A 72,089-nucleotide genomic window follows, 5' to 3' on the forward strand; every position below is an offset into this window, starting at 1 on the left:
TGTCCATTCATTTGCTGTTGGATTCTTAGGTTGTTTCCATACCTTGGCAGTTGTGAATAATGCAGCAATTCTATTTTCAACGGAAGAAACTCCATGATTGTGACTTGATAGATGTTCATGAATGCTTTATCAAATTATATAATAAAAATGACTTCTATATTGAGCAAAGAATAACATCTCTACCCAGATATTAAAGGCTCATTTTCCAGCATTCTGTCCAAAAGAGATGTGGATATTGATGGGAAGCCGTTTGGTGTCATAGATACCTGGGCTCTAGGCCTGGGTTAGAAATCAGCAGAATGTGTGGGTTTAAGAAAGTATTTTAACCTGTCTTGGATTCATTTGTCTTGGCTATAAAATGAGAGTCCCCCCTCCCCCCTGATTATCTGCTTGCAGACTGTCCTGAGTCACGGGTTAGTACTTCTATATCCTATATTGATACCCAAGGAGATCTTGGGCTGAGAACTAGGTCAACAGCAAGGAGGGGATGAGACCCCAAAGAAATGGGCTTCCAGGGGTGCCTGGGTGGCTCAGTTGGTTAAGCATCCAACACTTGATTTCCGCTCAGGTCATAATCTCAGTGTTGTGGGATGGAGTCCCACATCATGTTCTTTCTGCACTCAGCTTGGAGTCTGCTTGGGAATCTCTCTCTCTCTCTCCCTCTGCCTCTGCCCCCATCTCTCCCCTGCTCTTGTTTTCTCAGTCTCTTCATAAATAAATAAACGAATAAAATCTTTAAAAGAGAGAGTGAGCGAGAGAGAAGTGGGTCTCCAAGACTACCTGATGAGAAACTCTGCTCTTCTTTATTTTATTTGCTGGGCCTCATTTTTGGGAGGGAAAAAGTTTCTCTGCTTAAAAAATTGGTTGGAAAAACCTGTCCACGATGATAACCAGATCTCTTTCTGGCCTTTTCATTCCATACTTTGAAGCACTAGAAGTAACTTAAAACATGAATTTAAAAATGCATGGAATTTTAAAAAAGAAATGCCTTCAGAAGAACACAGTAATTCATGTCCATTTGTGTCTTGAAGTTTTATATATGAGTCTGATTAATAGCACACACTACAGAGAGGAGAAGGTAATTTGATAGTTAAATCGACATTCTCTTGGCTAATTGCTGCCCATTATATTTATCTCTGTGAATCTAATGAAGTCAAAGAGGCTCTACTTGAAGTGACTCATTAAATTTGGTGCACAGAAACCGTTCTCTCGGTTAAAAATGTCCTTATCTTGAGTCAAGTTCACAATCTAATTGGGAACACTAGTTTTATTAATCACAATTACCAATACATTGTGTTTTCTTAGTCTGAGAGATTTTCTTATTTTGAATTTCCTTGGAGATATTTTTAAAATATTTTTTAAAAACCCCAGAGCTTATAGAAATGAGGAGAGCAGAGGGGGAAAAAAAAAAGAAAAATGAGGATTTAGCAAAAGGACATTTGAAATATACCTAGGATACACAGTGCTGCTCGGTGGTTTATTCAAGGTATGTGTAAAGATCACTTGCCATTGGAGCAGAAGCCAGTTGGAGCACTGCTTCTCTGGTTTGGAAAACGGTGCTGCTGTGACCTAGATAAGGAGTGGAGGGAAGCCGAAGAAGAAGGAAAGAGGGGAAAGGGGAATCCTATCTCATTTCCCTGCAGTTTCATATCATTGCATCTGCTCCTTGTCTTCTGACCCTCATGGGCTCCTAGGGTTGGTCCCACATCTTTGTGAACTTATCTGTCTTGATTTCTGTGGGAGGCAGCACGGCATTGCCCTGTCTCCTGTGCTCCCATTCTCTTCCAAGCAACTTTGTCCTTTAAGCCTATTAATACTTTGCCCCAAGAAATGTGCCCCCAGGTAGAGGTGGGACAGGAGGGTCAGGATTTTCTGTGCTTGAACTTAGAAGGGTTTCTGCGGCCAATAGTCAGGAAATGTCACTGCTGCTAAACAGGGACAATAAATCCCCAAGCTAGCCAGTACGGCAATCTCCTTCAACACGGAAAAAGGTCAGGCTTGAACTATAAATAAAGTCCTGTCACACAGCAGTATGTCTCTTCAGGTGAGATAACAAATCTTCTTGGAGATAAACAGCCACACATACCATAATTCTCTTCCTATGGTCCTGGGCTTCATCAGTTAATTCTTCTACAGCCAATCTTCCGTAAAGCTTGGGCATTAACATTCCCTTGGCGTGTAAAGACCTTCCCAAACACACAGCTTAGATGAGGTGGGGTGGGGGTTGGGCTCCAGAGAGTTCTGTGTTCTATAAAACACAAACAACATTTATAGAGTATAGGCTCTAATACCCTTAAAGGGAAGAAAATTTTGATATACTATTTGCCTGTATTTAAAGGAAGACAGGACATAGTTGGTGCTTCCTTTGGTATATAAAATTCCTTTAAATTTCTTGTATCAAAGCTGTGAGAATGCTGTAAATGGAAATCTCAAACACATTACAATATATTACATTCAGTTTTTTTTTTCTCCTAACAGTCTGGAGGTTAGTACTTGGAGTCAAACACCTGAAGTGTGAATTCTGTTTCTTGAGCTAGTTAATCGGCACTTATGCAGCTACCAAACTATAAAGATACAAAGATGAATGAATTTGGCTGCCCCCAAAGAACTCACAGCCTGGCATTGGGGAAGAAACACACACACACACACACACACACACACACAGATTTAAAATAAAATATCCTAAGTACTATAATCAAGTTCTCCCCAAGGGGCAATAGGGCAATAGGAACACAGAGGAGGGAGACACTAAGTGGGGAATTTGGGAAGGCTTCACCAAGGGAGTGGTACAGGTCGGTTTCTTAGAGAATGTGTAGTTTTCCTCACAGTAGAAAGAGAAGGAGAAACACATAGACATAGAGAAAGGCTATGTACCAAGACTCAGAAGTGCAATAGAACTTGACCTATATGAGTAACTGTGAAAATTTCAATATGGTGGGAGCTGAAGGTATATGTTGGAAAGTAGTAGGAGGTATGACTTTGAAAGGTTAGCAGGGTTCAGGCCAAGGCCAAAGGCATACATGCCGAAGACAAAGGACATTGCATTTAGCAGATTTCTTCTTGCCTCTGACAGTCAAGTGTCAAGGCAAGATCAGGTCTCCTTCTATGCCTAAGACACACCCGTATCTTTGCAAAATAAAAGTCAGATCCTAGAGAGCTTGATGAGCCCTAGTACTTCCTTGAAGTCTTCTGGCTTTGACCTCTGATCAAGAAGAAATCCTTAAATAACAGTGCATTTTAGAGGGGGCTTGTCTTTGACCTCTGCTCTTTTGCACTTGAAAGAAGTTAAGAACCGACAGTTTTCAGAAGATAGGGCCAGATCTTTGAATGATTCAAGAGCTCCTGGAAGAGAGGAAGTCATTAGGGGAGTTATTCATATTTCTCTTTGTTTCATATTTTGGCAGTACTACTCTGTGTTTTTGTAGAGCCGCTGACTTTCGAAATTGAAAGTTTTTTTTTTCTTTTATTGCTCAGCATTTGGCATTTGTTTTATAACTCTTGTAAATATATGCAAAGAGGAGAAGGTCACTAGGGAGTAAGCATTTTGAAATATGTTGGCGGAGCACTGCCTTGTCAGAATCTGAACTCTTACCAATAGCAAGCAGGATGATTACTAGTGCCACGAGTTCAGGTCAATTCCAACCAGCTGTTTGAACAGGGACTAAAATGTTTGCGGTGTTTCAGAAGAAGTGTTAAAATCAGCCCTGAAAGCAAACGTACCCACAGAGAATAACAGCATTTTCTTCTCTCTCTCTCTCTCTTTATTTTTTAAAGAAATTCCAGTATATGTGAAATGGACTTTTTTTTTTTTTTTTAAAGATTTTATTTATTTATTTGACAGAGATCACAAGTAGGCCGAGAGGCAGGCAGAGAGAGAGGAAGGGAAGCAGGCCTCCGGCTGAGCAGAGAGCCTGATGCGGGGCTCCATCCCAGGACCCTGGGATTGTGACCTGAGCCGAAGGCAGAGGCTTTAATCCACTGAGCCACCCAGGCACCCCTGAAATGGACTTCGAATAGGATGGAAGATGCTAGAATGGATATCCTTTCCTACCCCCTTGGATGTTTTGATATCATGCATTTAATCTATCAATAGATACAGATTGAATTCTTTTTGGCTCAAAAATGTAAGACTACAGTGTGGTGGACAAGATAGGTAAGTCCCATGCCCTATGGTACTGCAGTCTAATTGTGTACAAGTAAATTAAAAAAGCACTTATAGGTTAGACTGGTAGACAGTAAATAAATAGGTGCTGTGAGAGATAATAACTCGGTTGTGGTCAGGGAAGGTCTCTGAGGAGGTGACACAGAAGCTGAAGGATAAGCCATAAGAAGTTACAGGGAAAAACATTCCAGGCAGTTGAGGTAGTACCTACCAAGGCTCTGGGGCAGGAGAGAACTTGGATTGTCTGAGGGACAGCAAGGCGCAGAGTGAGCAAGGGTGGGAATATAATGCGATGAGACAGCGTAAGTAGGAGGGGTCATATCGTCAGGAATCTCAAAACCATGCTTAGGTTCTGTTATTTGCCTGGCTATTGTTTATCACAGCAAAAGGAGTCAAAGCAATATTGGCAAAGAGAAATGGTACATAGGGTGAAGTCGGGGGGGAATCCAGGCACACATTTCCAAGAGTCCTCTCTCAGTGGAGCTGCACAGGATACACTTGATTTCTCCAGCAATGGGTTGTGACCAGCAAAGCTCATTAGAGACTCAGTGTCCAAGAGTTTTGTGGGAGACTGGTCACAGAGGCATACTTTCCCTAGCATATACTACAATTCCAGACTCCCAGAAAGAAAGCAGGTGTTCAGCATAAATCACATGGTTTGCACAATTGAGCACAGTAAGCCATTCTTACCAGTTCTGGGAATGGTGGGAATTGTCCTAAAATCCAAGTTCCCATGTCAAAGGGTGACCTTACTAGCAGCCCTTTCTAGAGAGAGGCATTCTCAGGCCTGTGGTGTTAACTCCCTCCTGCATCAGTACATTTGTACTATCAGCAGAATTTCTTCTATGCTTTGTGCAGTATCACGTGGCTGGCCTGGGACCACCCTGGCTGAGTCTCAGCAGATGACTTCAACTATCCAGACAGAAATGCAGACAGAATGGCTTTGGCTAGCCTGCAGAGCATCAGGAAGGGAGGCCTGGTGTGGCAAGTTCCCATCTTATACCCACGTGGTAGTCAGGCTTGATGGGGTCTGGATGACTCACATATCAGCTTCGAGTTGATTTGCATCCCGTGGCCCATGAAACTTGGCTAATTCTCACAAACAGAAACAAGCTTGCATGTCTCTAGATGCCTTCCGTGCCTTTGAACTTGTCCATGGCCCTTATCCCATGTTGTATCACATCACAGCTCTACTGGAGGCAAAGTTATTGTTACGGGAGTATAAACAGTCTTGCTGACTCCCCTGGACCCACAAATAAAGGCGGAGACCATTTGTTTGGTGGAACAGCTCCCAGGCTGCACTTACCGTCCTTAAGATAGTAAAGCTGTAGATGCTCAAAAAACCTTAAATGGCTAGAAAGGGTCTGGAGCTACTTCTGAAAGAATGGGTTCAGTTTGCGATGTTAGACTTAGGTAATGGGGTTGAGACAGAGAAAGAAAAAGGTAACGGCTTGCTGGAATAGGGGTAGGAGAAGAGACTTTCAGGAAGCAGCTGCTGTAGGGTTTGGAGGGCGGGATCCTCAGGACAGTGGCTTTGGGTTGTACAAGGCGTGTCTGGTAGTTGCTTCTTTGAAAGACTTGGGTACATTTATGCATTTCTTTTCAATATTTAAAAAGTTTCTTAGCTGTCATTGGACCTGTTTATTTAAGCGCAACATCATCCTGACACATGAAGAGGTCTGGATGTGTTGCATTACCGAGGTCTGTCTTCTTATCATCTATTCCCTTAGCTTCTGGAAGACAGGAAAGGTAAAGGATACTTTGCACAGAGAGGACACTAACAAAGACTTGACGTAATGAACGAACACACGCACCTGTTAACTGGCAAGAAAAAAGGAGAGTGACATTGTTTTGTAAGACGCCCAGCAGTGGGGATCTAAGTAATACCAGAAAGGAGAAAACAACCTGAAGGGTTTTTCTGGGAGGAGCAAATTAGTTGTATCAGATGCCAAACCACAATTTCGCTGAGCAAGCGTGAAGGTGAGAGGGCTGTAGACAAGCAAAATTTTTAGCAAAATTTAAGCATTTCAAGTCATAGAGTAGTGAGATTTTGAAGAGCTGGAGAAGGACTCCTGATACTCTAATCCATTATCAATGCTGAATGGGATGTTTTTGAACAAAACAACAAAAACTTGTCTAAAGAGGACTGAAGTAAACTCACAGCCAACTGGCTAATGTAACCTTCAGCAACAGCTTAAAATAAATAAATAAAATAAAAGGCCTTTATAAAGACCCAACAAAATGATTTTTAAATATCTTCAGACCATTTTGCTATGAGCTGCTGTCAAATTTCATTTCACACCTGCTGCAAGCAGAAAAAGCAAAAAGATCCACTCGAGATATTCTTTTGGTAAGAATGTTTTATGGGAAAAGAGAATGGGCTAGATAGTCTTTGACTGGATACAATAAAAAGCAATGTCTGGTTAAATACCATTTGATTCCTCACAGACAGCTGAATGGGTAGGTAGCAAGTTCCTAGAAGAGATCTTAAGCTAATTAAAGTTTATCAGAAAATTGTTTCAGCATTTTTTATTCAGGAATAGTAATTTTTTTCCCAGAAGAAGATTATAAATAATCGTGCAAAATACTTTTGTCCCAGACCACATTTGGGCGTTTTTTTCCCATATTAATAAAAAGGATAGATGATTTTTCCCCCATCATATCAGTATTCATAGACACATAGTGTATAGAGATCTTCAAATGCAAAGGAAGCTATCATGTGTCCTCTGAACTGTTACACTTGGAAAAAGACTGATTTTGTCACCATGGCAGGGAGGGCCATAGAACCTCTGCTGCCTGGAAAATATGTCACTCATTATCAAGCATTAGTAGGCATACTTGGGAGATCACTTGCTGCAAGTTACATCTTGAAGTAGATTTAAAAATGACACAAATAATTATAAGAAGGGAGGGTGGCTTATAGATGGAACCCAAGAGATAGAAGGCAAGCACTTGGGAAGATTGTAATGGGTGCCTGGAAACCTGCTAGAAATCCAGAGAGCGCTCTTGCTGGTCCCTTGCTTCTTTGTATGCATCTGCTGTCTTCTTTTGTAGGAAAAAGCTCTTCCTATGTCCCAGTCCAGTGGAAGATGGCAGCCAGCAGTTTCCAAGTTCACAAGGTCTAGCCACATTGAGAGACTAACTTTCACTCTTGCTCCCAATTTCAGATTTCTAGGGGGCTGGGCTTCTGACTTGCTTGTCTTGGAACATACCCATTCCACTAAATGGAGGCCAGAGGATTTGAACAAGTTCTGATTGGTGCCTCCCTGTAGATTGGGAAGTTCTTAGAGAAGGAAGAATTGTTATAAGTGGGGCCAATATACTCCCAAGTGTATGGCATTAGTCTTGAACAAAAAGAGGGATTATTATTTAAGAGTTCAATATAATGGGGCGCCTGGGTGGCTCAGTCAGTTAAGCATCCACCTTCGAATCACGTCATGATCCTGGGGTCCTGGGATTGAGTTCAACATAGACATTGGGCTCTCTGCTCAACAGGGAGTCTGCTTCTCCCTCTGCCTCCCCCCACCCCTACCTTGCTTGTGCCCTCTCTCTTGCTCACTCTCTCTCTCTCTCAAATAAATAAATAAAATCTTTTTTTAAAAAAGAGTTCAATATAGCAAGGCAAAAACCTATAACTACTGACAAGCCTCAGAGAACAAAAAGTTTGATCTTATCTGGAAGGTGTAATAGGATGTCATCCTCATTATTCCTCCCAAACCTGGACAATCACCAAAAGCAGACTGATTTATTGATTGATTGATTGATTTTTCAGAAACAGACTTAGACTTAGATTTTCAGATTTATAAATAACTTTCTTTGTTCTCTCTCAAGATTCTGATTCATTAAGTCTGAAATCTGCATCTAAAACTCTTCCTCACTGATTCTGTTAATCAAGCAGACTTGAGGACCACTGATATATTGTACACTCTGGCCTCTGGAGTGCAAACAAATCTTATTTAATGGTTTTTCAGGGAAAGACACAATCTGAGTCATTTCTTATTTTTTTGCCTGAGAATCAGAAATTATTCCCTTGTCACCAAAAAAAGTAAAAAAGTCTCCATCTATAAATGAAAGCTACAAAGCATGTTTCACCCTGTATTTACTCAATGCTTATTCTTTCCTAGTTTCTCTCCAAACCCTTCATACATTTCCAGTCCCAGAACAACAGTCAGTGGATTCCTATCATATATGTGTTACTCAAACCCAACTGTATCTATCTGGACAAAGACATTTCCTTTTAAAATATGCTGGACATGTTGCCAGACCATTGTTCAGTTCCCTTCAGGGCCTGGGAGGATCTCAGAAGCAACTTCACTCTTACTGGCTAGTTCCAGCCTGGATTTTGTCTGGAGGATGTGTTGGACCACATTTGGATGTTCTCTGGAACAAATGTAGTTTGAGGGATGAAGGTGATTTCAGGGAGCCAAGTTTCGTATGAGAGAAGCTGTGATACCGGGTGTTGGGGTAGAATGGGGAGGTCAGGGTCAGCAGCCAGCAAGAGAGGTCTGGAGGTGGAGTCATCAGAATGGGCTGGAGAATACGAATGTGGGGTGTGTGGCCAGGGAGGATGGCCCAGCATTGGTCAGGGAACAAGGTAGACGTCTTGGGGTGCCCTCTCACACAGGCTATGTGAGGCGATGGGTAGGTGGTCCTGATGCTGGGTCTTAGAAACTTACTGTTGGCTTGTTCATCCTATGCAATACATGCTTGGTTTCCTATCTCTCTTACTGATTTCTGACCAACTTTGTATTCTGTAACTCATGCATGCTATTAAAAATTCCGTGGGGGCGCCTGGGTGGCTCAGTGGGTTAAGCCGCTGCCTTTGGCTCAGGTCATGATCTCAGGGTCCTGGGATCGAGTCCCGCATCAGACTCTCTGCTTAGCAGGGAGCCTGCTTCCTCTTCCTCTCTCTCTGCCTGCCTCTCTGCCTACTTGTGATCTCTCTCTGTCAAATAAACAAATAAAAAATCTTTAAAAAATTCCGTGGGACTTTTCTAGTTTATTCGTATAGTAATTTCACTCTGGCATGTTAATCAATCTTATTGTACAGCATGTGATGCTACATGAGTCTTTAGTGGAGAGGCTCAATAATACTTACTGATTTGATGATTCAGTGCTTTTTTTGTTGTTGTTGTTGTGGGAAGTACAGAGGTACAGATAAGTAGGGGGTGTCCGATAAGGGGAGAGAAAATAGGGCCTTTTAAGACACTGTCTCATTGGAGTGCTGCAGTAAATTTCTGAGCACATGTTTTAAGGGTACTGGTGAGATAGAATAGGTTTTGGAGAAAAATGATGGGAAAATGTGAAGGACTGAAGAGGAGTCCCCTGTCCATGGGTTAAGAGAATTGGAACGGTTGACTTAGAAGTTGAGAAGTCTGTGGGGTGAGGTCAGATGGAAGCATAATCCGTGGGAATATAGCTTTGAGGGGGGTCTTCGTAAAGACACGATGCTTCTTCTCAGGGCATCAATTTATTTAAATATCGGTGCAGGGGAGAATGAGATTATGTGAGTCAGTTACAGCTCTATCATGCAGGAGAGTGCAAAAGTCTCACACATTGTTAACATAAAACACAAAATAAAAAGAAATTGTATCTTTTGTCTGAGTTGCTATGGATTAGTTTTCTGAATCTTGGATATACGTAGTTAATTTTTTTAGCCATCAGGAAGCATCCCAGTTTTCAATGACAACATGGAGGAGGAGGGTGACCAACTTTCTACCAGCCCCATAGAATGAGAATTACAGAGGCTTTTGCGTAGAGAATTTTGACTTTAACACACAGGAGGACTTTCACTGGGGTGATGAAAAATAAATCAGATCATCAAAGTGAATTCAGAAATAGGAGTGTATTCCTTACCTTAGAGAAAAAGGTAACATGGAGAGGAATGGATATCTTGCTCTCCAGACTTCGGTGGGCTTCTCCCTGAGACAGAGTCCCTCAGGTGGGTGCATGCTGCCTTCTTCCGATGAACCTTCTTGCTGAACTAGAATCATGGTAAACACACTTCTTGCTGACGATGTCAGGGCACAGGATTGAGGCAGATTTGCCCAGAATGTTGTTGTATTTAGACCTATCTGGAAGCAAATTATCAGATTAGAACTGAAGATTTCCATACTAAGAAATGCTATGATTCCATTGCAAAACAAGTAGTATGGATTTAGGGGTGCCTGGGGTGGAGCTGGTTAAGCTTCTGACTCTTGGTTTCTGCTTAGGTCTGATCTCAGGGTGGCGAGGTCGAGCCCCGCCTCGGACTCCTCACTCAGTGCGGAAGCTGCTTGAGTTTCTCTCCCTTTGCTTCTGCCCCTCTCCCTGCGCATGCTCGCACTCGTGTTCTTTCACCAAAATAAATAAATCTTAAAAAAAAAAAAATACTATGGATTTAAGTGAAAAGTAAATGTCACACTCCTTTTCAGTCTCATTTTCCAGAAGTAGCTACTGATAACACTTTCTTATGCAGATATAAGGAGATATATACAGGGGTGCCTGGGTGCTCAGTCAGTTGAGTGTCTGCCTTCCGCTCAGGTCATCATCCCAGGGTCCTCAGATCAAGGCACACATCAGACTCTAGGTCAGCGGGAACCTGCTTCTCTCTCTGCCTGCTGCTCCCTGGGCTTGAGTGTTCTCTCTCTCTGCCAAATAACTAAATAAACTCTTAAAAAAAATAAGGAGATAGATACATGTACACACATGTACACACACTCATGATCTTATTATTTACACTTCTGCAGCTTGCTTTTTCTTCATTTAAAATTCCCAGCACAGGGCGCCTGGGTGGCTCAGTGGGTTAAAGCTTCTGCCTTCAGCTCAGGTCATGATCTCAGGGTCCTGGGATCGAGCCCCGCATCGGGCTCTCTGTTCAGCGGGGAGTCTGCTTCCTCCTCTCTCTCTTCCTGCCTCTCTGTCTACTTGTGATCTCTGTCTGTCAAATGAATAAATAAAATCTTAAAAAAAAATGCCCAGCACATTTACTATACAATTTCGTACTCCATCTTTCCTAATAGCTACAGCTGCAGAGTACTCCACCCTGTGGCTGTACCACTCATTACTTAATCCCAGATTTCAGGGTATTTTAAGTTGCCTGGTAGATACAGCAAGTGGCTTATGAATATCCATTCTTCTTTCTAATGAAGACAACTCTGACTTTGTTCAAAACAGTAATAGCCTCAATGAAAACTATTGTCACCCCCAGACTCTTTTCTTTTGTAGGTAGGTGTGACAGTGACACAGTTTGGGCTTAACGGGATTACAGGATCCCATTGTATGGGTCCGTCATAATTTACGCGGCCAGTCAGAGGAAGCTGTCACCATGGAGATTGTTTTCGAATGATTGCTGTTATAAATAAAGTTTCAATTACTCTCCATTTGCTTGATTTTTTCCCCCTTAGACCGAAGAATCGAGTTTGTGTGGCAGAATTTTGAGCCCTAGTGGGTGGGGAGCAGCCATCTTTTCAGGTGTACTCCACAAACCCTCACCCTCTGCATTTTGTGGGTAATACAGGTTTACTCCATGGCACACGGTGCATTGCCAACATAATTCTTACAGGTTTTCATACCTCTATTTCTTCCTGGTTTCCTTCCTGCCAGTTTGCCTCTGGCATTTTGTGGCCAGGGGTCCGCTTCCTGTCAGCATTTGTGATAGTCTGTATGTTACGGCCATTTGCATTCTGCCCTGGTCTGTTCTGATTATTTCAGCACCACTTGGTCAAAGGAGAAGAGCAAGTAGAGTCAGTCCCTCTCGTGGGGAGCCAGTTCATCCAGGCTGCAGGCAAATTTATTTCTGTTGCATCTTGATATCCAAGGTGGAAATAATTGAGGTCACACATCATAGGCAGACAGAAAACAGAATTCTAAAATGCTTCGAAGCAATTTCACTTTATTGAAAATACACTGTAGCATGGGGATGGGCAAGGGTGATAATCAAGACACTTAATCAGAAAATGTGGATGTTCCTTATCAGAACGGACTCTGGCATTGAACAACCGGGCGTGGTGCATTCTCCTGTGTACCAGCTAAGGATCTGCTGGTGGCCAGGGAAATGGGATTCTCTTTTTTATCCGCAGGAACTAAATTATGAAATTCCTGCCAGCTTGGCTTCCATTTAGCAGGTTCTTATCTCTCCCAAACCAGTCTCTGAGAATGAATCTTCCTAAATCCCCCTTAAAAAATACACACACACACACACACACACACACACACACACACACAGATACCTATCTATATATATCTTTGATTAAATCATCAGGGGGTATATATTTTTTTAAAGTTCCAAAAATCTGAATTTGGATGTGTTAGTTGGAACTCTTTGGGTTGCAAGCAACAGAGCCCAATGCAGATTATATTCAACATAAAGGGGAAGTTGGGGTTTAGATCACTGGGAAGTTCAGGATGAAAGACATCAGGTGTGTTTGGATCTGGGCTCAGAGGTATTGTTAATACTCTTCATTAATAAATAATAAATGCTCCCTGTGATTGAGTTTGGGGGCAGTTTGATATGTAGCATTATTACGGCTCTCGAAAACAAGTACAGGGGACTACCAACACTCCCCTGATGCTCTACCACCCACTGTGAGCCTTTTTAAAACATGCACTGTATAATATTTATCTTTCTGTTCCCTAGCAGTACTTAGCACAGTGCCTGACACGGAGCACTTGACCAATTTAAGATTTGTTAGGAAAAATATGACCCTCCATGACTTCCTTATGATGCTGTTCCTTGTTTCTGTGAAATGTCCCAAGTGACTTCCCTGTAGTTATGGACACCATCCCCACTTCACTGAGCTTCTGACCTGACCTTCCATGAAGGCTGTTCTTGATGGCTCTTCGATGTCTTCCGAGCTGCCTGCTGACTACGATGGTCAAACATCTTCCCTTACCTCACTTGACATGTCCACAGCTTTAGGGACAGTTGGCTACGCCTTTCTTCATAGAACACTTTCTTTTCCTGGCTTGGTTTTTCTCTCACTTTGCAGGTTGCCTTTCTGCAGGTTCCTTGTTTGGATCTTCTTTCTTATTATTCTAAATAAAGGACTACCCCCGGGCCTTGGACACCCTGGATTTCTTCTTCACTTTTCTTTCTGGTCTTCATGTGGTGACTTCAACTATCCTCATGGCATCAAATACCTTTTCAATATTGATAACCCCTAAATACTGACTCTCAGCATGAATTTCCCCAAATCTATGTGCCTATCTGACATCTCCACTGGGGTTTCTGATGCTATTTTAAACCTAACACCATGAAAACAACTTTTATTCTCTGCCAACCTCCCCACTCTGCTTCTATTCCGTAGGCCCCATCTCAGTAAGTGGTACCACCACCCCACACAGTTACATAAGACAAAAATCCAGGCACTATTCTTGCTCCTTCTATTGCCTTTACTCCAACAGTTATCCCTCAACAAGGCCTACCAACTCTACTTCAAAGTCACCCCTGCATTCTTCCACTTTTCTGCATCTTTCCTACACCCCAATCCAAGACACCATCACCTCTTGGCTCGAGGAATAAAACAGTTCCCACATTAATTTCCTATTATTAAAAAAATTTTTTTTTTATTTAAGTAGGCTCCATGCTGGGATTTCATGACCCTGAGAAATCAAGACCTGAGCTGAGATCAAGAGACAGATGCTTAACCTTAATTTTCTATTCTTTCTATTTCTATTCTTATCTTTCTATTCTTATCTTCTTAAAATCCATTCTTCCTATTGTAGCCGGACGCAATATTAAAACACACAGATAAGATTATGGTTATGTTACTCTTCTGACTTAAATGCCCGCCTTGTCTGAATTCTTCTAATAATTGGAAATAGCCCAATCTTTATCCCTTCTTGGGAAGCCCTCATTCCATGAGCTCTCCCGCCTTCACTGGCTCAACTCTCAGCATCTTTGTGTCAGCTACAACGCTTCAGCCATAAGTGTCTGGCTGCCTGGAGTTGGCTCCTACAGTAGGTGCTTTGCATTGGCACTTTTCACTAGAATGTGTTTGCTCTTCCTTCATCTTTGCATCACATTTTCTCATCACCCAGATCAACTTTAACTTACTTTCACAGGGAGGCCTTTCCTAGACAACCCAATCTAAGTTTACTACATGTTCACTCTCTTAAATCCTCCGCCTTTAAACTCTTGCCTGTCATAGCTGGCCCTCTGATAATGTTCTTGGCCTTGTCTCTTTCTGTCATATCCCAGTGCCTAGGACACTTTCTCAAATGTGGTGGACTCTCCCTAAGTGTTTGTTGAATGAAAATGAAAACAGAAATGTTGAATAGTGTGAGAAGTTGAATACTTACCTAATTTTCCTTTCATTAAAAATGGTATTTATAACTCAGACATGAAAATAACACTCTGAGAGTCTTCCATATAATCTACCCCTTTGAAGACAAAAGTTCAACTTTGATTCAGAGAGTCTCTTGTTCTTGATGACAAAAACTAAAAACAGAAAGCAAAAGAGGAGGTATAGACCCAATTCACTATTGACTTTAGATAAATAGTTGCTACTGCATATACAAAAAATTCTCAAAAATAAAATGATCATTGGTGTTGGCAGTCAATCAAGATTCATATACCATCAATCCTCCCCTTTTCCCCCATTGCCATTTTTTTGGGTGAATGTGGTGGAATTTGAAAAGAAGAAAAAGTATCTAACTAAATATGACACATATTATACCACACTAAGAACTGTACAAATTAGGAGATAGACACATATCCATTCTCCCTGGTAGAAGCTAACAGGTTAAGAAGAGAACTTCCTCGTGAGCAAGCATAAGACAAAACACTGGAAAATGCCGTAACAGAATTATGTCATCATCAAGAAAAGTGTGTCTGTGCAGAAGTAGTTGGAGACAACAAAGAGGAGTTAAACATTTCAGAAAGCATGGATAAAGTACGAGTTAGATAACCTTGTGTTAAAACATTCTTGGCACAGAGGCCCTAAGATCAGTAGAAGACACCATTTGTTTTAAAAACCTTTTTAGCTCAGAATACAGAAAACAGAGCAAACAAAACTTTCTTCTGTATCTTTAACAAAACTCAGATAGATTCTCATACTATTATCTTTGCTAGTCTAAGAGCGGAGAATGAATCAAGCTTTCCGCTGCAAATCAAGCTTTTCCCTGCAAATGCTCCTGGGGCCCCATTCAGCACAGAGTCAGAGAAATTGCTGGTTGGGCTGTCATTCAGCAGGCAGCAGTTCAAGAGCCACTAATGAACTGATGAGCACCCCCTATAATTAGCCATTTGCTCTGAATTGCAGGCCACCAATACGCTCTCCAGCAGCCTTTGGAAACCAGGAGAGCCCTTAGAAATGAGACCCTGTTGGAGAATTAAAAGTATCAGAGTAAATGTGCACACATTACTTGAAGGAAGACATAAATTGGTCATGATATTTATTAAAGGACAAAAGAATCCTCAGTTATTTTCTATAATCAAGTATCTGTTCAGGACAACTGGAGGGACTGGATACAACAAAGAGTCAATAATGTTCACACTGCTAAGTGGCCTTCTTGGTGAGCTCCTTGTGTCAAGTTTGCAAAAAGCTTTTGAGGTGGATAATGTCTCCATTTGTTTCTCTGTAATAGCTGGGGTGTTCAGCTAAGAAAAGAAAACGCTTGACTTTGGGATTGTATACATCACTAGGAGTTTGAAAAAGCCAGTGTGATTTGTCAATGTATGGCTTAATTTTCCTCTTTCTCAACCCCATAACTTTTCTGATTCTTAGGTAAACAGGTCTATTATCATTTTGAGTTGGAAATGCATTCTCAGTTCAGAAGTGTGTTTGGCCCAAGGTCTCTGCATTGGATTGAATTCCAATATTCTTTTCTTTCTCAGCTCTGTCTTTCTAAGACTGACAGCTTCCTGCGAAGAAAGGGTAGCTGCTATTGCTTTTCTATTTCTCTTCCTTTGGCTTTTCCTTCTCTCCCTCCCCAGCCACTGGTCAGTTTCTAAGTTCTCTAGGGTAGGGGTCAGGGAAAGGAGGCAAAGGAGGAGTGAGGAAGGCTCTCAAGAGGCGTGGTGGTTATATAACCTGGCTTTGCCTTCTGCTGGTGTGGCAGGATGCTAGAGTAGCTTGGACCTTCCTGAACGTTTCCAGAACCAGGCTCTGCTCTGCTCTCCTCTTCTTCCTTTGTGCCAGGCTGATGCGTCTAGAGCACAGCTGGGGAAGTACAACTGTGGGCCACTTCTAGCATGCTACCTATTTTTGTTAACAAAGTTTTGGAGGGGGGCACCTGGGTGGCTCAGTGGGTTAAGCCTCTGCCTTCAGCCCAGGTCGTGATCCCAGGGTCCTGGGATTGAGCCCCACATCGGGAATCTCTGCTCAGTGGGGAGCCTGCTTCCCCCTCTCTCTCTGCCTGCTGCTCTGCCTACTTGTGATCTCTCTCCCTCTATCAAATAAATAAATAAAGTCTTAAAAAACAAAAAGAAAAAAAAAACAAAATTTTGGAGGAACAGAGCCCTACATATTTGTTTATGGCTTGTTGATGGCTGTTTTTAGGCTATAAATCAAATATTGAGTAGTCATGACACACATTTTACAACCCCCAAAGCCTACATTATTTACTGTCTGACCCTCTCCAAAACAAGTTTGCTGACTGCCTTGCCTAGTGTTTGGGTAGTCAGTGTCAACTCCTTCTAGAACCAGGAGACATCCAACTACTTGCTCCAGCTTCTTGCTGATAGTTTTCTTCCAGCACTCTGGAAAGTGCTACTGCTAACCTTAGTTTGGCTTTCTCCCATGGCCCACATCTGTTTAAGGCAAAACAGTCATGCATCCCTTGCCTTTTACTGTGGAAGAACAGGTGACCTGTTCCCAGACTTCTTCCGGCTTAAGACAGAGTCTCGTGGGTAGAGGAGGGGGAAGGGACTCAGTATATCAATAGCTCCCCAGAGGAAGACTTCTTCATAAATCTTTCACCTTTGCACATCTTTAATTTGGCTGAGCATCTAAGCTTCTCATATACGGTTTTTATATTTCCTTTAAGTTGTTTTTTTTTTTTTTTTAATTTTTTATTTTTTATAAACATATATTTTTTATAAACATATATTTTTATCCCCAGGTCTGTGAATCACCAGGTTTACACACTTCACAGCACTCACCAAATCACATACCCTCCCCAATGTCCATAATCCCACCCCCTTCTCCCCAACCCCCTCCCCCCGGCAACCCTCAGTTTGTTTTGTGAGATTAAGAGTCACTTATGGTTTGTCTCCCTCCCAATCCCATCTTGTTTCATTTATTCTTCTACCCATTTAAGCCTCCATGTTGCATCACCACTTCCTCATATCAGGGAGATCATATGATAGTTGTCTTTCTCTGCTTGACTTATTTCGCTAAGCATGATACGCTCTAGTTCCATCCCTAAAGATACAAATGTAGTGTTTTTTTTTTTTTTTAAAGATTTTATTTATTTGACAGAGAGGGAGAGAGAGAGAGATCACAAGTAGGCAGAGAGGCAGGCAGAGAGAGAGGGGGAAGCAAGCTCTCCACTGAGCAGAGAGCCCGACATGGGGCTCGATCCCAGGACCCTGAGATCACGACCTGAGCCGAAGGCAGAGGCTTTAACCCACTGAGCCACCCAGGTGCCCCCTTTAAGTTGGTTTTAAGTATTTCCTTTATAAATTCTTTACACTTACAGTGTGTCAACTCCTATATCTATAATATGGGATCCTATATCTGTAATATAGGTACTTCAGTGAAAATTTGGTTAACATCCTAAAAAATATAATAATCTATATAGCTTGGCAAGCAGATATTTACCTACATAGTTAGACTAAAAGATTTTTCTTTTAAGACTAAAAGATTTTGACAAAAGGGTTTCACTCGCCTAAAATATTTCCCTATTATGGATTGGACACACTTCCATTTGGGAATCATTTCTTTGGGTTCTTATTCCAATATAACAAGCTTTTAAAGAACATATGCTTCATATGACATGAATTTACATGAAAGCAGAATTAGCAAAATGTTTCCAAGTTCCAGACCATTTTCAAATTAATTCAAAACCTTAAACACTTCCTTTAAAGAAGTTCTCCTTGTAGCTTATGATAAAAAGTGATTTTTTTGAAACAAAACCATCTTAAATATTATATTGTTGAAGTTAATTTTAAATATCATAATGCCCAACTATGGAAAAGGCAAGTTTTATTTTTCTAATTCAATAGATAATTAGTGATAAAAGCTATTTAATTTTATTTTTTTAAGATTTACTTACTTATTTGAGAGAGAGAGCATGTGCACACAAGTGGGGAAAGGGCAGGGGGAGAGTGAGGATTCTCAAGCAGAATCCCCACTGAGTGTAAACCAAACTCGGGGCTCAATCCCAGGACCTTGAGATCATGACCTGAGCTGAAACCAAGAGCTAGACACTCAGCCAGCTGATCTCCCCAGGTACCCCTAATTTTCTTTAAATAAAAATATAACATGTTAAAAATATATCTTAAAGTGACATGTTTTCTTTGTGTAAACATTTTTTAAATGTAGATTGAAATGTAAAATTGTGACATGAAAATAGATGGAATTCTTTTTCAAAATCTGATGTTTGCACTCTTAATTTCTGAGCCATAAAAATTGACTGGTAAATTTTTAAAAGAATTTACTTTCTCACCTTAATTATTTAATAGGACAGAAAGCGTTAGGCTGTTATTTTAAAGCACATTCCCGCAAATAGCATATTTTAGTACCCAAGGTCTCTATTCCCATTAAATTTAAAGCCAAACTGGGTATAAAAGTTGCTGCATTTTTTTAACATTGATTTTTTTTTTTTTTTAAAAGCACTAAAAACATCTTGATGCAGTAAGTAACATTTGATCAGATGCATGTAACCTCTAAGTCTGATGAAAAGAACCATGTGATGAATTCACTGAATTAATATAGTAGACTACGGGATGACGACAGTGGCAGATAGAGCCCTGGGCTGAGAATGAATGAGGAGACCTTATCCAAAAGGGTAAGAGGGGAGAGCCAGGTGTACCGAAATGGACTGATTCAGAGTCAGACCACTGCTCCAGAACCAGAAATACATAAAAACTCAAAGCTAGAGCAGGCTGTAAATATGAGTGGTTGGGCCCCACCGCCTAGAACCAACCCCTCCTGCAGCTGTCCCTGCAGGGTGGACCATGCCTGAAGCAGATGATGCAAAATAGTGGCCACATCCAGCCCATATATTTGTTTTGTTCAGCCCACGGAGTTGTGTTTGTTTATTTCAACTGACTCACTTGGCTATATTCAAAGATTTAAAATCCTGGCCTGAAAATCAGGTTTTGTTGCAGTCTCTGCCATTTCCATCTCCTCACTACTGAGAAGTCAGCGGTTCCAGGTGTGTGTCTATTACCCCTGGCTCATTGCATTTATTTTACCTTACTCACCTGCCTGGCCTCAAAGGCCTGTAATTTGACCCTTCATTTAAAAGGAAAGGAACAGAATGGACTGGGCAAGTAGTCTCTTCAGTTTGCTGTATAGACTGCTTCAGATAATATCCAACATGCCTGGGCGGGGCTTCGCAAGGGTGAAATGTTCAGTAAACATGGGATCCACCTCCCTCTCCTTCCTAGTCATCATTTTGCCTCCGGTGTATTGTGGGGGCTGTCAGGAAGTCCTAGGCTTGCGTGGGAAGAAGAGAGACTTCTGTCTTTAAACGTATACCACTTGGCATTTGCAGGAGAGATAGGCAGTGTCATTGCATCTGGCTGTCGGGATGAGCTGCTAGACTCACAACGATTAAATCCTTGTTGGTGGCAGGTCAGGGTCCTCATGACTGGGGACAGGACACCCAGCGGAGTGTGTTTATGCCAGATAAGCTGTTCAAGCAAAACTGTATTTAGTCCCGCAGTCACCTTGAGCTTGTCCACCTTCGGAGGGAATAGAAGGACAAATGTCAGCAGAAGCTCAAACGGTCTGGGCTCACAATGTACTTTGTGGTTCTGTCACTGGATCTTGCACTTGAACTGGAGACATGAAGAAAAGATCACCCCAGGCTCTGTGTTTACTATCAAACACAAAATGAGACTGTAATTGGATCTGTCAGAGGAGTCCCTTTTAAGAAAGAAATAATGTACCCTGCCACTCCCCTACCAATGGCACTCCAGGGACAAAGGAGCTCAGGGAGAGTCTCACTGGGTGTGCAATATCTTGCCTTTCAGTCTGAAATGAGGTGAAGGGGCGTTTTCAACATTAAGAAGAAAAAGTGACTATCTAGGGGCGCCTGGGTGGTGCAGTGGGTTAAAGCCTCTGCCTTTGGCTCAGGTCATGGTCCCAGGATCCTGGGATTGAGCCCTGTATCAGGCTCTCTGCTCAGCAGGGAGCCTGCTTCTCCCCCACCCCCACCCCCGCCCCGCCTGCTGCTCTGCCTACTTGTGATCTCTGTCAAATGAATAAATAAATAAATAAAATCTTTAAAAGAAAAAAAAAAAAAGAAAGAAAAAGTGACTATCCATAGTCTGGGGATATTTTTATGGGGATATTTTTATGGTGTGAATACTTTCACGATGGCAAATTTCAGTCCGCCAAGCCGACATCAACTAGCTTCCAAATTCCTAAAATTTCTGAAATTTTAACACTCTGCTATTCAAAGTTGCTACTTACCAGCCCCGTTATACACTGCCCACTGCCTGGAGGGCCTGGGAAAACTGCTGTTTCTGGGCTCCACCTCCAAAGATCCTGATTCAGTAAGTCTGGGTTGGTGCTGAAGAACTTGCCTTTTGAAGGAAGCGGAAGTGGAATTCTTCCACTTGCCTCTACCAAGTGGAAGGTGATGCTTTGAGCAGCATTTCCTAAATAGGTTTCCTAGAGCCCAGTTTGGAAAATGATAACAAATATTTCCGGGGGTGGGGGCGCCTGGGTGTCTCAGTGGGTTTAGAGTCTGGCTCAGGTCACAATCCCTGGGTCCTGGGATCAAGCCCCGCCTCCCACTCATGCTCTCTTGCCATCTCTCTCTCTCTCTCTCAAATAAATAAATAAATCCTTAAAAAAGTAAAATAAATGTTTCAGAGGGACACAAAATAGACTTCAGTGGTTAAGTGTTGAGAAATGCTAAGAAAAGCAAGTTCAATAGGTTTTCTCCGGGGAAGGTCGCATGATGTCTAATCTGCTCATCTTCAAGGTGATAAAGCAATAAGAAGGTACCAAGTACACTATTACAGGCATGGATTTGATCCTAGAACCCTCTTCCCAGGCACACTATTTTGGGGCATACGGCTCCATTTATAGAACTAGTGTGAGACCTCTGAGGTATGGGATTTTGTAAATAATTTCGTTTTCACAATACTGGTCAAGAGGTTGTACTGCAGACCTTCCAGAAGAAAGTTGAAACTCTGTGAGTAGCAAATGGGAAGTCCTTTGTCTAAATATAACCTTTGCCACCTCTTTTTTTTTTTTTTTAATTTATTTATTTGACAGGCAGAGATCACAACTAGGCAGAGAGGCAGACAGAGAGCGAGAAGGGGAAGCAGGCTCCCTGCTGAGTAGAGAGCCCGATGTAGGGCTTGATCCCAGGACCCTGGGATCATGACCTGAGCTGAAGGCAGTGGCTTAACCCACTGAGCCACCCGGGTGCCCCATGCCACCTCTTTTAATACCAGATCAAGGTGAGGGAACAGACACAGAGCTCTTGAGTGTTCTTGATGTTTGTGGCCGAGAGGAATTTGAATTACTCAGTCCCAAATTTTAGAGTGAGAAGAGGCCTTAGAGATTACAGCCGAAGAATTTCAGAGCTAGAAGAGACTGGAGAGGCCATCTGGTCAAATTCTCTCTCTCTCTCTCTCTCTCTCTTTTTAAACATTGGAGGAAGTAAAAGCCCCTAGGGATTAGGCACCTTTCCCCATGCTGGTCCTGGTACAGGGCCACAGCTGTCTGATGCCATCCACTGCTCTTTCATATTGAAATCTCTTCTTTTTCCTGGAAAAAGTTCAGCATTCCAGTCACCTCTGATGCCTGTCTGAGGGAACAGTTAGGGGGCTCAAAGTCCAAATGTCCTATCCTGAGCTGTTTTGGAATAATCCTCTTAAATTAAACTGGATATCTGCATCCTTTGAATCCTGATTAGTCAGGGGTGTTTGATTCTGATAACCCACGAGGGAGGAAATTATGCTCTGAGGTCCAGCAGCTGCCAGAAGTCAAGCTGTCAGAGTCATACCAACTCACGAGGTCTCTTTCTCTCCATTTTATCAGCAAAACAGCTGGCAACAAAGGCGCAGAGGGGAGAGCTATATGAGGAAATACGACACCACTGAAAGTGGTCCTGTGTCCAGCTCTGTTCCTAGAAGGACAAGAATATTTTTTCTTTTTTTAAAAAATATTTTCTGATATTACTTTGAGTGACATATAAATATCAAACAAAACACCTGTGATGTGTGACTGTAGAAAGTTCCAGATCTGAGTTACTCAAGACAGAATGTTCTTTTGTATTCATTAAAACAACACTGTCCGCTTTGCATTTTACATTCATCACACCACTGAAGTGGCATGAAAGGGTGTGGCTGAGTTCATGAAATAGAATGATTACTCTCTGAGCTCTCTCTCAATATCCCCCTGCCACTCTCCCGTCTTCATGTATAAGCTGTAGGTGATTCAGGAAGTACAAAGATTGGTATTGCGGTGATACAGTTAAAGTCAATAAGGCTCACTCTTTCCCTTTATCAATTAGCCACACTGACTGAGTATCAGCTATGTGCCAGGTACTATGCTAGGCTAGGGCACTGAAAGGCAACACAACTGGTGCCTGGTCTCATGAAACTAGGTGTCTGTGTAGGAGACACTGTAAAAAAAAATAAACAAAACTGTGTAAAATTAGCATTTGTGATAAATGCTTTGAAAGGAAGATAGTTGGTACCATGAATGCATATAACATGGCAACGTGACCTAGACTGGTGCTTCTTGAACCTTGTGTGCTGGAGGGTCAGTTTTCCTCTCTAATCTGTCATGGACCATAACTAGTGGCAAGTGGTGTCATTAGTGACATACCACATGACTTAGATGACATCGGGACTGTTTTCTTTTTTTTTTTAATGTGTGAGAGAGAGAGCACGCACACGGGTGGGAGGGGCAGGCAGAGGGAGAAACAGGCTCCCTGCTGAGCAAGGAGCCTGATGCAATGCAGGACTAGATCCCAGAACTCTGGGATTACGACCTGAGCCAAAGGCAGACACTTAACGACTGAGCCACCCAGGTGTCCCAACACTTGGATTGGTCTTTATGCTTTTCAGTGATATTAGTCTACTGATCATGTGCTTGGATGCCACAGTAATATCAAAATACTAGAAAAGTTTCTAAATGCATATTTCTCAATTTTTGCATTGATTTCATTGTGGATAGCTTGTGGACTGGCACTGAACTGGGTGGACTGCACTTTGAGTAGCCCTGACCTAGACGATCAAATCAAGGAAGGCTTCCTGGAGGAGATGATTTTTGCATAGTGATCTGGAGAATGAATAAGCAAAACAGAGATGGGAAAAGAGAATCCAGGTGTGAGAACACAGGAGGAAACCCATACTGCTGGAGCAGGCGAATGAGCAGGGGAATCAATCGAGATGAGCTAGCTGGGAAAATGCCATGCCAGACCCGTTGGAACTTCCTGCTTTCTTCCTGATAAGCAGCAGCTCTGGGAAGATTTTAAACAGTGTACTGCAGTGTGGGTGGCACATTAAAGGGGCAAAAGTGAAAGAAGGGAAACCCATGAACAGACTATGCAGTGGTCCAGGTAGCAGGAGCCAGGATGGAGGCAGTAGAAGCATGAGGCATGGCATGTTGAGAAGGACAGTAGGATTTGGTGATGGAGTGGATAAGGGGTTGAATGAAGGGCAAGATGGAAGATGGCTCTTCTGGAAGCTCACCAATCATCCCAAGTCTTCACTCTAAGGCAGACAAGGAATATAGCTTCTTTTCTGTTCATGACCAAAGAAGCCTCTTTATTCTCTTGACGATTTCCTGGCAGGTAAGAGAAGCTCAGTACCCTCGTGCTGAGGCCCTGAATCAATATTTTTAGATGTGCTTCACAACTGCCATTCTTTCTCCTTCTGACTTTTCATTTATGGAACACATTGAGTTCTTCCTTTGTGTATAAATTCTCTACAGTGTGTTCCCTCAGTTTTTCGCCAGAAACATTGGTTCTAGAAAATATTAATGAGTACTGGATAAAAAAGGAATCCCACTAAAGAATACATTTGGGAGATCCTGAAAGGTGGAATCAGATTTTTTTTTTTAATGCAGGACTTCTCAGAGCACTTAATATGGTAACATACATCTTCAGTTTCCAAGAGGAGAAACAGAAAATATAGCATTTCCAACTGTACTGTTCCAAATATAGTGTTTCCTTATTTAGTTATGGGGTCCTTTGCACCAGGAGCATCTATTAGGTTAGTGTCCTTTTGAATAGTCTTTGGGAAAGAATGCTTCAGAGTCACAAGAGAAGCCTTATCCTCAGCATTGGAAGATCAGTTCTGCTTCACAGGTTTTGAGGCAAGATGAGTTTTGTTTTGTTTTGTTTTGTTTTGTTTTGTATCACAATCTAGGTCCATTTCATAAGGTGCTTTTACTGAAAAGTTAAGTGAGTCTTTGAAACCGTGAATAGCCCCTGCCCTGTGTCGGACTAAGCTTGTAGTTCCAACTCCGTGGTGTGAACTGTTCTGCCCATTCCAAGTGTGCATCAGGGGCGGCCTCCGATGTGCCTGTCGGGGGCGATAGGTCCCATGCAGGCTGGAAGCCTGGAAGGCAGAACACTGAGGGATGCCCTGATGGCCTCTGCTGACATTTGTGAAATAGCAGTAAATTTCCCGTTGGAGCCGACTAGAGAGCAGCAGCATTTATAAATGATGGCTACGTTGGCTGCGGCCATGTCTCTCCCCTCTTCCTTCTTCCTGGTGTCTGAAGGCAACTGGGGAGAAGAGCAAAGAAGCAGCTTTAAAAAAAAAAATCGGTTGACAAGTTTTGCTCACCCCTAACATCTGCATTTGTAAGCTGGCGATCTGGATCAGGGCCTCTCAGATTTTAAGTTTCAAGGACCTTGTACAGACCTGGGAACCATATTAAAGATGCAGGTTCCAGTGGAGTTGGTCTTTGTGGGGTCAGATTCCTCCTTTCTAACAATCCCCCAGGTGAGGCCAGAGCTTCTGTGAGCAGAGCACGTGTTGAGCAGCAACAATAAACATTTCATTGCTTCTCAGATTTGAGCGTGCCCGAAAGTTCCCCTGGCCTGTTTTCAACAAATGCCCATGTCTGGGCTTCCTTTCTGGAGATGCTAATTTTGTAGATCTGGATTTTTATCTGGTCCCTTTACCCTCATACACTTCAGTGTGCAATTTTTAAACATAAGATTACTGTCTTCATAATCACAGCTCAAGGTCAAGAGCGGCAAACTTACCTTATTATAATAGTGTTACTTAATCTACAGTTATTAGTCACATCTTTCTGATTGTCCCAATAATTTTGTTTATCACCGCATACATTACTGCCCCCGCCCCCCAAAAGAAAGTTCTGGCCCAGGCCAAGGAGGCTAGGTGTTTAACATTATCAAATTAGCTAAGGCCTTAGACAATAGGAAATAATAGGATATGGTAGGAATGGTGGCTCTTTGGGATGGCTGTCAGACCTGAGGCATCTTAATTAGAATATCTCCAAACCATAGTGGTAGTCTAAGTTCCTTATAGTCACTCACACACCCTCTTGCCCCGTCCCTAGCTCCACACCAACTACTGAGTCCTAGACGTGTTAGAGCTCCCAATTGTGTGGTCTCCTGTCTGTGGCTCCCATCCTTCCCCTATCACAGCCACTGTGCTTGGCCACAACACACAGCCACAGTCAGGGACAAGGCCCAAGAGATAATCCATTATCCATTCAGACAAATGTTCAAATGCTGATTAGAAAGGCCAGATGATCTCGTGAGTTTTTAAGCTTGTGAAATGCGAGACAGAGTATTATTTTTTTAACTACCTGGTCGGCACTGGCTGTTGCCAAGGGTCACACCCAGAACACTAGGGGTGGTGAGAATCTGTCTAGAGCTGGTGAGAAGCAGCCACCATCCTGGCATTCAGGGTTCCCTAGGAAGGAAAACAACAGCCAATGTCAGCTGAAGATAGCTTTCATGACATGTGACTGAAAGAAATGACCTGCCTTCAGAAAGGCATTTTCTCCCTTCGTGTTTTGGGGAAGTTGGTTTTGCTCTGAAGTCAGATGTCTGACTTTTCTGCTAACTGGTGTCTGGGCCATCAAAGCCCCCGTCAGCATAAATGAGGACCTCCGTCCATCCTAGCATGTAAGCCATGCACAGGACCTGCCTTCCACAGCTCTTACCTGAAACCCTGGTTGCCATGTGCGTTTCAGAATCCAGACGTTTGCGGAGTCTAGAAAAGCAATACGGACCCTATACCACATATAATGCAATATGCCAGCAGAATCGGGGGGGGGGGGTATCCTCATAACCAAATACATTCACAATTCTGCAGCCCAACGATGACTATCCGTGATCAAGTGCAATCAATAAATACAAAATCGGTTTTCCCATGAGTTCCGGGGAGGACATAGAGCCAAGTGGTTTAGGTCAGCTCGGATTTTACTTGCAAAGGACTTGAGAAAAAACTTTCACCTTTTTAACTCTTTCTATCCCTTGGAATCCAAGAGAAGGCATTATAGACCTGCTCAAGTATCTGTTACTATAGATTTTGGTCAGTCTGTGCTCCATAACACCGATCTTTCTTTTTATAAAAAAACAGTATCAATTACAAAAATTAGGAAAACCAAATGAAAGCATGCTAAATAGAGAGTATGCTAAAATGTGGAATACTAAAAAAAAAAAAATGTGGAATACTGGTTTTTCTGTGCATTATAATAACATCAGGTGGGATGCCTTGTCAGGAATCATGCTGGTGCCTTCTATTCATTAAATCATTTGTTACACTTAAGAACGTTCTGAGGATGGTACTATTATGATCCCTTTTTTATAGATGAGAAAACTGAGGCTCAGAGAGGTTAACTTGCCTAAGAACACCGGGCTCATAAACAATAGAGCTGGGAGTAGAACCCATGTCTGTCTCACTCCAGTGAACCTGAAGTCCATGGTCATGATGCCGTTGTACCTGTGCCAAGTTGAAGGGCAATGCTTTTTGTTTATTGTGCTTGTGTGTATAGCGGAAATGCAATCAGCTATCCTGAAAAACAATCAGATTACTACTGTGCTCCTACTTCAATTTTCAACATTTCGGTCAATTCATTGATCTAAAGCCTGCTATCCCTACTACTTATTATTACCACATTAAAATAATGTGTGTTGAGGTTATATAATTGATTCACTGTGTTCTCTCTCTCTCTCTCTTTAAAGATTTATTTATTTACTTTTAGAGAGAGAGAGAAAGAGAGAGATAGTGCAAATGGGGAAGTGGGGAGGGATGGAGAAAGAGGAAGAGCATCCCAAGCCAACTCCCCACCCAGCATAGAGCCTGATATGGGGCTCAATCCCAGAGCCCTGAGGTCCTGACCCGAGCCAAAATCAAGAGTCTGACAGTTAACCAACAATGGGTGCCCCTACTGTGTTATTTACACTTTTTAAGAGTAGATGTGGATTAAAAATTTTTTTTTAAAAACGGATACACTGAGGACTCCTAAAAAAGTAAGTACCTATTGTTTAAATATAAAACAACCCTTGAGATCAGTTTACATGAGAGGGCCATTGCCCAGCTCCCATTTTGTGCCTTGTAGTTCACTTACACTAGAGTGACAAAAACGAGGGAAGCTCTCGCCCTAAAGTCACTCATAATGGAGGGGAAGACAGACAAGTAGACAGGTTATTATACAATTATGTGGAAAGAGCCACCCGCGGGATGGGAAGCAAGGAGTGTAGAGGGGAAGAGCCATAGAGAAGAGATAGTCCCCACAAGGGCATGACCTACGCAGCACACAGACGTTCCTTCTGTTCCACTAAAAAATACACTTTCTTAATGCATGTATGTTTGTGGCAAAACCCAGGCTGAATTGTGAAATGGGGAAAATTGACTTATAATTTACATTGGGGGCTATGTGAAGAGTCCTGGGTGTTATATGCAACTAATGTATCATTGAACATTATATCAAAAATTAATGATGTACTATAATTTGGCTAGTTGAATTTAAATAAAAAGAAATGATCAATTTTAGGTAAGTTTACATTTCCAAAATGCCCAGTTTATTTTTATTTTTATTTTTTTTTAGATTTTATTTATTTATTTGACAGAGAGAAATCACAAGTAGATGGAGAGGCAGGCAGAGAGAGAGGGAAGCAGGCTCCCCGCTGAGCAGAGAGCCCGATGCGGGACTTGATCCCAGGACCCTGGATCATGACCTGAGCTGAAGGCAGCGGCTTAACCCACTGAGCCACCCAGGTGCCCCCAAAATGCCCAGTTTAATCAAATTCCTTCGCCCAACCTTCTGTCTGTGACATTACCTCTCTTCTCTCTCTCACTGCTCCCTACCAGCCCGTGGACCCTCCAGACCCGCTTTCAGCCTGGGGCTTTTGTACTTGTTGTACTTTGCTGGAACAGTGTTCTCCATGAGGCTGGCTCCCTCACCACCTTCAAGTTCTACCCTAGTGCAGCTTACCCTGATTGCTTTCATCACCTGCCATCCTGGTGCTTCTTCCTGGCTTTTTTTTTTTTTTTTGGACTGCACTCATCACAATGGGAGTGCCTTCTGTACTTTAGTTATGTGCTTGTTTACTAGTTAAGTTTATGCAACCATAACTAATAGCTCCCCAAGGTCAAGAGTTTTGTTTAATTCACTGCTGCCTCCCTGGTTTGAGCACAGCATCTGGCAGTGATAGTCACACTCTCAGTATCTGCAGAATGAGTGAATATGTTTCTGTGGTCAGCCTGGCTATATTTAACTTGGTGTCAGACAAGAGTTTATTAGAGTTGTCAGCCTCTGTTAATAAGAAGGCCCAAAGAATTCAAGTATTTTATAATCCTTTAGCATCTTCCTCTAGGAAAGCTCCTCCATCAACAGTGTCATGGAGGGCATTGTCTCAATGCACAATGTTTATTGACACTGAGAAACAATGAACTTCACAGCAAAATAGGATTCAGGACCATGTGAATTGGAACTCCAAAGTATGGACGCCATGCATTTTTAGGAGCTAGCTCAAAACCTATGACAATGTCTTAACAGGTGGAATTACTTTGTGGAATACACCTCAACCCAAGAGATGACCCTCTCTGCCATAGAGGCTGGGAACCTCAGTCTTGTTAAGGTCCTTGAGTTCAGAAGTTTGGGGGAAACTAACTCACACTACCCAATTCACAGGGATTGAAGAATATGCCAGAATGTGAGATGCAAAGTTCAGAATGAGAACTGGATCTGTTACACGGACCAGAACTCTCACCCACGTGATTTAAGCAGCATCATCTCTCCCTGTAGGTAGATGGACACAGAGGCACGAATGACCTTCAGGATCCTTCGTGGTCAGGATGGACTCTGATGATGTGAGATGGTCCACAGTGAGATGGTCCAGTCCCTCACTGGGGATGACTCTGCCCCAGAGCTGGGGCCAGAGAGCCTCTTTCTCTGCTGCATTCCCCCAGCATGCCTCTGTCACTCTCCAGCTTTCCTTGGAAGACCAGCTGCTGAAGGAACATTGTTTTTCTTTTGATGCATCAGCCCTTCCCACCAACATAGAGCCAAGTCCTGCCCTGGCCTGTGAGCTGCTTTATTCTGTTAAGGTAACCATGTATCTCTAACACCTCTGTTGTTTGCTCACTGAACTCGGAGAGCAACCTCGTTTTTAATTTCTTAGAGAGCACTTACCCTGTGGCTTCCAAGTACCCTCTATGATTCCTAATGAGCCCCAATCGTCACTGTCACCTTTGTTTCCCACATATCTTAATACCAAAAGATGTTTCTGGAAAACAAACAGCTTCTTGGATCAGGATCCTATGTGTGGCAGCAAAGGGTGCTTCTACGAGGCGTGCACACTCAAACTGTTCTGTTACTTCAAGCTGTGTCCTTTCTGTCTGTTGATTTCTGGGCACCGACTGGATGCCAGGGCACTGACTGTCTTGAACTTTACTAAAGAGACATCTAGTGGGGCTGAAGGAGAAAACTGTCACTCCTGAGTTCTACATCCGGAGGAGTGGAAGCTTCAGTGCCAAGAGGGACCTCTAGTGTTCTGCAGAAAGTCCAACTCAACCACGCTGAAGATTCTTCCGATGTCATTTTCCAGTTTCCAGGTGTCAAACAAGAGTGTATTTTTATTCACAGCTTGCCATTCTCTCTATGAAATACAGAGGCAAAGCCTTTTCAGGATTTCTAGCTAGGTATTTTCAAGTGGCTGAATTTAAGCAACTTCCCGGTACAGGAAATATGTCGTAGTGGAGCTCCAGGAATACGCTGTCTCCAACAGCCTAAAATGACACCAGATCTAATTTACTGAGCATTTACTGTGTGCCCTGCCCTGGGGCCTGGCTCAGTACTATTGGCAGTGCTGCTTGTAAGCAATAACTACACTATTTTTTTTCTCCTTGTTATTCAGATGAAAAATCCGAGACACAGGAAGGTTAAGCAACCAAGTTGAGGTAACAATTAAGTGGCAGGGCCTGACTCTGATCTCCTGAGTCCAAAGCCCATGTTCTTTCTTTCTTTTATTTTTTTTCTATCAGAATATTTTTTCTTAAATAGCTTTACTGATATTTAATCCACATATCCTATAATTCACCCATTTAAAGCATACAATTCATTGACTTATTATATTTATGGGGTTGGGCAACCCTTACTATAATCTCTTTTAAAACATTTTTATCAGCCCACAAAGGAACCCTGAGCCCCTTAGCTATCACTCTCTAAGGCAATCAGTTTTTTTTTTTTTTTAATCACTTTGTTGAGGTATGACTGAAATGTAGAAAAACTACATATTTAATGCATACTGGCTGCTGAATTTGAGGATAAGTATACACTCATGAAACCATTACCACCATCGAGGCCACAAACATTACCCATCACCTCCCCAACTTTCTTCCTGCCCCCTTTATTACTGTCGCTATCATTATTATTACGGCTATGGTAGACACCCTTCTCGTAAGATGCACCCACTTAGTGAATTTTAAGTATAAGATTCTTGGCTACAGGTACTGTGCTGTATAGCTGATAACCAGAATTTATTCATTGTAAAAAACAAAAAATGCATACCCTCGACCATCACCTCTCCATTTCCCACTCCTCCCAGGCCCTCTGCTTCCACGAGCTTGACCATATCATTTCGCATGTAAGGGAGATCGTCCCAGTCTTTGTCTTCCTGTTGCTGGTCCAAGCCTGTATTCTTTTTTTTTTTTTTTTTTTTTAAGATTTTTATTTATTTGACAGAGAGAGAAAGATCACAAGCAGGCAGAGAGGCAGGCAGAGAGAGAAGAGGAAGCAGGCTCCCCGCTGAGCAGAGAGCCCGATGTGGGGCTTGATCCCAGGACCCTGAGATCATGACCTGAGCCAAAGAGGCTTTAACCCACTGAGCCACCCAGGTGCCCCCCAAGCCTGTATTCTTAACCCTTACACTTGCACATACATCTGGAGTGGGCTAAAACGTCACATTTCTCCCGCTCACTCTCTTGGTCTTCTTCATTCATTTTTCTCCCCCTCCTGCCCTTCCTCCCTCCCCCAACTTCTTTCACTCTTTCCAGACTTCTCTTTATTATTCGGAGCTGGCAAATGTATCCATTTTCCATCAAAAGCTTGGTGACATTTGCAATGGGAGTGGATTTGTTTTTTTCAGGGTTGTGCTTATAATGGCATTTTTTGACAGCCCACGGGAATTGGCATGTTTTGTCTTGACACCACTAAATACTCTCCCTGTGAAATCAAAGCAGATTTTTCACGTGTCACTGCCGGGTAATGGCTTTTCTTGGGTGGTGTCCAATCCAGAGAACTGATGCTATTTTATTCCCCTGATGAAAACTGTTATTTGGCTCTTTCCAGCTCTTAAATTATCCTGTCTTAGCATCTCCATCTCAGCTGAAGAGGTAAATCTGTTTTAAAGAACAGGGACTTTTTCTTTTTTTTTCTGAAACCGAGGCATCAAGGTTGAGTGAGTGTTTGTTAGAATTTGAGCATTCAAAGCCTTTTAGCTTATTACAGTCCCTGGAAACTCATAGCTTTTCCAACCACAGATAGTTTTTGTCTTTATGTTTTTGCCTTTATTTGTTTTGTTTTGTTTTGTTTTGCACTAGACCTAAGAGGAAATTTTTCAGGACTTTCAGGAAAAATATATGATTTGGTCATACATAGGGAGGTTGTAGACATGGTAGTTGAGGAGACACTTTGCACAGATCTTGCTGTTCGTGCAGAAGCAACTCTTTTATCTGCCCAGCATCTTTCTTTTGGGAAATTCCCCTCCTACAGATGTTCGGTGGTCTGTCACTCACACAGAGATTTTCCTGAAGGTTGGGCATCTGAGCTAGACTGGACAAACCTACCTCATCTCTCTGCTACAGTAATGTGTCTTCAGGTGGACATCTAACTCAAGCAGCGCCATTCAAATTCACATTAGGGGCTGTCAGAGTAAAGTTCCCTCCTTCTGAAGGCTGCAAGAGCAAAGAACCTTTTAAGTCTGTATCTACTGAAATAATCTGTGCTGCCAAGTAGAGAAAACTTGCTTAAGGAGGAATGAAACAGAGCTTAAAGGCAGAGATGGAGTAATTACATCTTAATGACATAATCTGATGTCCTGGATCCAGCTATGCTGAACTCAAAACTATTCCTCCTCATCTTTTCAAGTATAAGAACAAATAAATAGACATTTGGGGCAAACTAATTTGAGTTGGGTATTTGTCATTTGCAACTGACAGTGTCTTGACTGACACAACAACATGTGCAGAAAATTCTGGTCAAACAAACAGGTAATGAACAAATAGGATTCATTTACCTTTAATATCAGTACTCTTCCAGGGAGGATCTCATGAGGGCCAGTAAATTGTCTCCTGGCATCAACTATGAATAAACAAAGACTTTGCCTTGTTCCTGCCCTTCGGCCATCCATACAGAGTAGCTGAAAGTTTTAATCTGTCTCCTGAATCTTCTCCATCCACCCTGCACAGGCCATGTCTATTTAACTAAGAACACAGTTGTTCTGATCACAATTTTTGATAAAAGTAAATATTAGCGAAGTCTAAGTCATGACACTTGCTCTCAAACTATTTGGTACCAAGGACATCTTTTTCTTTTCCCTGTGAAACATTTTGCTTACCAAAGCATTGTACTAAATAATTATGGATTTGTTTTCACTATATGGAATAAATCAACATATAAAAAGCAATGAATCAGAAGAGCTTGTCATTTGCTAAAACCAGCATTTCCACACCAAACTGAAATAATTCCTGCTATGAACAGCAATTTGAGTGTAATGTTATAGTTTAGAATTTTTGCAATATTGCATACATTGTACATATATCATAAATATTGCATATGAAAAATATAAAATATAAATATATATACACATTTATATATAAAAATATAAATTTATATACACATATACCTTTGCCTTTGGAGACTCCTGATTGAGAACATCTGACCTATTGAGGGTTGGCACTATGTTAAGAAGATGCGTGGCATGGACCCTGTCCTCCTGGAACCCACAGTTCAGTTTCATTCCTCCCTCCACAGAAAGTTTACTGACTGTTTATGAAGCAGAATTCCTTGAGATACAAAGCTGAAGGAGACATGGTCTCTACTCCCCAGGAATTTACAACTTGATGGACAAGAAATGCTTAACTAACACACTCTCAGACCACTACATGCTGTAACAGATTAATGCGTATCTGACACGTTAGATTAACTAGGAGTCCATGAGAACATTGCTATAGCCTGTGGCCAACCTGCTGTCCTCAGTTCCTTTCTCTCCTGTGACTGCGGAGGAAAAGCTGACGCAGTCCGCCCGCACCGTGATCACCACCGCGCAGCTGCAAGCACGTGCGCATGCGCCGTGGACCAGCGCAGAATGTAACAGGATGGTGATGGCGTGCGGGAGGAACCGGATGTTAATGCAGGAGGCGTGGTTTGTTATGCGCTGGTGCCCGGCCCCCTAAGTTAATTATGTTGGATTTCGGGGATGATGTAGTGAGGGTATTACACGGCTTGGTGGGGCCCCACTTGAGACTCACCATCACCTTATGGGACGTCACCACAACGCTGTCAATCTGAGTGGGTTTCCATGAGTCATGGGGATTCCTGAGAATCCATGTCTGTTGGGTCGCTCCCTGTTCTGATTTTCCCAATGTGGTCCTGGGGAAAATGCACCCCTTGTGGTTATCCCATTCACTTCTGATTTGTGCAAGATGTATGTTTGAGGGGCTCATTTCACCAAGCCTCCCATCTAATCATCTTCAGGATTCTTTCAAGCACAGGAGGGACCCCACTTCACCCTGGGCAGGGTTAGGGAGGGCTCCTGGAGGAAGTGATGGTTAGGTGATGGAGAAGAATGGATAGTCCTAGTAGGGAAAGCCTCAGGCTCAGGAGTGTAAAATAGCAGAGGGCCTTTTGAGAAAAGGGAATATCAGATAATCCCCCACCCCAAAAAAGGAAAGAAAAGAAAGAAAAAAAAAAAGAAAGTTTGGAGAATTAGACACAAGGTGATATCTTTGTGTATATGGAGAGAAGCTGAAGGACTGACATCAAGGGAGTAAAGTCAGAGCTGTGTTTAGGTTACTGTGACGTCAGGGTGGAGGAAGGATTGTGTGTGTGTGTGTTTGTTGGGAGTGATCTGGGAATGAGAATTGAAACCATTAGAAGTTTAGAGATAGTATCAGTCATGTGGGCAGAGGAGAGCCAACAGGGCCTGAGCCAAGGGACAAGCAACAAGGATGAAGAGATTTAGAGGCCAAATTAGAGAGTAGATCTAGAGAAGTAGAGAGTCCTGAGAGGTCTGAGAAGGACACAAAAGCAGCTTTTCCAGAAGTGTGCTGTGGAATCAGACTTTCTAGATGGTGTAAAAGAAAAATTATTCAGATACTTGTTAAAGACCAAAAGGAAGACTTTATCAAGAGAAACTACTGCAATGGGAGCTTCCCAGTAGGGGAGAGAGATCAAGTTTGATTCCAGATACAACACGGAAAAATAGAAATGTACAACCATGGAGCAAAGTAGGGGTCAGAGAGAAAACATCAAGCCTAGGGCTATCTGGCCAAACTGATGTGACAGGGCTCAGACAGGAAGGCAGGCCAGTAGGATCAGACATGGGGGGTGGGGGTGAAGAATTTGATCAGACATCAAGGCTGATCGGATACCAAGAGTGAGGGATTTTTGCTGAACTGACACAGCAGGTGTTTTCTTAAAACTGGACTAAGTGAACTAAGGACAGAGGGAAGACTTAGAGGAGCCTGCCCCAAGTTTGGCCAAAGGAGAGAGCTTTGTCAATGGCATTAAATTAAAATGAATTGGAGAGATATTCCGAGGCCCTCACAGTTCCCAAGCCTAGTATCTCTCCTGCTGGTCAGTTCGCCCCCATGGCAGCCTTCTCATCTGCTCACCTGTGAACTCACAGAGGTGCTACCGAGGCCAGGGAGGACTCCAGAGAGGTCCCTCAGTTCTCACTTAGCGGGTCACTGTTGGCCTTTGGAAGAGCAGTTTGGGAGAGAGCAGGGAGTAAGGGCAGACAAGTATAAAGACCCCTGGAAGGACTTGAGGAAGGTGTCCAGGTGCATATGGGAAAGCAATTCTTTTTTTTTTTTTTAAAGATTTTATTTATTTATATGACAGACAGAGATCAGAAGTAGGCAGAGAGGCAGGCAGAGAGAGAGAGGAAGAAGCAGGTTCCCCACGGAGCAGAGAGCCCGATGTGGGGCTCAATCCCAGGACCCTGGGATCATGACCTGAGCCAAAGGCAGAGACTTTAAGCCACTGAGCCACCCAGGTGCCTGGAAAGCAATTCTTTACAACTGTCTGCAGGAGACCATGGGGAACCATTTGACTCATGCTTACTGTCAGAACTTTCTGTAACAATTGCCATCATAGGCGTAGAAATCCTAAGAGAATACATAACTTATAGTTGGGTACCTTGAATAGCGCCTCTTAGATCTTTAAAATACACAGACTTCGGGGGCCATCACTTCCCGAGTAGAAAGGCGGATATGAGGAAAAACTCGACTCTCCCCTTAAACTCATGTCTTTGTCCAAGTCATGCAGAATTGCAGGTCCATAGATTCATTCCTCTTTGCATTGCCACCCTAGAAGCTCATAGGAAAGTTTTCTCGGTACATGAAGAAATCGTGTTCTGGCAGCTGTATCCTGAGTAATCACTTTTGAGATAGAACTATTTTTCTAGCTGGAAAGGCTATATTTGAATTTCACCAGCTGCTTTCCTAATGATTATTAGAATATTTTGGTAATGGCACCAGCTGCAGGAAAAGTCAGGGTGCTACCTAATCTTTCTTTAATGAGGGAGATTTTTGCCTCAGGCGAGATGATACTTATTTAATCCAGATATGTCTCTCTGGGTGTTCCCCAATTCTGCCAGGTTTATGGATCACCCCAGCCATTGGTATTAAAATAAAAATGGCTTAAGGCCCCACCACATGCACAAAAAGGGAAATCCAGCTACACTTCTACCCGCTGTCTGGGCAAATTCTTTGGGCTGGGTGGGACAGAGGTCATTCTTCTAGGCTTTCTGCCTCTACTAAATTCTCAGTCTTCTATCTTGCCTCATGTGGTTTTTCTTTTCCCAAACTCGAACATAGTTAACTTTTTCCTTCCATGCTATTTGCATAGAGCCTGTTTTTACAAAGAGTTTGAGACAATGGGGATTGTGTTGCCTCAGAGCATGGCAAGTTCTTTAAAACTAAATAGGAGATATTTCTATTGATTTCTAGATTGAGATATTCCCCACTCTTTCCACCAGTGTGAGAGTTTCTCTTGAGCTCTCTTCTCCTGGGCCCTCCAGATTTCATTTTCCTGGACTTCCTCCCTCCTACCTTGTGCCTTTACCTACCTATTTCTTCTATCAGCTTATTCTGTCCCCACCATCTCAGTCTGCCCTTGGATACTTATTTTGCTTATTTTATTAGGTAGAGAAATATACTTTTCTTTGGCTTAATGGTTTTCCTTTGAAAAAATTACTCTTCCACGACCAGATGGCTCTTGAGGACATTTTGCTAAGTGAAAGATGCTTTCTCCTCAAGAGAAATTTCATCGACAGCTTTAGAAATAAAATTTTGTTATTTCCTTGCTATATTAAAATATGTCATACCCAGATTTTAGTAACTGGCTTATCAGCATTACTTTTATAGTATTACCAAAATAAAGCTATAATTTGAAAATTGCTGAGTAAGGGACATAATACTCAGTATGGCCAGATTTTATGTTCCTGTTTTTCCCATCTTCTTCGACCATTTCTACATATTGCTTCTTTTGGCTGAGATCCTTTCCCATAAGCAGGCTGGTCATCCTCTTAGATTTTTTTTCCCCTTCCTTTCTTTTCTTTTCTTTTCTCCTTCCTTCCTTTCTCCCTTTCTCTCGCTCTCTTTCCCTCCCTCCCAGCCTTCCTCTTTCCTTTCTTTCCAGGGCCCTGTTAGCTGGTGCTCGATGGTAAAATAAAATAATAGACCTGAGGTTCCATCTGATATGTACAAAAAAGAATTGGAAAGAGGAAAAGTGCTTGCTTACTTGCTTACCATATTACAGATGGAAATTCACACATGGAACCAAAATCCAGGAACACAGTCCAAGATGAAGTTGTTTCTAGATTTGAATTGTAAAGGTTCTTGGTCTCCCTGTTACATTTTGAGACTTAAAAGCTCTTCCTTCCGATCTTATTTGAGAAATGAGAGTCGATCAGTCTTTACAGCTTTAATGTTGACAGCAATTCCCTAAGTTATTTGTAAGTGGCTTGCATTTTCTACTTGATCATGTAATCCTGCCTCACACCACATCTTGGAGAGAATTTTTTTTTTCTTGTTTGCATAGTTTGCTAAGAAGTTCCCAGGTCAGCTTTGGTACATATTATCCTCATGGAGGCCTCCCACTAGGTATACATCTAATCTTCCAAAATGGGCATGATCTGAAAACGAGTTTATGCGGTTGATGAACTGGACAAGTCCCGATCCATCCCTATGAGAGCCATCCCTATGAATCATAGCCCTAGCCCGACTCTTCAGCCCGCAACTGTGGGGTCATACCTGAGGTATACATCTGCTTAGCATTACATTTCTTATCCAGATGTCTCCTGGTTTTACCAGCTTGAGTCATAGAAATATGGAAAAATCTCCAGGAATCTTCCATCTGCATAATAAGTACAAACTCAGCACCCTTGAAATTGCCCTTAGTCATCTCTGCACGTTTCCCATGAGGGTTTTACAACTGTCACAAAGCAGTTATTTGGTGGCCTCCCATGCTTATGCTCCCATCATCATTGATATGTCAGCTGTTTTATCATAATAAAGATAGTAAACATAGCAGTCACTTCTATTTGCTGGGAATAATCCTATAGCCATATGCATAATAAGTCATTTAATCCTTACAGCTATACTATGAGGTAGGTCCTGTTGTCCCCATTTTATAGATGAGGTAACTGAAGTTCACTCAAGTGTCAGCAAGGGGATGCTAGAACCCAGAGTCCTTGCCTTTAACCACTTGGCTCTTTGCCTGTTGTAGTCACTTAAGTGTTGACTTTAAACTCTGTGGATGAGAATACAGCCTTGACATGAGTCAGACTTGGGTTTGAATCCCAGCTCAGCCACTTACTCACTATCTCATCTTGGCAAGTTATGTAACTTCTTGGGCCCACAGTATTCTTATCTATAAGTGGAGATAATACCACTCACTTTCCTCACGAGAGGACTGTAGATATTAAGTATAATAGTGCATTCTAACAACACGAAGTGGAATCCTTGGTGTGTTGTAAGTACGCAATGAATGTTAGCTTTGAATATAATAGCCTCGATCACCCTTTATGCTAATATTCTTTTTATAGATGAGCAAACTGAGACTTGGGCAAGTCGAAAACCTGCTCAAGTTTAAACAGCCTTGGAGAGGCCATCAAGGCTTGAAACTTAGCTCTGGGACACCAAAGTCCATGTTCTTTCCACCCATACCGTATCTAGCTACATGGTGTCGCTGCCCATCAGCTCTATGGGTGCTAAGGACCATGTGGAAGGTGCTTTGTGGGATGTGGTTTTGATCAAGAAGTAGTCTCTACCCTGATCTGACCTACAGTTACCTGTGATAAGAGCCACGTGTGAGAAATTCCAAACGAACGGAACAAATGACGTGTGACTAGAGTGCTGAGCAGCGCCGGGCCATGTGACTGTGAGCTCAGTCACTTCTGGGTAGTCTCAAACTTTTGGCTGAGTGCCTGACTCTTCATTTCACCTCTTGCTGTGGAACTCTTGTTTTTCCTTTAAACCCAAGAGTCCAGCTCCACGTGTAACATAATATCATGTAAATGAGGGTAATCTTGGAAGGCAGGCTGCCCAACATACTATAGTTGCTTTGTGGCTCTAACGAAAACCACATGCTTCATGGTATTTTTAGACTAGTTAATATCAGCAGGTCTGCAGCATTTTTATTTAGATATTGCTGTTCCAGCTGTGCTTCCTCTAGTCTCTTCAAGAAAACTCTGAATCTCTACCAGACCGTAAGCTTTCAGGAGATTAGAGAACTGAAAGAAAATGACTAGTGCTTTCCTCTGGGCTCTCCTGGTTTCCACAAAGAGTTTGTATTTGCCTCCCTGAGTCTCTGTGAAAGGAAGATATGGCTGACCAAGGGGCCTGCTTTCAAAGAATGGTGGGACCAATAACAAGGTGGGAAAAATGATGAGCAATGATGTGAGTTTTTCCTGAATGAAAGAGAAGAGAGTAGAAAAGGGGGGAAGGGGGAGGAAAGGGGATGTCCAATACCTTGCTGAGTTCTTGATATTGACTGGCACAGTATAGGCTTTTTGTTATGGTTTGTTTGCTTTTGTTTGTTTTATTGTTTTGAGAAAGGGAAAATCATTCTAGTCCATTCTTTTTTTGGTTTTAAATTAACATATAATGTATTATTTGCCCCATGGGTACAGGTCTGTGAGTCATCAGGCTTACACACTTCACAGCAGTCACCATAGCACATACCCTCCCCAATGTACATAACCCAGGCACTCCCTCCACTGCTCCCCCCAGCAACCCTCAGTCTGTTTTGTAAGATTAAGAATCTCTTATGGTTTGTCTCCCTCCCTATCCCATCTTGTTTCATTTTTCCCTTCCCTACCCCATCCAGCCCCCTCATATCAGGGACATCATATGATAATTGCCTTTCTCTGATTGACTTATTTCACTCAGCGTAATACCCTCTAGTTCCATCTACGTCATTGTAAATGGCGAGATTTTATTTCTTTCATTTCTTTTGATGGCTGCATAGTATTCCACCATATATATATGTATATATAAAATCATGTCTTCTTTATCCATTCATCTATTGATGGCATTCTGGTCCATTCTTGAGCCCTCTTTGAAGTCATTTGAATTTCTAAATTTGCTTCTTTTGGAGAAAGTCTTTATTTCTTAGGCAAGGTCCTTAAATTACTTTTATCCTCAACTAAATCATACCTCTTTTTCTCTACCCAGAATTAAATACCCAATGTCTTGTGGCCAGAAAAATAAAAATGCTTCTTTTCTCCCCCTAAAGAGAAATTGAGATAGGACTTCGATTTCAAATCTAATGATGTCAATAGGAGCAGTGCTCTCTGTCCATAGGGTAGGAATTTGTGGATTCAAGGGTGGTTGATGGGTCCACTATCCTCTGCCTGGCAGGCTGGAGGAAAAAGGGGTAAAAAAAAAAAAAAGGTGGGGGGGGGAATGATTGGAATCTCCCTGATGGCTAAGGATGATGAACATTTTCTCATGTGTTGTCTGAGATACCACCTTACACCAGTTAGAATGGCCAACATTAACAAGACAGTAAGCAATAAGTGTTGGAGAGGATGTGGAGAAAGGGGAATCCTCTTACACTGTTGATGGGAATGCAAGTTGGTGCAGCCACTTTGGAAAACTGGAGATTCCTTAAGAAGTTAAAAATAGGGCTACCCGGGGCACCTGGGTGGCTCAGTGGGTTAAAGCCTCTGCCTTCAGCTCGGGCCGTGATCCCAGGGTCCTGGGATTGAGCCCCGCATCGGGCTCTCTGCTCCTCGGGGAGCCTGCTTCCTCCTCTCTCTCTGCCTGCCTCTCTGCCTACTTGTGATCTCTGTCTGTCAAATAAATAAATAAAATCTTAAAAAAAAAAAAAAATAGAGCTACCCTATGACCCTGCAATTGCACTACTGGGTATTTACCCCAAAGATACTGATGTAGTGAAAAGAAGGGCCATCCGTACCCCAATGTTCATAGCAGCAATGGCCACAGTTGCCAGACTGTAGAAAGAACCAAGATGCCCTTCAAAGGACAAATGGATAAAGAAGATACAGTCCATATTTACAATGGAGTATTATGCCTCCATCAGAAAGGATGAATACCCAACTTTTATATCAACATGGATGGGACTGGAAGAGATTATGCTGAGTGAAATAAGTCAAGGAAAGAGAGTCAGTTATCGTATGGTTTCACTTACTTGTGGAGCATAAGGAATAACATGGAAGACATTGGGAGATGGAGAAGAGAAGTGAGTTGGGCGAACTCGGAGTGGGAGACAAACCATGAGAGGCTGTGGACTCTGAAAAAGAAACCGAGGTTTTTTGAGGGGTGGGTGAGCCTGGTGGTAGGTATTATGGAGGGCATGTATTGCATGGAGCACTGGATGTGGTGCATAAACAATGAATTTTGGAACACTGAAAAAAATTAAATTAAATTTTTATAAAAAGAAAGGAACAATCTAAGTCCTTCATAACAATGTCAAAGACAAAGACCTTTTTGCTGAGGTTTAGATCAATTTATGACAAACCCATGCAAATAATAGCTCAGAACCATCTGTTGGTAAAGGGTAGGACTGATAAGATTTTGCTTGGCATATGTTTTGTTTTGCTTTTGTTTTAACATATATTGTGAATGCATTGGGCCCAACAGCTACACACAGGAAATTGCCAAATTTTCCCCAGTATGACCACCTTGAAAATATAATGCTGCTCAATTTTCTTCTCCTGTCCTCTTTTGTAGTCTGGTCACTTTCACGTTAAAAACAAAACAAATCTTAATTTTATAATTGTGACTCTTCAGGTAATAAAAGACTCAATAGAGTCTAAATCAAGTCTTGGATCTCAGATCCAGTTTAAAACTTCTCCCATTTCCATAGCATAGACCAGATCTTTGGCTGAGGGTCCTGAAATGAGGAAGGAGGGTTGATCTTACAGTCTGCTTGAGCAGTATTCTTTCTGACTCACTCCCCCTCCTCAATTTGATTTGTTGCCATTTTTTTCTTGAGGATTGGGGGTGGGGCAAAAGGGAAAGAAGGGTGAATCATTTTTTCATGTAGTTGGGGCTCTTTGATTCTTTCTTGGCTGAAATTGCCAAGGTGTTAGGCCCTCCAGTACTCTTTTTCATGATGTGTATCTGTGGTTTCTCCCCTTTGGGACTTTGGCACTGTATTGGTTCCTGATATGGGTAGTGCACATTCTTCAGGTAACCTCTTGTAACCCTCTTTCCTTCTCCCATCTCCACTCCTGTCCCTGTGGTTGAATCTCCAGCTTCCTATTGTGGGAGTCTCCTCGCTCTGGCAGGCCACTCTGTAGGGTGAGGTCCTTTTAAGATATTTCAACACATATTCCGTAGTGTCCACAAGGCTCATGAGGACTCGTGCATTCATGCTCCACCACATGGAAAGCATGTTCCCCTGCTGCTTCTGTCTTTGCCTGCCCTCTTGGGCAGCTTAAGGCAGACTTCTGCCTTCAGAAATGGTTGCTCCATTCAACTACTATGTCTCCATTCAACTGATATGCTGTGGTCTCCATTCAACTACTATGTTCTCAAGTCTTCAAGAACATGTGTCAGGCTCTCCAGTGATAGGAAGAGCCAAGTGATTTTTAGTCTTGGAAATTCTCTTCAATGAACTCCCTTTGGTAATTTCAAGATTCAAGCACCCAAATCAAGAAGCAGAATATTATCAGAACTCAAAGCACCCTTCATGTTCCTTTCTAGTCTCTCTAGTCTAGATTAGACTAGATTAGTCCAGTTCCATTTTGCCTCCTTTATACAGTATCAAGGCAAAAAGACTAGTTGGACTACTTTTTAGTGAGTTTTGATACCCAGTAGGTCCCTAGAGGACTGAGGAGGGAGGTGCTCGCTACTTATTGCTTTCATCTTAACGGACATCTGTAAGTTGAAAGTTCATTAGGAGTGAACTTTCTGTGCTGACTCCACTTTGAGATTTCCTTGGGAGTCATTCAGAAAAATATTTTCCAGATTGTCCTGTCTCTGGGAATTAGTGTTTGTTCTCAGAAGATGTCTGTGAATGTGTTTATGTCTGCTTCAGCAATTATTTGCTAGGTAAACAAAGTACTAGACATGTCTGTCTACATTAATGGGGAACTTTATAAATGGCTCTAGCTACAATTTATTGAGTACATCTTCTTTGCTAAGCTCTATTCTACATGTGTTTTAACTCTTTAAATCTTCACTATTTGTAAAACCTCACTATTATTATCACCATATCACAAATAAGGGGACTGAGGCACAGAGAGGTTAATAAATATGACCAAGGTCACACAGCTGGGAAAATGAGAGCCATATTCAAGGCCTGGTCACTTGGGTCCAGAGATTCCACTTGTAGGCATAGTACTCTTCTACTCTGGGGTCCAGACTTCACTGGAATCAGTTCCCCCATCACTGATGAAGTGCCTCAGAGTATCCTTAGGCTGAATGATTCAGAGTTAGAGAAATGTATCACTGGGAAGGTGATGGCTTCTGGATCAGGATCAGGTCTTTTGGGGAGTGAGCTGGATTTTCAGTTTGAGGTCATTGCTATGCAGAGTGGAAAGAATAAGGCATTTGGAGACCTGAGAGCCTCTTTGGGAATATGTTTGTGCCCATGATAGAGACCCCATGAGAAAGTCCAATTTTTTGATATTCTTCCTTAGGTCATAGGAAGAGTCATGAGCAGTGTGCAGATTTAAGTTTTGTAAGAGGAAAATATGTTGTGTCTTGAATTACCCTAGCTGTTCAGACAAGACCAGAACACCTCTACTCCTTTGCATTGACACAATGTAGAATGAAAGGTCCAGATGCTTGATTGTGGTGTGGTCAACTCCACATTAATCCATTGTCTGAGCCCAGGAGAAGGAAGAAGAACCCATTAAAAGGGGGTTGACTGGGAGTTCCTGGTGGTGACCAGTGAGGAGGGGTGGGACCCATGGCAGAATGGTAAGGAGAAGAGGGTGCTAAGACGCAGATTCCAAGTAGAGAATTGATGCGAAATAAGTCTCCCCCTTCCAATACATTCTTAGAAAATCTGACGTGTAGAAGGGGAGGAGGAGGAAAGGAGGTTACTTAGGTTAGATCTTTCTTCAGTAAAGACCAATAGGACTGTTGCTTGGTCACATGGTTTCAAAATCTTGTGTCACTGAGTGACACAGTGGGATTGAGGGGTGTGCCAGATCAGCAAGGGCAGGAGAAGATCAGGCATCAAGCTCTGTTGTGGGTCCTGGCTACAGTGTCACAGGTCGGTAGGTGGCAGATAGTGTTCACAAGGAAAGACAGCAGCCTCCGCTTTAAGGGAAAGTGGAGTCTCGGCTAAAGGGGGAGTTCTGGCCATGAGGACAACTGCAAATGGAAAAATATCTTTGAAGCATGCTCTTAAAACTTCTGCTTTCTCATGCATCACCTTTCATCTCAGGACCATACAAATAACAACAGAACAATAATTACCAGTCTCTATTCACTTTTTAAATTTTTCATTCACTTTACCAATATCTACTGGATGCTTCATATGCATTTTGTCTTGCACGAATCCCTAGAGATACTGTGCCGTTAGAAGGACATGATTTCTGCTTACAGAGTTCATAGTCCACCGGCATGATCTGTAAACCAACACGGTAGTGTTGTAAGTGCCTTGATGGGATAAGCACAGATGCTCTTGGCTCACAGGAGGACAGGCAACCCAAACTTTAACTGGGGGGTGGGAGTGGTGTTAAAGAAGACTTCCTGGAGGAAGTGGCATCTATCGGGAAGCCTGGACAGTGGAGGTGGGGCGGGAGATTGTTTTGCAGATGAATCTTGACTCCACTAAGAACCAGAGACAAAAGGGGCCTCGGAGTGGTCTGATAGGACTGATGAGGACTCTGCCAGCAGGAAAGAGCTAGAAAGCAGAGGCAGGTGTCAGGGACAGAGCATGATGGGCTTTATAACCAGCCCATGAGGAGTGCTGCCATTTTACAGCTGAGGCCAGCGAGGTCCCAGGGTTAAGCCATGTGCCCCGAACCACACAGTATAGGTGGCAGAACAGGAATTGGATTTAATGTCTGCCTCAGCCCGGAGACAGAACTCTCTCTACATCACTCCTGGGCATCTTTTTTTTTTTTTTTTTTTTTTTTTTTTAAACATGGGAAAAAGTCTAATTAAAATCTGCATCCAAGTAAACAATGTCTCCATCTCCAGTAGAACCTTCTGCTTCATTTTGACTCCCAAATCATTGCATCCTCTCAGGATTAAAGAGATTGAAATGCATTAAAGAATATTCTTCTCTGATCCTGATGGAGGCAGCAAATCACTGAGAACACAGCTCAGTGCTCAGGCGTAAAGTCGTCATGAGCAAAAGGTTGGAGGAGCCAGGCTGCATTTGTATCCCAAGTGAGAGAGAGTCGAGAGAGAAAAATGCACAATCTTCTTTCATAAAAATTTTAAAAGGACTAGTTTGTTCATGACCTTGGTTGAATAGGGTCAGGGACTTGATGTGATAATGCTGAATATATCAGAAAAATCTATGTTTGCTCACTGGCCCATGTTCCTGACTAAGCTGCTAACTTTTCTGGGTTTAACCCTTGAGAAATGGATGTTGATTTGAAGGTGTGTGTGTGTGTGTGTGTGTGTGTGTGTGTGTGTGCGTGCTTTTTGCTACTCTTCCTAGTTTGGGACAAAATCCAACATAATTGTGGCATTTAACTACCGTTAAGTGAAAAATAAAGTTTATTGAGAACAATGAGTGCTGTCATACCTCATAAGAACTCACAGTACTTCCATCCAGATGCCTTCTTCTTGGCCACACATCTGATGATGACAGCCTTTCCATTTCATCACTGAACTTTGGACTTCCATCACCCTATGTCTCATTCCTGGAGGCACTGCAGACACCAGCCTGTCTCAAGCAAAATAGAGAAATGGGCAAAGAATGTTGTTTAGGCCATCAACCTTCTTTTCTTCCTCTGCGCATGGGGCTTCACAGTCAGAGGCTTAGGCGCCTGTCGCCACACTCTATCTCTATCCTCTTCTATCAAAATGAAGACCAAGAAGAAAGCTCAAATTTAATTATCGGAAGAGAGGCAAGGGTAACTATGATGTTAACAGTTTACACTTAGATAAGACTGACTATGTGCAAACACATGGTATACAGAGTTTCATGTATGTTGGCTCAGTGAGTTACTCACTCCATTCTCTGCACTGGAGAATAAAATTATCCCTCTATGTTACTAAGAAATTTGTTTAGTTACCCAAGGCCATGTAGTTAGAAGGTAGTGGATCATGGTTTGAATCCAGGAAGTCTGGTTTTGTCCATTTCTTAGTTATTATATTAGGAGAATGGGAAAGCTGCATTGACCAGGATGTTGAAGGCACTGCTAGCTACCATATGTGGTATTTTACTTAATGCTCTAACTAGCTTTTGATATAAGGTGCTATAACCCTAAATTGCAGAAAGGACGGCAAGAGGATATGAGACGTGCCAGGATTTCATAACTAGCAAGTGGTGGAGCAGGAACTGGAGCCATGGTCTGAATGATTCCAAATTCCACGTTCTATCCACCATGAGCATTCCGGGATTCAGGCCACCAATCTCAGATGGTCTGTCTCTTCAAATTTTGTACTTCAAATATATATTTAATATCAGAGTATTAAGTTCGATTACTGCAGCCATGATCATTTGAGGTGGAACTTTGGGTAGCAACGAGGAGGCAGGAGAAACACTGAATGGGCACTGAGACATTCGTTGAATGTAGAAGTTACAGTTTGTAGGATGGTGACCACTTGGCAATCCTAGCCAACCAGTCTCATCTAGAAGTTGCTTCTTTCCAGTTCTAGCTACTCTATATGCCTATCTTTACCCCCGAGTTCGCAGCCTTCCCATAGAGGCCTTGTCCGAAGCTCAATTCACCTTCCTTACACTCTTACTCAGGTTTAATAGTGTCACTAAAGCTAGAAACACCCTTTCTCCTTCACTTGTCACAGGTAGTCTGTCCTTGGGTTCTATGGATTCTGCCTCTTGCTCACCATCACTATTCTCTCACATACCATCACCCGTCCTGTCTTCACTAGGTCACTCACCGTCATTCGCCTACAGGATTATAGTTGTCTCCCAAGTGAGCTCCTCACTCCTGGTTTCTCTCTTCTTTAAGGTATAATCATTGTGCCCCAGAGTAATTGCCCTATTAGGGAAATCTGATTACCTCACTTTCCTGTTCAAAATCCCCAAAAGTGCTTGGGCCCCAAGCACTTATGTAATGTTTCCTTGAACTTCAGGTGATGATGGTCTTTGGTAATGTACTTTTGGAGCCGATGGGGGGTCTCTTAGACATTTTAAAAAATCTTTTTTAATTTTAAGGACATTTAAAATGTAAGTCGATACATCTTCTAGGTCATTTGATGACCGCTTATAACCTGGAAGCAAATAGCTCAATTTTTATTGTCCTAGGCTATTGAGAACAGAAGTGTACTTGACACATAGGCAAGGATATGGTGGCTGTGACATCACCACAGTCTCTTTTGATGGCAGTTTCATGCTAGTTTGACCAGAAAGGAGGATTGGATGAGCTGTGTCATTACTTAGCACATGGTCATGTATGCGTGCTGAATTTAAAGTAATGTACATGCTTTCAGTGAGTGCCATATTCACATGCCAGTAGCAATGTGGCTTCAGTTAAACAATAACATCCATATTGCATTAAGTGAATTTTGCTAATTTGCATTAGATTGGGTTTTACTTTATATAAATTTATTTTGGTTTTATTGTTGTATAAGGGTTGTAAGCAATGGGAAATGTTTATATTTGTATACATTTGGATAATGTTGTATGTTCATATATATTTATGTTCGTATACATTTGGATAATGTTGTAATAAGAACAAGTTGTTGATACTAAGAATATTCAACAAATTCTTATAACACTGAGCCGCACAATTTTCCACCCCAAGTTCAGGAAATACTGACCTGTGGGATCACATGCAAACTCGTCACAATAGCAAGTGAAGTCCTTTGTGTCTCGTCTCTAGCACACTTCAGCCTCCCTCCTGCAACTTCCCCCATGCCTGCTCCTTCTTCCTTGACTAGAGCACCTTGACAGTAGAGATGGTTTCTTACCTGTGAGCAGGACAACAAATGAAGCAACGAATGAATGGACATGTGATGGAAGGCAAGAGGAAAAGGAAGGCCATTCCACAGACTTAATGGCCAACGTTGAACATTATTTTAGATAATCAGGTTCCTCCTTTGACTCCAGGCTGGGACGCATTCCAGCCTCTCTTATCTCATCCACCATAGTTTTATTACTGAGTAAGTCATTTATAGGCAAGGCAGGGATGAGGGAGGGAGAAGGGGAGGGGCGGCAGTGGGGTGGTGGGAGTAACGGAGAGAGAGAGAGTCAAAACTAACACCCACAGGGCAAGGTCAGATGCAGCCCATATCCCAAGGGAAGGAGTCATCTCCACATGGTGTTTTCAACTTGGAAATTCTCAGAGGATCAAAGAGAGACTGTTCACATCACTGTTAGTCCCAGAGCATATCCACTGTTCCTTTCCCTCCCCTTTTTAGCTTCCAAAAGAGGAATGATTCATTTGAACAGACTCTTATGTGTACTTTATTTTTAGTACAGGAAGTATTTTCTTTAAATGTTGGTGTACGAAATGTGAGTTTGGATCAGCTGACAGTCAGGGGCAGACGAGGGGCCCAAGTACCACAGCCAACAAAACTGCACAGGTTTTTGTACCCCCTCAGGTCTCTGTCACTTCCAGAATTGGATTTACTCAGTTCCTACTTAGTGAGGGGCAGTCAGTGGTAGTGGGGTTCTCTATATCATTCTCATGAGGAGGATTTGGGTGCACAGCATAGCCAGTCTCATTCCCAACACAGAAGAACTTCCTTCTTTTCTTTGCCTCCTTCTTTCTCTCCACCATTCAAGAATGACCTCATGTGCCCGGCACCAGGCTAAGCCTGTCCAGCCACTGGTCCTGTTCAGACACAACAAATTTATGAAACAGGTCCTTCTTGTGGCTGCCTAAAATTTTATGTAGAGATAATCTGGTCGTGACAAAAGAGACTGTCAGTCTTTGTGCATTCCTTTGAAATTTGCCTTCTGATACTGTATCTGGAGATGAGGAGACCCAGGTCCTCCCAGCTCCGTGACATGGGGCAAATCATTCACTTCTTCTGACCTCAGATTTTTCTTCTACAAAACGGTGGGAAAATATCTGCTCTTTTTTTAGATGAAGGACAGTGATGAGGACTAACATGGAAACAAGATTTGTGTGAAAAGAGCAATCAATTATATCAAGTACTAAACAAATGTAGGGAAGGTTATTGCTCTCAGTATGCCTTTCCCCCACCCCCTCATTAGAACATTATGTCTTCTGGGGCGACTGGGTGGCTCAGTGGATTGAAGCCTCTGCCTTCGGCTCAGGTCGTGATCCCAGGGTCCTGGGATCGAGCCCGGCATCGGCATCGGGCTCTCTGCTCGGCAGGGAGCCTGCTTCCCTTCCTCTCTCTCTGCCGGCTTCTCTGCCTACTTGTGATCTCTGTCTGTCAAATAAATAAATAAAATCTTAAAACAACAACAACAACAACATTATGTCTTTTATAAATGAAGTGACTAATAAGTAAGGCATTAGCTCCATACTGTTCAATAGTGAACATTCTCCCTCATTCTACCAGATAAACGTACTCCGAGAGAATGAGGCTGGAGACGGACCCCTCTGGACAGAAGCCAGTTTTCACCACTCTGGGGAGCGCAGATCTGAGGGTACACACACACACAGAGTGGGCAGAGGGGACACGATGGGAAGGCCCACCTCTCTTTCATTTTCTGAGCTGCGTAGATAGATGGAAAACAACGGAAGTGAACCGCTGAAGCTTGCCAGTGTCCCTTGCCTGAGCACCTTCCTAAGAATGGCAGCTCTTCAAAAGAATGAAACAAGGCCCCAGAGATTTTTTGATGAGTTATAGTTTGTCACTGCACCAAAGTGGTAAGACAAAGCCATCCCCTGCCTTTGGGGAGCTGTATGTAAACACTGGGCTCTGCGTCACAGTGATAACTCAGTTAGTTAGTTCTGTCCTGCCCCCCACCCAACCTCACCCCAGCTTCACAGCTGCCTTCTGGTGTGTCCACCCACATACACACATGCACACTGGGGAGGAAATGTGAGTGCTTCAATATGGAAATAAAGGCTTTCCCTGTGATGTAAATATCCACTTTGTTCCCTGGTTCCTTGCCTTCAGGAAATGCTCATTTCCCCTTCAAGGGAGGAGACCTACCCTGTTGGTAATGGAAAGTACTTTCCCATTGCCATCTTGAACCTCGTATTTGGGCTATTCCATTCATTCATTCGCTCATTCATTCACTCACTCACTCATTTGTGAAGTGAGGGCCTACTAGGTACCAGACACTGTTCCAAGTGTTTGTAGTAAAGTATGAACAAAAGAGACAGAGTCTCCCTTCTTTCATGGAGTTTATATAGGCAGTGAAGGACACAGTCAATAAAACAAACTAGTACATGTACAAAATAACCTCAGACAGTGAATGAGAGAGAGTGGCTTGGCAGAGAATGACCAAGAAGCAGGGCTTATCTAGGAAGGCCTCTCTAAGGAAGCACATCTGACCTGAGACCTGAGGACAAGGGGTTCTGGGGCAGAGCTTTCCGTGTCAGGGGAACATCAAGTGTGAAAGTGGAAAAGACCCATCGCACTTGTTGAGAAGCCAGCGTTGGCTTTGCTGACACAGAACAGCTGGGTTTTCTGCTCCCTACACCGCGTCACCAGTGGGGGCCCACCGAGGTCAGAACATAGCCAATCTGCTTCTCGGCTGCTTTCCCCCTTTTTTACAGGGCTCTTTCCAGCAAAGAGAGTAACACAGATACTATAGGTGGTTTCAGATCACTTCTTTTCGTCAATTACCCCTATTTCCAGCAAGGTCCCCAAACCTTTGCAGAGATCTCTGTTTACAATGCTTACTGAAGCCAAAACTGGTACGCAGTTATTCCTAACTCCTTCTCTACCTCTTCCTCTACTAGAAATTGTGACCGTTAATCTTCATATACAGACCTCAGGTCTGGGAACTTATAATGGGATTTAAAAATGCCCATTTGGGGCACCTGGGTGGCTCAGTCAGTTGAGTGTCTGACTCTCCCTTTGGGCTCAGGTCATGGCCTCAGGGTCATGGGATCGAGCCCCAGATCAGGTTCCACGCTCGGTGAAGTCTGCTTGAGATTCTCCCTCTGCTCCTCTCCCGCTCATGCTTGCTCTCTTTCTCTCTCTCAAATAAATGAATAAATAAAACCTAAAAAAAAAAAACCCAAAAAAACAAAAAACCCCAAGAATGCCCATTTAAGAGAGGATACTTCTGAACAGACCAGCCTTCCGGTTTGTACCATTAAGAAGAATGGGGAATGGAAAAGCTCCCTTTATAAATCAATGATGTAAGAGAAAGAGAAGCAGCCTGAAGAGAGGAAAAGTACTTACAAGATGTTAAGGACTTTTTTACTTGCAATGTTACACCCCTGAGGGCATTTTTATACAAGTCCCCCCAGATGCCTAAAGGAAATGGCCTGGTGACATAGCCCCTCTCCCTCCTTTTTTTGTTTGTGTGCCCATCAGCCCTGGGAGTATTTGCAATACACAGCAACCACTTTTTCCCAGGTAATTAAATCACAATTTACAAGGAACCGAAGAGAATATTCTACAACTCATATCAAATAAAGTGGGTATTGTAAGCATACAAGATTCCTAGGCCAGTTCAACTCCAGAGACTCACTCAACTCATTGACAAGTAATGTCACAGTTCTTCCTGCCTCCTTGTTTAAGACGTGTCCCTGAATGGATGAAGATATGATGTATGTGTGTGTGTGTGCGCGCGCGCACGTGTGCATGCATATACCTATATATCTATATATACACATTCATACACATACAATGGAATATATATACACACACATACATATGTGATGGAATATTACTCGGCCATCAAAAGGACAAAATCTTACTATTTACATCAACATGGTTAGAACTGGAGGGGATTAGGCTGAGAAAAATAAGTCAATCAGAGAAAGACAGTTATCATGTGGTTTCACTCATATGTGGAATATAAGAAATAGTACAGAGGATCATAGGGGAAGGGAGGGAAAACTGAATGGGAAGAAGTCAGAGAGGGAGACAGACCATGAGGGACTCTCAATCATAGGAAACAGACTGAGGGTGGCTGGAGGGGAGGAGGATGGGGGATGACGTAACTGGGTAATGGGCATGATGGAGGGCATGTGATGTGATGGGCACCATGTTCCATGCAACTGATGAAAAGCTGAACTCCACATCTATAACTAATGGTATACTCTATGTTGGCTAATTGAATTTAGATTAAAAAAAAAAACCCTTGTCCTTGATGTCCACCCAAGGGGATGACTTCAATCTCCAAGTTCTGTGCTGTGCCCCTTGTTGTTACGATGTGTTTCTCACTCCTGCTTCAGGGCTAATTTTTGCAAACATCATTCACTGATTTTATTTATTAAGCATTTACTCTGAGCCTGCCAAGGGGAAGGCCTGGAGGATACCAGCCTATTCACCATAATGGACAAGTAAACATGGCTCTGGCCACAGGAAGTTTGAAGTTTACTAAGGGGCATAGACAAATAGGCAAGAGTGACATGGGGTGACAAGTAGTTTGTAGAAATAAAACGGGAGGTATGGGGAGCACAGAGGAGAGAAAGGAAAGAGGCTGCTATTTTGAAAAGGGGCATAAAAATCTCTCTGTGCTTCTACCAGTCTCCTCTTCTAGGTGCTTCCATTGCACTTTCTTCTTTTTTCCTGGTTCTGCAGAACAACAGGCCTCAAATCATCACTGTTCATCAGTGGACCACGGGCACATAGCTTGTATGAAGACATCATCTTTTTCCCTTTCCTGTCTGCCAAGCCTCTGTTCTGTGTCATTTTTGCCAAACCAAGCTTCCCTTCTAGCCTCCTCTGGCCACCCCATAACAAATGACCAACAGTTTCCTGCTTATAGGAACATGGGACAACTGTCTCAGTGGGACAAGGATTTAAGTCTGTTTTCCCAGGAGTTATGATGCCTCATGCTCCTTCTGACATATCTAGGTTAAGGGCTTAGGAGAAGGGTTTTGTGGCTATGGGGAAAATTCTCTCTCTGAAGCTAACAAGCCTATATGGGAATAAAATCAGCTCCTGAGGCTTCATTAGACCTCAGCTCTAACCAGTTGATACAGGGAGGAACTCACAATAATAAATCAACTATTAAAATGAGGAGATTTGCATGCATTTCCAAGCCCAGGACCTGGTGTATTTGCTAGAATTTTAATAACATAAGCTGTGACCTTCAGCACTCTTATTACATATCAACTGACTATACTAAATAGGAAAAATGCATTAAGAAAGTCTATTAGATACTTCTGAGAGGGAGATTTTTCAAGATGAACAGTGGGTATTTCTGTGCCAACTACTACAGCTCTTCTCTTTGTGATTCTTACCCAGCCCATGTCAAAGGCAATGAGCCAGAAGTTCATACCTTTGCTGTATTCTAGGGACCCTCTTCCTTTTACAGAATCATGACATTGCAAAGTCACCCACTGGTCTCCCATTGGCTTGAGACTAAATATTTATTAGGTTTTGGTGTTATTTCTCCCTCTACACAGACTTTAGGGGCAAACTCCTTATCTCTGACTTAGGCCTCCTCTGTAAGTGAACATAATAGAGCTGGTTGAACAGAAATCTCAGATGAGGTCCTGAGTCATCTTGGATAAGCTCCGGTCTGGGTGCTTCTTCTTCCACAGACGTACTGAGTGTCCTCAAAGAACTCCTGGCCTAGGGCATCTGGGTGTCTCAGTTAGTTAAATGACTGCCTTTGGCTCAGGTCATGATCCCAGGGTTCTGAGATTGAGTCCCACATTGGGCTCTCTCCCTACCCTGAGGGGAGTTGCTTCTCCTTCACCCTCTGCCTGCCACTCCGCTTGTTGTGGTCTCTGTCTCTCTCTCTGCCAAATAAATAAAATCTTTTTTTAAAAAACCCAAAACCAGAAAACAACAATAACAACAAAACTCCTGGTCTTATAAGCCTCCCATTGGTCTTCTCCGGAGCTCAGAATAGTTTATTTTATATATAACTGTTATAGGTTTTTTTTTTTTTTTTTTTTTTTTTTTTGGTATTACCCAATACTATGTGTTCTTCATAGCATAGTTTAAAAAAAAAAAAAAAAGCCAAAAGTATAAAATTAAAGACATTCTTAATTCCAACCTTCTAAGATTATAAGCATTCGTGTTGATATATATTCTTCTGGACTCTTCAGTATGCCTTCTATATGCACACATGCATACATTTTCAATGTCAGTCTATTATACATGTTTATTTTTTCCCGCTAATCCCTTATTATGGACTCTTCTTTTATTAGTACACATTGCTCTATGTCATTTTAATGGGTGCATAATAATTCATTTTGTAGAGAGTTTTAATTAAGCCACTCCATGTGGGATAGAGTTTCCAATTTTGCACAAGTCTATAATAAACATTTCTCACAGTAAAATCTTTGCAAAGAATCTCTAGATATTTATCTCTAGGAACATTTGTCTGAGTCAAGGCAACTTGGATGTTTTAGCCCAATTTGGCTGCTGTAATAAATACTGCAGCCTAGGTGGCTTATAAACAACAAGTTTCTCACAGTTCAAGATCAGAGTACCAGCATGGTTGAGTTCTGGTGAACACCGTTTTCTGGGTTGCAGACTGCCAGCTTCTCATTGTAGGCTCACAGGGTGGAGAGCAGAGAGCAATAGTTCTCGTGACTCTTATAAGGGCCCTGATCCCATTCAGGAGGTCTCTGTTTTCATGACCCCATCGAATTACATATCATCACATTGTGGGACAGGGTTTTGATACATGAATTTTAAGGGCACTCAAACTCTAGTCCATAACACTGAGTAACCTATGACAAGAGACAGATTCACAGCATCATAGATTATCTTCAAGAAGAAACTTAGTGATCTTTTTTTTTTGCTGAAATGCAAAATAATACTAATCATAATAACACAACCTAATTCAACTTTTCCTTCCTCTCTTATCTACCCCTGTCAATCTGTTAACGTTTGAACTACTCCAGGCATAGGTACTTGCTATGTTTTTAGAGCTCCTGATAACCCACAAAGACTTTCACCTACAGCATTTTATTTTAGCCCCAGAATAACCTGCAGAGTAGAATGGATATTTTTATTATCATGTTTTTCTTTTCAGATGAGAAGGCTGAGCTTGGAGGGGATGAGTGACTCCTCTAATTTCTGCTGCTGGTACATGGTGGAGTTTTGGTTTCTGAATTCAGATACGTGGGGGGGGGGGTGTGTAGGTAGGAGTGGGAGTACAGGTCTTTTTGCAAAGCTCTGCTGCCTGCTCAGTGTGTTACACTGAATCCAAGTCATCTGACCTGCCTCATTCCTCTCTCCCTTATTCCAGTTCTTGGTTTGTGGCTAGATGGAGCAAATCTATTCTTTCCTTCATTAGCTAGTCCTCTGCGAATATCTTTGAGGAGGTGAGTTTTGAACTTTGGAAGGGGTGGAGTATGAGTGGAGGCCATGAGATTTACAGCAGGAAGAAGCTGTGACATGAAGGTGTGCTTAGTGGCTAAAGGGAAATGATCATGAGGGTAATGGATTTTCTGAAATACCTCTGACCCTGCTGATTGTCACTGGCTGGTACCAGTGGCGATTTCTGACTTTGGGCTAGATACAGATAGCTGTGAAAAATGTACTTTCATCTGATCATATTCTTACCATTAGAGTAGCAAGAAAGCGAACACTTTCTTGTGTTTCTCTTTCTAGCAAGAAAGATCACTATGGAGAAAAGTCAATCTAGATGTATCTATTTTTTCCCTTTTATTTTTAATGTTTTGTTTGATTTCCCTTCATTTGAAGCCGCTTCTCTGATGTCACAGAGACAGCATTTGTCTGGTGATCTCAGCCAAAAAGCTGTCACAGAAGCAGCCTTCCTCAGGACACAGAGCATTGGCTTTTACCAGCACATGGTAGAGGGCAAAGAGCTCCCAACCATCTGGGAAATGCGGAGCACTGGGCTTGGAGGGAGAGTGGCGAGGGCGCCCTCTTGTGGAACTCTTCTTATTGTCTCATCTGCCTAGCAACAGGTTATCTTTTGTAGCTATAAACCAATAGCTATTTTCTTTCCGTGAATTTGTGTTTGGGGGTTTTCTTAACATATTCTGAGTACAATTCCTGGCTGCTTTTAATATCCACCAAGCACCAAAAACTGATCATCTCAAATCAGTGTGCAATTCAAAAGGTTGCTTTTAATTTTAGACAGAGTCAGATTAACTGTGAATTGTCTCCCGAACCAGCATGTTGGATAATTATTTTAATGTTTTTGTGCAAAGCCTTACAAAATATGGTTTCGCAATTAGATGTTTTTTAAACCACCTCTCCCACCTGGGTAGGATTTAAGCAAAGCTCAGGCAGTTTGGCGCTATATTTAGTCCTGATTAACTATTAGACCAAGATAATTCCAAGTTTAGCAGCTTATTTGAAGGAGATGTGACAGCTGGCTCTCAGGGCAGCCTCTGGTCAAAGCCGACATGTTTATGACAAAATGGTGCTCTCCCCACTTCCAGGGAGAGTGCAGGGGCGGCACTTTCTGTGCAAACTACTGTCAGCTTTGCCAGCCTGGGGCAAGTGAGTGGAGGAGAAACTGCTGATTCAGGGGCCTGCAGACATGGCTTGATCTCACTCACTGCAATGAAAATAGGTCACAAATGACACATGGCTATAAGCCAAAAAACCTCAGCCAGGAGCTCCGAACTGACCACTGGTGGCAAGATCCATTTTACCGGAACTCCAGAAAGCAAGCAAGCTGCTTGAATTTGTTCAGAACCACCAGAGGATTGTAAAACTCATGCTCAGATTGTGACCTCATTGCCCTTCCTTTATTTTCCCAAGCGTTCAAGTTGCTCATTTTATTGTTTGAGTTTACCCTATTTCTATTCCCAATGCTCTGAAGTAACTCTGAAGCTCTTGGCTTGTTTGTTTGTTTAAACAGCCAACTTGATATGTTCTTTAAAACAAATTTTTTAAAATGAGATTTAAATTAAAAAAAAAAAAATTCTCTTCCACCCCTCAAGTGGCAGGGAGCCGAATGGAGACAAGGATGACATTACCCCCTCTGATTCCTTGTACGTTGACACTGAAATGGTTCTGGCCAGTCTAGTCCCTACCACACTGATGTTCATGAAGCTATCCATCTCTGTGATTCTAGCGAGAAGGGTCTGGGGTAGCCATTACATGATAACATAGCATTTACTTCATTTGGGGGAGTGTCCCTCAGGGGTGATGTGGTGGAGAGGAAAGCTGGGCAAGGTTAATGGGTCTTCCACATAGGCCCGGTATGACTTAGTGGAGACCTTAGACCAGAGTTTCCCAAGCAAAAATGAGCTTTGGCGTCTCCTGCAGGGTCCGCTGACACCCAGGTTGCTGGGCCCCACCTCCTGAGTTCTGCTTCAGTAGATCTGGAAGAAAAGCCCAAGGTTGGGTAGAGGCTGCCTTTAGGCACACAGGCTTCGGCAATGGAATGGAGGAAGGGGCCTCCAACAGGCCCTTGGCTGAGTATAGACAGGCCCATAAGGTGACCCATCTCAAAATATCCATAGGCCTTAACTGGCCAATGGGCTACTTATAAGCAGGCACAGTTACCAGAAAAGGGAAGATTCCATACGTCCCCATACCTCTTCACCTTCCCCCTTTGAAAACAGTCTCTGCCTCCTGCCTCCTGCCTCGTGGCAGACAGCTGCTTCTCGCTATCCTGCCTGCTGCTCCCTTGATTGTATTCAATACACTTCTATCTCCTTTGTTCTGCCTTAGGTGAATCCTTTCACCTCCTGCACCACTGGCTTCCACCCAATCATCACCCATGTTTAGCCCCCCACCCCCCCACCCCACGTCCCGTCTGATTGGGAGAGACACCACATTTAGACACCAAGGGGTGTGCATTTCTAAGCAGTTCCTAGGTGACCACATTTCAAGAAGCACTGGTTTAGGCAGGTCAACTGGCCTCAACACTGTCAGCGTAAAACCAATTTCCACGTTTGAGAGCTTCTTCCACTAGACTGAGCAGTTTAATGGCAGGGACCATATCTCATTCATTTTTAGATCTCCAGACTCCAGCCTCATGTCTGACACAGAGAAAGTACTCATTAAATGGCTGCTGCACTAATTAATTACTGAATCCTATCAGCTGATCTTAAAACAGAAGCAGGTTTTCTAAAGGCCTGGGATAACCTTAAATGGGTTGCATTGACTCTAAATTATGAAATTACTGGAATTTACATTGAAACACAATGAAGTAAGGAGAAATTAGGCAATATACTCTTACCAGGCTTGCCCAGGTTGAACAAGAAGAGCTGGATTTTAGGAAGACACTAAGAAAAAGATGGCCCATCATATTTGGTAAGGTGTTTTACTCATAATTTGTAGTAAGGGACAGAAACCTTCCACAAGTATCAAGAAGGTGACCCAGCAGCTCCCCTGGGGAGCTCCCCTTCTCTCACATACTGAATCCCATGGGGCAGGGTTTTTATATCAAAGAAATGATATAAGAAATGGTTCTTATATCAGAGAAGAGTTTTTAGCATGTTTTGTGTCTCAGGGACCCTTGTCTGTGCTGGTAACAATGTGTAATCCCTGATGTTCAGCTCCCAGGACTCCCTGAATCTGTGTGTTCATTCATTTAGATGGGAACAAAGGGAAAATGGAGTTTGAGTCTGGTTTAATCAGAACTTTCCACGCCGCCCCCCTCCCCCCCCGCCGCCCATGACCTTACTCCAGCTGCCTCAACTTGTCCTCTCCTCATACCCTACCTTACATTTTGCCCTCTATCAACACCATCACGCTGGGAGTTTTCTAGTACAGACCATGTTGCCCTTCTGTTTTTACCCTCCAACCAGCCCAAGTCTGGGTAACTTAGACTTATCATTTATGACTTCACTTAACATCCACCTATTCTAGGAACTCTCTTTTGGTGTCTTGCCATTGCATCCTCATCATACCCTGTGAATAGCTCTACCACTCATTCAATTATCTATTGAGTTCCTGTTATGTGCCAGTCATTAAAGACACAAGAGGGACAAAACATGGCTCTTGTCCTTAACTTGCTCATTGTTTAGTAAGGTTATACAGTTCTGTAAACAAGTAACTATAATACAAAATACGAAGACCTAAGATATGGGTGCTATGGAAGCACATAGAAAAGGCACCTAACCACGACTTGAAGTGTTAAGGAAAATTTTCTGGATGAAATAATATTTTTATCAAGATCTAAAGAGGTGAATAGAATTTATCCCGACAAAGATATGGAAGAAGAACATACCAGGGATAGGAAAAGAATTTGCAAAAGTCATTATCTGCTGATATGATTGGCTATAGACCAGAGGCTTTGGAGGCTGAGGCTCTGTTTTGTTCATTAGCTCAACCCTGACTCAAAGCACATACCTGGAACACAATAGACATCTAAGAAAATGTTTGTTGAATGAATGAGTGAGTGAATAAATGACTTAACCTCTGATGAGATGTCCGGTGAGGGTACTGATTAATCACCGAAAGTGATGATTCTTAGAAAGTAAACATTTGGTGGCTTAATGGTTCTCTATCCTAGTTCTTGTGTGTTCCTTCCTGTGTGCTTATTAGTGGGTCAACAGACATTATTAAAATTGCATGGGCTCTATGTTCAGGTGCAGTTCATGTCCTGAGGATGATTGTTGATATGGTTTTCACGTAGTAGCAAAATGTTCTAACCCAATGCTTTGAAAGCAAATGTGCAGCTTCTGTAAAGAAGATTAATGCAAACAAGGTTAGAACTGATTGCGTATTTTAACACTGCCTGAAATCTAGAGAAATCAAAATGCGTTTTCAGAGACAGGTCTCTTTATTTTATTATAATGGGACAAAACCTGATTTTTATTGTTGTTGTCATTGTCAATTATCTCTTAAGGTGTGTTTTGCCATTAATGGAACCGTGGGGTGTGTCTACAGGCCCACACACCTGCTCACTCACTTGACAGTGAGCTCTGAATTTCTGAATCACTTGGGAAAATGGAAAATGATTAACGCAAAGCAAAAAGGTGATTTACATTTTTTGAATGAATGATAGTGATTGAAGTGCTAACTGCTAAGAAATTTGCAAAGGAGTTCATGAAAGAGGCAGAGAGCACCCTTGTCTTCTCAGAAGTCATTTAAATGACAGGAGCCCTGCTTTGAAGAGTGGGGAAGGTGAAAAAGCAGTGAGTGGGAGAATTTGATCAACTTGGAGAGTCCTTATGCTACTTCTCTGGGCTGTGATTGCATGGACTGACACCAGGATACAAATAGATGCTCAGCAAAGGCTCATGGCTAAACGTGGCTCACAGTGGCTCCACACAACTGTGCGTGCATATTAGAATCATTTGCAGTTTTTGAAAAATACCAGTGGTAGTGCTTCATCCTAAAGGTTGGATTTAATTGGTGTGGGATAGCACCTAAGCATGGTGGTTTTTTTTTTTTTTAATTTTCCCCAGGTAATTGTATTTGGAAACTAGGAGTGAGACTAACTGGTCATAGATTAGGAGAGTCTCATGCCAGTGAGGGAATGGCTCCTTGATTGCGAATCATTCCCCTCCATGATCTCTCAGCAGGCATACTGGCATGGAAGGGAGAGAAAGCAAAGAGGAGTCATTAAGGGTTTAATACGATCCTTTTAAAACCCCAGGCTGGAGAGGCTTTAGGAAACACAGGTTACGTACACTTCAGTTGGTATTATTACCCCTGGAATCAAAAGAATATGGAAAATAAAGAGTTGGCTAAATATTTTTAAATGTTGGGAGAATAAATTTCTGGCAAGATACTTCCAGGAGGTCTTGAAAGATGTCAGGCAAGAAATTCACTGATCAGATGAAGGGACCTACAAAGTAAAAGTTGGTGAGAATGGAAGGTAAGTGCTGGGGGTGGGGACAGAGCTAGTTATGAGGAAATAAAGGGCTATCACTTTATCTGAAAAAAAAAAAAAATGGAGACCTCTCATTGACTCTCAGGAACAAACGAGAAATAGTTCTGGGGATAATACTCATAGCAACCAAATTTTTAAGATTTTGGAGAATGGAATAACATTTTAAAATTTATTATTTTAAGTCTCATCAGAACTATTAGGGTAGGACTTAGAAGTAGAACACTGCACTGGAGTTCTGTTCCCTACTTAAAAGATTTCCACAGGTGTAAAGCTTTCCAACATTGATTATATTCCATTCAAAGCTCTGTAAGTCTTTCAGAACCATACTTCAGTACTCTTGGGAAAAAGTGTCTTCACAGAGGACATTTCAACACCCATTTTAATAATATTCTACTAAATAGTTGAAATTTCTGCCATTCTCAATACCGAATTCAAATTCACTTATAGAAAACTCTGGTGTAGTTCAACAGGACCAGGTCTCTTTCCTTGACCATCAGTTATCCTGAGTTCCCTTTGGTCCCTCTCTGCTGGAGCAGTTAGATTTACTAGAGCCCCAGGGGTAAAAACCACCAGTAATTCCAACTTGGAAAGCCCCAAGCTTTTTCACATAAAGAATACTGTTTCTTCTAGACCCTGGGGATCTCATAGGACTGTGAAGCCTTCAAGAGATGTGGCATTCTATGGGTGAAGCTGCAAGAGGACATCAGTACTAAAAATAGTCAACTAAGACTCCCACATGCTCTTGCTCTGTCTGATCTTGCTCGGTATTGGTGGGCCCAGCGGTGAGAAGGTTTTTGTTGACTATTCCTAGACCTCACATGCACACTTCCTAGAACTTGTATCTCATTGCCTAACTTGAAGCCAAAAGCTCCGATTTGCAAACAAGATATTGGATCTCACATAGTTCTAGCTTCTGCAGCAAAGTTTAGCCATGTTCCCTGAATCTTCCCAACATATCACAGCTCTGAAGCCCTCCATATTAATGTGTGTTTAAACTAAGGGATTTAGAGCCAGGTTTGATCAGCCAAGACTAGTGCAAGAACCTGGTTGAAACAGGTCTCTAAGGCCTTGAGCATCTGCTTATAGCTCTTCCTCACCAGTTTTTGAAAAGTTCAACAGGATGGAGGGCCCAGGCTTCTTTTTGTCTATAGATGCCTCTTTTGGCCCCTTCTCTTTTTAGCTCTGGCCTGATATCCCTAGGTCAGGGCAGAGAAAGGGTTTGTCCTAATGGCATGGTTATTCTCAAATCCCCTATAATATTCACTAAACCTGTGGGTCTTTGATTCTCTAAGATTTGTAGGAAATGGCCAATGAATGCTCAGAAAGCTCTATCCTGGATATGCCCCTAGCTTGTTATGATGTTGTACATCTGGTAGGACCTGTGTTTGAAAACGAAGAGAGTCAGTCTTCATTCTTCTAGGCAGTTCTGAATTTTGAGGATCAGAATTCCTGTGCCTCGAAGACCTTGTGAAATAGTTTTTTTTTTTTTTTAAGATTTTATTTATTTATTTGACAGATCAAAAGTAGGCAGAGAGGCAGGCAGAGAGAGTGGGGGAAGCAGGATCCCCACTGAGCAGAGAGCCCAATGTGGGGCTCAATCCCAGGACCCTGAGATCATGACCTGCACAGAAGGCAGAGGCTTAACCCACAGAGCCACCCACATGCCCCTGATATAGTTTTATTATCTAAAAAAATTGGTACCTCCACATATTTCACACCAGCAATCATCCTTTCTGTCAACTACTGGAAAGTATCAGGAGGGCCCAAGATCTCTTATGAACATTGCTTAAAACTGAGAGAACCCACTGGGCAGCAAAACTCTTTTCTCCTTGTCCTTGGTGGCATCTGGAGATGATTGTCTTTGCTCCTGAAAACTGTCTCTAAAAATGGTGTCTGGTATGCAGTGCTGGGCATTCTGAACCTAGATTTTGGGTTTGGGTCTCTTGTGCTGTCTATTTAGAAAGAAGTAGTCTATCCAAATCTAAGTTTTATCTGAATTTTTGTTTTTCACAATGCACGTGCTAGGAGGCTTAACGATAGTAGTGACAATCTCTTAAACTATTATCCTCAGAAAGTACAACTCACATAGACTTTCCCTAAATGGCCAGGAGTTTTGCGTGCCTACTCTAAATTGCTCTCAGCCCATGAACAGTGAACACTGCACTCATAAAAGTTCAGTTGACTTGACCTTGACTTGGAACATCCTTCTTAGCCTTATCTGCATTTCCTTAGGTACAAAACTGAATCTTTCTATCCTTTGAGGGATCTGTTTGGGACACTCTTGAGGGAGGAAGTGGGACAAGCCAGGGCTTGAATATTTTCTCTGTTTGTGTAGCTTTCTGCATAGTGCATACTTAAGGATAGCCATAGTAACTGCCCAAATATGCTGTCTATATGACTGGACACGTACAAGTAAGCATGCTAGAGCTGACCCTCTGCATCCGTCTACCTCTTGCAAACCTCCTGGGTTTTCTCTGTCCTTCTTGGACTCCCACTTCTTTCTTGCCTCTCACATGTAGGAGTGCTGGGAGGCATCCACACTGTGGCCACAGAATGTGAAGCCAGGATGATAGTTCAGGTGCTGGCTCTCGAGTGTCACTGAAGGCTCCCTAACTAGCAACACTGACTAACTAGTTAAACTTCACTGAGCTCCAAATCTCTCCTCTCTTGGCAGCCTCTTCTGGCCTCTTCTGCTGGGCCTTTCCAGATCCTGGGGAGTGAGGGCTGGAGGTTTTCTCTAGCAAGAGCCTGCTCCTCAAAGGCTAGAAACAATGCAGATTCTTGGCCAAGTCATTGTTTCTCAATCTTCTTCAAGTGGCCTTCAACCCTGGAATACTGAAGATGGTTTCTCTTTCAACTATAGAGTTTTGTTTGTTCCCTTCCTTTCCAGACCAATTGGATGTCAATGGGATGGTCTTTTTTTCCTGCAGGTCCTGTCTTCCTCCCAAGCCTACATTTCAGCATTAGCAATGGGATCCTTAAAGCCTTGCCAGAGCCATTGCACTACATGCTCCAAAGTGTGTCGATCTGGTATGGGGTGAGCCATCAGCACCCTGGGAGACAGGGGGGCTGGTAGTTCCTGTATGTTTTGTCCTTCTTTTCTTGTTTAGTTTCATTAATTGAAAGACCTATGAGGCTATCTCTGCTGCAGCTTGCTCTTCAAGAATTACTGAAGACCTGTCTTATGCATTTTTTTTTCTCCCTGCAGTTTTTCTACTGTCTTCTAGAACAAAATTTCTATACTCAACTTATAAGCAAAGGGTATTCTCCTTCCTCACTATCTGGTTAGAAAACTGACCTGCATAATGTATAGCTACTGTTCTAGAGGATGGCTGGTGAGTCTGCACCATTCTGCCCTGGGGCAGAATGTCTGAGGAGGCACTGTTTGCCTTGACGCCACAAGTGATGTCAGAGGGCAGGCACCCATCAAGGCTTTCTACCAGCCTCCTCCACCCCACTCCATCTGGCTGCTGCCATTTTTCATTCTTGCAGCACGTTAGAGGTGTGCTCCTGCCAGAGTTGGAAAGTGTCCTCCCAAATCTCTGCCACCCCTCCTCCCAACCCTAACCTATACCTACACCAGGTGCTGGAGCAGTACTTCCTGGAATAGTTTCAGTTTGTACTAACAAGTAGGTTTAGTGAATAAGTGGCCTAAATCTCTAATTGATCATTTTCAGGAAATTCTGCATACAGAAGGGTCCACATATAAATATACAGCTTGATGAGTTTTCAAAAGCTGAATATTTCAGTGTAACCAGCACTCAGATCAAAGAGTATAATGTTACCAGAATCCCAGAGTACTACTCGTGGTCCTTTCTAAGTATTTCCAGACTTACTAGCATAATGGATTCATTTTACCTGTTGATAATCATAAATAGATGAAAATATACACTATCTGCTCTTTTGTGTTTGACTTTTCATTCAACACTATGGTTGTGCGATTTATCCATATTATTGCATAGGGTTGTAGATCATGCATTTCATGAACTGTGCTATATTCTTAATACACCACATATTCTTAATATACCACATTTTCAAAAATCCATTTTACTCTTTTGCTTCATTTTTACTCCAGACTTTGGCCATTACAAACAGTACTTCTGTACACATTGCATTAGCTGTCTTTTGCATGAACATACATAGACATTTCAGTTGGGTCTATATAGGTGTCGAAATGCTGGGTCATGGGATATGTGTTTGCTATATGCTACTAAGAACAGTTTTCGACACGTATGAGAATTTGTTCCCCCCAATCTTGCCACATTTGGCATTTTCTCTATGTTTATTTTAGCCATCAAGTTGGGGGTAGGTGGTATCTCACTCTGATTTTAGCTTGCCATTTCACCTTGCCTGGCTTTGTGGGAGCTTCGGGTATGAAGTTCAGGCATCTAATGAAAGAAGCCACCATTGACACATGCTTGTTTTGACTTTAAAGAAATGCAACTTTTTACCCCCACTTTAGAAATAACTTGTTTGTAGAGGCAAGCTTGAAAATTCAGGCAGCTACATTCTGAGGAAATATGTTATTGTTAACATACCTAGACACATTCCAAAGTATTGTGCAAGTGACATTGTCTGACTGGTACAGTCATCTGTTCATTCACCCACAGTCAATCATGGAGTCCTATATATGTCAGGCACTGTTCTAGGGCATGAGTGCAATAGAGCCGTGATAATGACATTCCGCTTTGGACTTTACTTTAAGACGTCACAGTGGTGGGATGGAAAAAAGTATCAATTTCAGAGTGGGCAAAAACAATGGCACTTGAAAACGTGCGTTGAAAGATGCGTGTTTATCATCCAATAGTGTTTGTTTTGAAAGTGATAATTGGATTTGAAAACATTTGTTAATTCATGGTGTGCACAGCAATGAGTTTGGTTGTGATACTAAGTTAAAAATTCCAAGCTGGAGAACTAGTAAGCCTTTTAAAGAGCACACTTACATCAACAAAAAGACCACTTGTAGTGGACATGTCTGGGCCTATTTGTGTGTGTGTGTGTGTGTGTGTGTGTGAGCATGACAGGAAGCAACTGTTGGTATGGTCAGTGGGATAAACTGGAAACAGTCATTTGGAGACCTTGTCACTTGTGCTGAGTGTTGACTGTTCATGTGACATGTGGACATGAACTGTAGCAGTGCTCACTCATTGTAACAGTTGAACTCTACTATGGTGGTGATTTGCCCTTGTCAAGCAAATAAAGATGGTATTTTGTTCTAGGTATTGAGAGAAATCAGAGAACAAAACAACAAAACTTGGGAAGTTCATATTCTAGGGTGGAGAGATAGACAATAAACCATAAGTGAAATGGTTTGTTGGGATGGTCTCATCAAGTTGACATTTGAGCAAAGGGCTTATACTGACACCAAAACAAGCAGTATAGGTATTGGAAAAAAAACCCTCCAGGAGGATCAGCATAGGCACATGCCTCAAAGTGGGAGCAATGATAAGGAACAGCAAAGAGGCTGTTGGGAACAGGGTGGACAAGAGATAATGGGGTTCCAAGAAGGAGAATATTGTGTTGGGCCTCATGGGTAATTCTCAGGACTTTGGCTTCTCCCCAGCTCTGAATGAAATGCCCTCAACACTTCTCTGGTCCCATCTCTAGGAAGCCTCCCAATATCACATCTTCCTCTCAACTATGACCTCTTGGCTCCCCCCGCTCCCCGCACAGCCTGTGATGGATCAGGTTAGTATCCCTTCATCTCTCCTAGTAATTTAGAGGTTGTGTGGCTGATACAATGGGAGGGAGAGAGACCAGGTTGAATTCAAAGACATTAATTTGTCTGTGATACACTAGGTCTCCAATGTTCCTGAGGAAACCCACAAGCTATCATCCTAGCTAGGCCTCAGCAGTATATGAGGACTGATAGGCAGAGTAACAGTTAAAATCGAAAGCCTGTGGGATATATAGTTCCCATCTGCATTGTAGAAAACCAAACCCCACTTTCAAAGTCCTTCATGTTGACCAAGTATCTCATGGGGCAACTCTAATAGGAAATCCAATATGTACTCTTGATTCAGGCAAACAAAGCTCTAACTCTTCTGAAAGGATACAGGAAAAGTGGGGGTCTTGGTAACAGAACAGACCAAGCAGGAGAGAAAAAAATCTAGAACAAGAGAGGAAATAGTATACAATAAAGGAAGAAGTAATCAATAAATGGTGTTAGAAAAAGTAGACTCTGCTCTACAGCTAATACCTAATTAATATCCATAAAAATACTAGACGAAAATACGAGTATTTTTTTTTTTTACAACATAAGATAATGGGGAAAGACTTTTCAGAATCATACAAAAAATAATCTGTTTTTAAACATCTGATACTGTGTCAAACACAGTTCTAGTGCTTTACCTGTATTAAGTAATTTAATACCCACAACAACTTTCTAGGTACTTATATTTACTTCTCCCATTTTCTAGATGATAAAATTGAGGCATCAAGAGATTAAGTAATTTTCCTAGGGTCAAATACTTAATTACAAAGGAAAATACTGAGAGATTCTAGTTCATGAATTAAATGCCATATGGAAAAAAAAATCATATAGGGTAAAAGACAAATAGTAATGGGGAAAAATCATGCCACATATGTAACATATAAAGCATTAATATCCTTTATAGGACATTTTCTCAAATGTTATTGCCCAGAACACTCATGTCCTGAATGATGCCAGAGGGGGTTCAGTGGGGGAAAAAAAGGAAAAGAAAAAAAGGTTTGATGGTCAATTAAGCTCAGGAAATGATGTGTTAAATCTGACCATGGAAGTCTTTTCCTCTCCTCAACACACCTATTAATATCTCGAAGTGCAATGAAGTTCCCTGAAATATAGTCTAGAAAATGTTGTCTTTATGTGCAATGAGTTCTTACAATCAGGAAGGAAACTATGAGTACTCCAATAGAAAAATAAATACAGGAGAGCAGACAATGCAAAAAAGGAAAAAAAAATACCAATAGTTATTAACATATGAAAACATATTCATCCTTGTTAAGAATAAATAAAACAGAACAGGAGATGGTAAAGATGGCAGTATAGAAGGACCCTAAGCTCACCTTGTCCCATGGATACATCTAGATAACATCCACATCAGATGTGGATCCACATAATCCAGAAAACAACCAATCACTCTCAGAACAGACTTTCCACAGCAAAATGTAGAGAAGAGGTCACATCAGAAAGGATAGGAAGAATGGAGATGCAGTTGGGAGCTAAAGGGACCTCTGGGACTTTCTGCTAGAGGAAGGAAAGCTATAGGCCAGAGGATGGAGAAGAGCAGACCTCACCCCAGGCATGGGGAACTTCCATGGGGAAGATGAATTCCTATAACATTTGTCTTTGAAAACCGAGGGGCTTAACTTCTTGAGTTCTTAAAATTAGTGGGGGGCTTAACACCTGGAACTTTAAAAATCAGCAGACTTGGTGCACCTGGGTGGCTCAGTGGGTTAAGCCTCTGCCTTCAGCTCAGGTCACGATCTCAGGGTCCTGGGATCAAGTGCCGCATCAGGCTCTCTGCTTGGCAGGGAGCTTGCTTCCTCCTCTCTCTGCCTGCCTCTCTGCCTATTTGTGATCTCTCTGTCAAATAAATAAATAAAATCTTAAAAAAGATGTGGTCCATATATACTATGGAGTATTATGCCTCCATCAGAAAGGATGAATACCCAACTTTTGTAGCAACATGGACGGGACTGGAAGAGATTATGCTAAATGAAATAAGTCAAGCAGAGAGAGTCAATTATCATATGGTTTCACTTATTTGCAGAGCATAACAAATATCATGGAGGACAAGGGGTGTTAGAGAGGAGAAGGGAGTTGGGGTAAATTGGAAGGAGAGGTGAATCACAAGAGACTATGGACTCTGAAAAACAATCTGAGGGGTTTGAAGTGGCGGGGGGGTGGGAGGTTGGGGTACCAGGTGGTGGGTATTATAGGGGGCACGGATTGCATGGAGCACGGGGTGTGGTAAAAAAATAATGAATACTGTTTTTCTGAAAATAAATAAATAGAAAAAAAAGAATAAAAACAATAAATAAATAAATAAAATCTTAAAAAAAAGAAAAAAGATGTGAGTTCCATGTATGGAAAGAAACAAGATATGGGAATATCAATCATTCTTCTTTCTCCTTTCCTCTAAAATAAAGAAATAAATAAATCAGCAGACTTGGCTCTGGGAGACCAGAAAGGGTGAGAAGAAACCGAGTCCCTACCCTTAAATGGATAGCACAACATACAGAGATACAGCTTAGAAGAAGCACTCTGAAAAACACCTGGGTATATGGGAGGGAGATTTGCTTATTAAACTAAGAGCTTGTGCTGGAGGGGCAGGGATCTTGGGAGACCTCTCTAAGAACAAAGGAGCCAGTGGGTGTTATTTCCCTCTCTTGCCCCCAAGCCTAGATCCATGGATACCTGTGGGAACCAGCTTAGCAGAAACACTTTCCACCTAGTTTGCTAACAGCATGCCTTGCCCCTGTGTTCTGCAGACTGCTCCCTCCCCACTGCTGCCCATCTCAGCCTAGCAGTTTTCCTGGGTGACTTCAGAACCCCTCCCATAGCAGACTGCTATGAATCTTGCTGGCACCACATACCTTGCCTCCACCTTCTCCCTTCAACATGCCCTTGACAGGGGTCTAGCCAAAGTGGTGCCACAAGCCTGGTGGTGTGCAAGCAGCCTCGACAGGGGTCAGCACCACCCTGGAAGGTGGAAGGGAAGGTAACCATGCACACCATTTCAACTGTGGTCTGGACTGACCATAGGCTGTGTCCACCAATAAAAGCTTCTCAGGAGAAAACAAAGGGAAAGTACCTAGCTCTGGCAAATGCCTGATCTGATTCAACTCAAGCCCAAGAAAGTCTCAGACTGGCCCACTAACACGGTGACCAAACCCTGCCCACAACAGGCAAAGAGAGCCACTGCAAACAATTAGACTGAAGGCAAGCACAACCAAGCTGGCACAGTAGGGTACATGCGACACACATAGGAGACAGCCCTGAAGTGCCAGATTCTGGCGAACAGGGGACATCGTGCTACAGGGCATTATAGGACCTCCTCTTCATAAGGTCACTACTTTCAAGAGCAGGAGATGGAGCTGACTTTCCTAAAACATAAGAACAGACACAGAGAATGAGACAAAGTGAGAAGACAGAGGAATATGTCCCAAATGAAAGAACAGGACATAATCACAAGACTGATAAATGAAATGGAGATAAGTAATATGCTTGATAGAACTTGATAGAGATACTCTCACTGGACTCTCACTGGACTTGAGGAAAGAATGGAGACCATCAGTGAGACCCTCAACAAAGAGGAGAGAAACAAGAGAAAACATAAAAAAGAACCAATTAGAGATGAAGAACTCGGTAACTGAAATTTTAAATACACTAGAGGTGTATAGACTAGATGAAGCAGAAACATGAATTAGCACCATGGTGAAAAGCAATCAAGCTGAACAGTTGAGAGAAATAATAATAAAAAGTGAAAATAAACTAAAGGAGCTCAGCACCACCATTAAACATAATAACATTTGCATTAGAGGGATCCCAGAAAGAGAAGAGAGAGAGAAGGGGCAGAAAACTTATTTGAAGGAATAGTAGCTGAAATCTTCCTGAATCTGGGGAAGGAAACAGAAATCCAGATCTATAAAGCACAGACAGCCCCCAACAAAATCAATTCAAGTAAACCCTCACCAAAACACATAGCAATTAAAATGAAAAAAGTAGTAATAAAGAGAGAATTTTAAAAGAAGCAAGAGAAGAGAAAATGATTATATACAAGGGGAATTCCATAAGGCTATCAGTTGACTTTTCAGCAGAAACTTTGCAGGCCAGAAGAGAGCGGCAAGATACATTCAAAACACTGGAAAAAACAAAAAACAAAAAACTGCAACCAAGAATACTGTATCCATCAAAGCTATCATTCAAAACAAAAGAAGGGATAATTTCTCAGACAAACAAAAGTTAAAAGAATTCATGACCACTAAATGAGCCCCACAAGAAATGTTAAAAAGGACTCTTTGAGTAGAAAGGAAAGACCACAAACAGGAGTAAGAAAAGTGGGAAGCACAAAAGCAGTACAATTAAGTATATTTACAAAAATCAGTTAAGGGATTCACAAAATAAAAGATAAAGTATGATACATAAAATGTGGGAGGGGAGAAGAATAAGTTTCTAATGCTTCTAGAATGGATTCAAACTTAAAGACCATCAACTTAGTATAGACTGTTACATACAGAAAGATGTTATATATAAACTTAATGGTAACCATGAATAAAAAACTGGTAACAGAGGGGCACCTGTATGGCTCAATAAGCATCTGCCTTTGGCTCAGGTCATGATCCAGGAGTCCTGGGATAGAGTCCCACATCAGGGTCCCTGCTCAGCAAAGAGCCTGCTTCTCCCTATCCCTCTACCTGCCAGTCTGCCTACTTGTGCTCTCTCTCTATCACTCTGTCAAATCTTTTTTTAAAAGATTTTATTTATTTATTTGACAGAGTGAGAGAGATCAAATGTAGGCAGAGAGACAGGCGGGGGGCAGGAGGGAGAAACAGAGCAGAGAGCCTGATGTGGGGCTCGATACCAGGACCCTGGGATCATAACTGAGCTGAAGGCAGAGGCTTAACCTACTGAGCCATCCAGGTACCCCTAAAATATTCAAAAAAATAAAAACACCTGGTAAAAGATATGG

This window comes from Mustela lutreola, chromosome 8, assembly GCF_030435805.1.
Source record: "Mustela lutreola isolate mMusLut2 chromosome 8, mMusLut2.pri, whole genome shotgun sequence".
Classification (NCBI taxonomy): Eukaryota; Metazoa; Chordata; class Mammalia; order Carnivora; family Mustelidae; genus Mustela; species Mustela lutreola.